General features: G+C 46.2%; 6 protein-coding genes across 12 annotated transcripts; all 6 read left to right on the top strand.

The window, feature by feature from the left end:
• Nucleotides 1-10,582: 10,582 nt before the first annotated feature.
• vrk3 (VRK serine/threonine kinase 3) lies at nucleotides 10,583-23,153 on the top strand. Its single transcript, XM_045207694.1, is given in 15 exon segments — nucleotides 10,583-10,764; nucleotides 18,988-19,256; nucleotides 19,396-19,539; nucleotides 19,693-19,827; nucleotides 19,956-20,096; nucleotides 20,375-20,430; nucleotides 20,537-20,603; nucleotides 21,020-21,104; nucleotides 21,214-21,316; nucleotides 21,414-21,506; nucleotides 21,598-21,730; nucleotides 21,840-21,960; nucleotides 22,080-22,138; nucleotides 22,239-22,375; nucleotides 22,697-23,153. Coding segments are annotated over 14 exon segments (1,566 nt in total). The 5' UTR covers nucleotides 10,583-10,764; nucleotide 18,988; the 3' UTR covers nucleotides 22,721-23,153.
• Nucleotides 23,154-24,455: 1,302 nt separating this feature from the next.
• On the top strand, nucleotides 24,456-34,770 carry LOC121540902 (rho family-interacting cell polarization regulator 1). 6 transcript variants are annotated; one of them, XM_041850041.2, is made up of 18 exons: nucleotides 24,456-24,825; nucleotides 27,666-27,750; nucleotides 28,100-28,221; nucleotides 28,354-28,432; nucleotides 28,616-28,639; nucleotides 28,763-28,816; nucleotides 29,064-29,213; nucleotides 29,476-29,539; nucleotides 29,711-29,754; nucleotides 29,858-29,983; nucleotides 30,757-30,905; nucleotides 31,199-31,307; nucleotides 31,817-31,930; nucleotides 32,340-33,032; nucleotides 33,107-33,306; nucleotides 33,642-33,741; nucleotides 33,838-33,976; nucleotides 34,116-34,770. In XM_041850041.2, exons 3-18 carry the CDS (start codon nucleotides 28,130-28,132, stop codon nucleotides 34,184-34,186), a joined length of 2,208 nt encoding a protein of 735 aa, XP_041705975.2. In that variant the 5' UTR covers nucleotides 24,456-24,825; nucleotides 27,666-27,750; nucleotides 28,100-28,129; the 3' UTR covers nucleotides 34,187-34,770. The 6 variants fall into 6 exon arrangements, with proteins under 6 accessions (XP_041705975.2, XP_041705972.2, XP_041705973.2 ...); XM_041850038.2 differs by having other exon boundaries at nucleotides 24,457-24,825; nucleotides 33,639-33,741; XM_041850039.2 differs by having other exon boundaries at nucleotides 24,457-24,805; nucleotides 33,639-33,741.
• A 2,765-nt stretch (nucleotides 34,771-37,535) lies between these two features.
• On the top strand, nucleotides 37,536-49,587 carry LOC121540901 (transcriptional repressor CTCF). Its single transcript, XM_045207654.1, is given in 14 exon segments — nucleotides 37,536-37,840; nucleotides 37,959-38,150; nucleotides 38,309-38,657; nucleotides 39,026-39,196; nucleotides 39,316-39,449; nucleotides 39,570-39,690; nucleotides 39,743-39,762; nucleotides 40,865-41,015; nucleotides 41,132-41,292; nucleotides 41,503-41,685; nucleotides 47,871-47,936; nucleotides 47,938-48,007; nucleotides 48,127-48,294; nucleotides 48,501-49,587. Coding segments are annotated over 14 exon segments (2,340 nt in total). The 5' UTR covers nucleotides 37,536-37,567; the 3' UTR covers nucleotides 48,782-49,587.
• Nucleotides 49,588-50,225: 638 nt separating this feature from the next.
• LOC121548280 (mucin-2) lies at nucleotides 50,226-55,916 on the top strand. The gene is made up of 8 exons (XM_041859702.2): nucleotides 50,226-50,445; nucleotides 51,270-51,373; nucleotides 51,674-52,139; nucleotides 52,327-52,422; nucleotides 52,522-52,558; nucleotides 52,658-52,729; nucleotides 52,829-55,168; nucleotides 55,276-55,916. The coding sequence occupies exons 1-8, from the start codon at nucleotides 50,347-50,349 to the stop codon at nucleotides 55,746-55,748; spliced, it is 3,687 nt and encodes a 1,228-aa protein (XP_041715636.2). The 5' UTR covers nucleotides 50,226-50,346; the 3' UTR covers nucleotides 55,749-55,916.
• A 514-nt stretch (nucleotides 55,917-56,430) lies between these two features.
• Nucleotides 56,431-62,611, top strand: acd (ACD shelterin complex subunit and telomerase recruitment factor). Of its 2 annotated transcripts, none has more exons than XM_041859704.2 (14): nucleotides 56,431-56,559; nucleotides 57,238-57,373; nucleotides 57,514-57,638; nucleotides 57,851-57,941; nucleotides 58,061-58,140; nucleotides 58,653-58,697; nucleotides 58,813-58,859; nucleotides 58,953-59,128; nucleotides 59,217-59,295; nucleotides 59,392-59,550; nucleotides 59,696-59,809; nucleotides 59,934-60,479; nucleotides 60,598-60,674; nucleotides 62,366-62,611. In XM_041859704.2, the coding sequence occupies exons 2-12, from the start codon at nucleotides 57,257-57,259 to the stop codon at nucleotides 60,329-60,331; spliced, it is 1,431 nt and encodes a 476-aa protein (XP_041715638.2). In that variant the 5' UTR covers nucleotides 56,431-56,559; nucleotides 57,238-57,256; the 3' UTR covers nucleotides 60,332-60,479; nucleotides 60,598-60,674; nucleotides 62,366-62,611. The 2 variants fall into 2 exon arrangements, with proteins under 2 accessions (XP_041715638.2, XP_041715637.2); XM_041859703.2 differs by having other exon boundaries at nucleotides 56,433-56,559; nucleotides 59,389-59,550.
• Nucleotides 62,612-64,399: 1,788 nt separating this feature from the next.
• Nucleotides 64,400-69,282, top strand: LOC121540026 (cleavage and polyadenylation specificity factor subunit 5). Its single transcript, XM_041848673.2, has 7 exons — nucleotides 64,400-64,647; nucleotides 67,166-67,366; nucleotides 67,490-67,553; nucleotides 68,268-68,357; nucleotides 68,471-68,546; nucleotides 68,630-68,744; nucleotides 68,880-69,282. Exons 1-7 carry the CDS (start codon nucleotides 64,523-64,525, stop codon nucleotides 68,899-68,901), a joined length of 693 nt encoding a protein of 230 aa, XP_041704607.1. The 5' UTR covers nucleotides 64,400-64,522; the 3' UTR covers nucleotides 68,902-69,282.
• Nucleotides 69,283-69,560: the final 278 nt, after the last annotated feature.

Consider the following 69,560-nt stretch of genomic DNA (forward strand, 5'->3'; position numbering starts at 1 on the left):
GGCATTGTCATGCTGAAACAGGAAAGGGCCTTCCCCAAACTGTTGCCACAAAGTTGGAAGCACAAATCGTCTAGAATGTCTATCTGCTGTAGCGTTAAGATTTCCCTTCACTGGAACTAAGGTGCTTAGCCTGAACCATGAAAAACAGCCCCAGACCATTATTCCTCCTCCACCAAACTGTACAAGTTGGGACTATGCATTCGGGCAGGTAACGTTCTCCTGGAATCCGCCAAACCCAGATTCGTCCATCAGACTGCCAGATGGAGAAGCGTGATTTTTCACTCCAGAGAATGCGTTTCCACTGCTCCAGAGTCCAATGGCGGCGAGCTTTACACCACTCCAGCCGACGCTTGGCGTTGCGCATGGTGTTCTTAGGCTTGTGTGTGGCAGCTTGGCCATGGAAACTCATTTCATGAAGCTCCTGATGAACAGTTATTGTGCTGACGTTGCTTCCAGAGGCAGTTTGGAACTCGGTAGTGAGTGTTGCAACTGAGGACAGATTATTTTTACATGCTACGCGCTTCAGCACTTGGCGGTCCAGTTCTGTGAGCTTGTGTGGCCGAGCCTTTGCTGCTCCTAGACGTTTCCACTTCACAATAACAGCACTTACAGTTGACCGGGGCAGCTCTAGCAGGGCAGAAATCTGACGAACTGACTTGTTGGAATGGTGGCATCCTATGACGGTGCCACATTGAAAGTCACTGAGCTCTTCAGTACAGGCCGTTCTACTGCCAATGTTTGTCTATGGACATTGCATGGCTGTTTGCTCGATTTTATACACCTGTCAGCAACGGGTGAGGCTTAAATAGACTAATCCACTAATTTGAAGGTGTGTCCACCTACTTTTGGCCATGTAGTGTACCAGAGATGTGGACTTACATTTTACGTTACATTTTAGTCATTTAGCAGACGCTCTTCTCCAGAGTGACTTACAATTAGTGCATTCATCTTTAAGATGGCTAGGTGAGACAATAACACATCACAATCGCCAAGTACATTTTCCCTCAAAGTATTTATCAGCAAAGTCAGTGCTAGTAGGAAAAGACAAGTGCTCGGGTTGGGATGTAGGGTTTGAGCATAGCCTGAAGGTAGGGAGGGGCAGTTCCATTTGCTGCTCCGTAGGTAAGCACCAGGCTCTTGAAGATGCGAGCTTCGACTGGAAGCCAGTGGAGTGTGCAGGGGAGCGGGGTGACATGGGAGAACTTAGGAAGATTGAACATCAGGCTGGCTGCGGCATTCTGGATAAGTTGCAGGGGTTTGATGGCACAAGCGGGGAGCCCAGCCAACAGAGTTGCAGTAGTCTAGACCGGAGATGACAAGTGCCTGAATTAGGACCAAGCCGCTTCCTGTGTAAGGAAAGGTCATACTCTACAGATGTTGTAGAGCACAAGCAGAGAAGGACTGGGTGTTGTCCAGGGTCATGCCAAGGTTCTTTGCACTCTGGGAGGGGGACACCGTGGAGTTGTCAACTGTGATGGAGAGGTCTTGGAGAGGGCAGGCTTTCCCTAGGAGAAACAGCAGCTCCTTTTTGTTGAGCTTCAGCTTGAGGTGGTGGGCTGACATCCAAACTGAGATGTCTGCCAGGCACACAGAGATGCGTGTCTCCACCTGGGTGTCAGAAGGGGGGGAAGGAGAAGAGTAGTTGAGTCATCTGCATAGCAATGATAAGAGAGGCGTAAGGCATGCAGGAGCAGGAGGGAACATTCTAGCCAATGACATGGCAGATTCACGTGAGGACAACAGACACAACTCCGATATAAAAATAACTTTTCTCAAAGTTGGCTGGATGTCAGGACATTCATAACAACCTAACCATTCTGAAACTTCTATTCAATCAAATAATCCTCACGGAGGAAATGGCGATACATTATGTTTGCCAAACGGACTCTCTCCCATTGCCCTCCATACAACCCCCCTACACTTCCACTGCTTCACGCCTTATTTTCATGCGGATGGTTTATGGGCGGGGTCAGCTCTCTCGCGTCACCTCGTCCTCTCTGCCTGCTCAGTTGATGATGCACACCAGATGTCATTAGTGTTTCCGGATAATGTCATCAGAAACACTTCCTTTTTTACTACAAAACATTAAACACACAATTTTCACATGTGGATGTTGGAGTGGCGCTCTAGATGAATATGAGGTTGAAAAGTGGGGAAATTTCCCTTTAAGAAAAACAAGGTAGAATTGAAATTGGATACCATACCTGGTACTTCACATTTATGTGTAAAACACCTCTCAATGTACCCTAGTTTTTTACACAGATATTCTCTGCATTTATTGATATCCTCTTCGCAGTGATTACACTGTCCCCCTGGAGACAAAACAAGCAAAACATAATGAGATGGAGAACCTGAAGAGTTGTGCATTTGATATCCAATCAAAAATATACTACAAACATAGGTAAATGTAGAGCAGTTATTAGTCTTAAATGGTTTATTCCTCTTTTCCCACACTTACATTTTTGTCACAATTGTCCCCTACAGGTAACAGAAGGGGGAGGGGCTCAGCACAGGTGAAACTGTGAATAGTCTTGGAGTGGCACAGATGTGATGCACTCACTGTACAAGTGTAGGTTAAGCGAAAGCAAAACATAACATAGCACACCCTAAAACCAATCTGGAACACAAAGGTCCTGTCTCAATCTTCAACATGTCAACGGGTGCTGAAGGTGGGTGTGGTGTATGAATCAGGCGCAGGACGCAGAGGCTCAGTCCAAAGGCTTTAGTGCAAAATTCACAAAAGACATAAGCACAATAAGCCCGAAGGCGAATACACGGCGCACACAGGCGACAAAACAAACGTCGCACTAACATGTGCAAAAGAACCTCTCCAAAACACTGGAGGGAAAATAGTAGCTCCAACACGAAACAGAATAGCAATCACACACAAACACAGACACACACAACGAGAACTAAATAGAACACTAACGAGGACTAACTAGACACAGGTGTACAACATCAAGACCAAACCAAACGAACATGAAACATAGATCGGTGGCAGCTAGTACTCCGGGGACGACGACCGCCGAAGCCTGCCCGAACCAGGAGGAGGAGCAGCCTCGGGCCGAAACCGTGACAGTACCCCCCCTTGACGCGCGGCTCCAGCCGTGCGCCGACCCCGGCCTCGGGACGACCAGGAGGACGCGGAGCAGGGTGCGCGGGATGGTCCCGGTGGAACTCCGACAGGAGAGATGGGTCTAGGATGTCCCTCCGCGGCACCCAGCACCGCTCCTCCGGGCCGTACCCCTCCCACTCCACGAGATACTGGAGACCCCCCATCCGGCGTCTGGAGTCCAAGATGGACCGAACGGTGTACGCCGGAGCCCCTCGATGTCCAATGGGGGCGGAGGAGTCTCTCCTATCTCATTGTCCTGGAGTGGACCAGCTACCACCGGCCTGAGAAGAGACACATGGAACGAGGGGTTAATATTCTTATATTCAACAGGTAGATGTAACCTATAACACACCTCGTTCAATCTTCTCAGGACTTTAAAGGGCCCCACAAACCGCCGACCCAGCTTCCGGCAGGGCAGGCGGAGAGGTAGGTTTCTGGTAGAGAGCCAGACTCGATCTCCGGGTGCGTACACCGGCCCCTCACTGCGGTGGAGATCGGCGCTCGCCTTGTGACGACGGACGGCCCGCTGCAGGTGGACGTGGGCAGCGTTCCACGTCTCTTCCGAGCGCCTCATCCAATCATCCACCGCAGGGGCCTCGATCTGGCTCTGCTGCCACGGTGCCAGAACCGGCTGGTAACCTAATACACATTGGAAAGGGGTTAGGTTGGTAGAGGAGTGGCGGAGAGAGTTCTGGGCCATCTCGGCCCAGGGAATGTAACGCGCCCACTCCTCAGGCCGGTCCTGGCAATACGACCTCAGAAACCTACCCACATCCTGGTTGACACGTTCTACCTGCCCGTTACTCTCCGGGTGGTACCCCGAGGTAAGGCTAACCGAGACCCCCAAACGCTCCATAAACGCTCTCCACACCCGGGAGGTAAACTGGGGGCCTCGATCAGACACTATATCCTCGGGGACCCCGTAATGCCGGAAGACGTGGGTAAATAGGGCCTCAGCGGTCTGTAGGGCAGTAGGAAGACCCGACATAGGGAGAAGACGACAGGCCTTAGAGAACCGGTCCACAACGACCAGGATGGTGGTATTCCCCTGAGAGAGGGGAAGGTCTGTTACAAAATCCACCGAGAGGTGGGACCATGGTCGTTGTGGAACGGGTAGGGGCTGTAACTTACCCCTGGGCAGATGTCGGGGCGCCTTACACTGGGCGCACACCGAGCAGGAGGAGACGTAAACCCTCACATCCCTAGCCAAAGTAGGCCACCAGTATTTAGTGCTAAGGCAATGCACTGTCCGGCCAATACCCGGATGTCCAGAGGAGGGTGACGTGTGAGCCCAGTAGATGAGTCGATCCCGAATCTCGAGCGGAACGTACCTCCGACCCTCAGGACATTGTGGAGGGCTGGGGTCGGTACGCAACGCTCGCTCGATCTCGGCATCGACCTCCCACACCACCGGTGCCACAAGGCAAGACTCCGGTAGTATGGGAGTAGGCTCAACGGACCTCTCCTCCGTGTCGTACCGCCGGGACAGTGCATCTGCCTTACCATTCTGGGACCCAGGGATGTACGTGATTTTAAATACGAACCTGGTGAGAAACATACTCCATCGAGCCTGGCGAGGGTTCAGTCTCCTCGCTGCCCGGATGTACTCCAGGTTCCGATGGTCAGTCAAAATGAGGAAAGGGTGTTGAGCACCCTCAAGCCAATGCCTCCACACCTTAAGGGCTTGAACTACAGCTAACAGCTCCCTGTCCCCAACGTCATAGTTACGCTCCGCCGGGCTGAGCTTTTTGGAGTAAAAAGCACAGGGGCGGAGTTTAGGTGGCGAGCCGGACCGTTGAGAGAGAACGGCCCCTATACCAGCCTCAGACGCGTCCACCTCAACCTGAAAGGGAATTTTGGGATCCGGATGCGCCAGCACCGGAGCCGACGTAAACAGGTCCTTCAGTCTCCCAAAGGCCCTGTCCGCATCAGCTGACCACTGCAGGCGCACCGGACCCCCTTTCAGAAGGGACGTGATGGGAGCTGCCACCTGTCCAAAACCCCGGATAAACCTCCGGTAGTAATTTGCAAAGCCCAAGAACTGCTGCACCTCTTTTACAGTGGTTGGAGTTTGCCAATTACGCACAGCGGACACACGATCCACCTCCATTCTCACCCCTGACGCGGACAACCGATAACCCAAAAAGGAGACCGACTCCTGGAAAAACAGACATTTCTCTGCCTTGACATATAGGTCGTGCTCCAACAGCCTCCTCAATACACGTCGCACCAGGGTTACATGCTCGGCTCGGGTAGACGAATACACCAGAATATCATCAATGTACACGACCACCCCTTGTCCCTGCATATCCCGGAAAATGTCATCTACGAAGGATTGGAAGACTGATGGAGCATTCATCAACCCATATGGCATGACAAGATACTCGAAATGACCTGACGTGGTACTAAACGCTGTTTTCCATTCATCGCCCTCCCTAATGCGCACCAAGTTATACGCGCTCCTGAGATCCAATTTTGTGAAAAACCGCGCCCCATGCAATGACTCCATCATGGTCGCAATCAGAGGGAGTGGATAACTGTATTTCACAGTAATCTGATTTGAGACCACGGTAATCAATGCACGGGCGCAACCCTCCATCTTTCTTTTTCACAAAAAAGAAACTCGAAGAGGCGGGGGAAGTGGAAGGCCGAATGTATCCCTGTCTCAAAGATTCGGCTATGTAAGTATCCATAGCTTTTCTCTCCTCTTGAGACAAAGGATACACATGGCTCCGTGGGAGCGCTGCTCCTGCCTGGAGATCAATCGCACAATCCCCCTGTCTATGGGGAGGCAACTGCGTCGCCCTAGTTTTGCTAAACACGAGCTAAATCCCCATATTCAGGCGGAATGTGCAGTGCGGGCACTTGGTTTGGACTTTCCACCGAAGTCGCCCCCACGGAAACACCCAGACATCGCCCCTCACACTGAGCAGACCACCCATCGAGAGCCCTCTGTTGCCACGAAATAGCAGGGTTATGGGTGCTTAACCAGGGAATTCCCAGCACCACTGGGTACGCAGGAGAGTCGATCAGATACAGCTGTATAGTCTCTTCATGACCCCCCTGCGCACACATCCTAAGTGGCGCTGTGACTTCCCCCTGATCAACCCCGATCCCAACGGGCGGCTATCTAAGGCATGAACGGGAAAAGGTTTGTCAACAGGTAGGAGAGGGATCCCTAACTCTAAACAAAACTTTCGATCAACAAAATTCCCAGCTGCGCCTGAATCTACTAGCGCCTTATGCTGGGAATGAGGTGCAACCTGTGGAAAACCAACAGGTATACAAAAGTGCGCAACAGAAAGCTCTGGGTAAGTGGGGCGTCTACTCACCTGGGAGGCCCCCCCAGTGCGTGGCCTGTTGTCTTCTCCCCGGAGAACCCTCCCCAGCACCTGGCCGCAGTGTGCCCTCCACGACCGCACTTGGTGCAGGAGACAGGCCCCCTCGGGCTCTTCCTCCTCCGTTCTCTAGCGCCGGCACCCCCGAGCTCCATAGGGCTCGGCTCGGAGGTGCCGGAGGGCGGAATGGACGGACCCCCCTCGGGGACGTCCCACGGGTGGCCAGCAGGGTGTCTAAACGGATGGACATATCGACCAACTGGTCGAAAGTCAGATGGGTATCCCTGCAGGCCAACTCCCGTTGAACGTCCTCCCGGAGGCTACACCGAAAATGGTCGATGAGAGCCCGTTCATTCCACCCTGCATCCGCCGCTAGAGTCCGGTACTCTAAAGCAAACGCCTGTGCGCTCCTCCTCCCCTGTCTCAAGTGGACTAGCCGCTCCCCGCCGCTTTGCCCTCAGGTGGATGGTCAAACACGGCCTTGAAGCGGCGGGAGAACTCGGCGTAGGAGATGGTGTTGGCGTCCATCTTCCTCCACTCAGCGTTAGCCCACTCCAACGCCTTTCCCGAGAGACAGGAGATGAGGACGGAAACGCTCTCGTGTCCCGAGGGCACCGGGTGTACAGTGGCCAGGTAGAGCTCCACCTGCAGGAGGAACCCCTGACACCCGGCAGCTGTTCCGTCATACGCCCTCGGGAGCGAGAGCCGAATCCTCCTGGGTTCCGGACCTGGGACTGGTGGACCGGCCGATGGGGTGGGTAGGGTAGGTGGAGGTGTGGGTACCCTGCTGGCTTCCCATCGGTGCAAGGTGTTGATCACGTCCTGTAGAGCGAACTCCAGTTGTCTTATCTGGCCATCTTGCCCACGGATATGCTCCTCGAGCGACACAGGCGTCACTGCCGATCCTGCTGATTCCATGGTGGTGTGTGATTCTGTCAACGGGTGCTGAAGGTGGGTGTGGTGTATGAATCAGGCGCAGGACGCAGAGGCTCAGTCCAAAGGCTTTAGTGCAAAATTCACAAAAGACATAAGCACAATAAGCCCGAAGGCGAATACACGGCGCACACAGGCGACAAAACAAACGTCGCACTAACATGTGCAAAAGAACCTCTCCAAAACAATGGAGGGAAAATAGTAGCTCCAACACGAAACAGAATAGCAATCACACACAAACACAGACACACACAACGAGAACTAAATAGAACACTAACGAGGACTAACTAGACACAGGTGTACAACATCAAGACCAAACCAAACGAACATGAAACATAGATCGGTGGCAGCTAGTACTCCGGGGACGACGACCGCCGAAGCCTGCCCGAACCAGGAGGAGGAGCAGCCTCGGCCGAAACCGTGACACAACACAAATGTTAAATCTGGATGCTAACACTTTATAACTCATGAATAAGCCTTTATAAATGTTTATATATATATTTATAAATGCTTATAAATCATTTTATTAATTTTTGAAGCAAAGTTCTAAATGCTATAAGTTTTTACAAGAATGAACTATTCAATAGTTAATTTCTAATCATTTATTAGTGATTATTCATGATAGGTGCCAATCTGTTCTGATAAATGGTTCAGAAACATGTAGAGTTACCACTTTCACCCTAAATAGCATACAGAACTTTATCAACAGATGTCCCAGAAACATTATACACCATTAGATAATCAGACATAATCAGGAACCATGACCTCTGGCAGTGGCAACACACAAAAAAACAACAAAGCCAACTGGGACAGAGAAAATGTAATTGTATTGGTTGCGTACACAGATTTGCAGATATCGCAGGTGCAGCGAAATGCTTGTGTTTCTAGCTCCAACAGTGCAGTAATACCTAGCAATAAAAGCAATACACACAATCCAGAAATGTTTTTATTAAGAAACCAGCTTGTTTTGATACACACTGTAGAAACGTAAAAACACAACAGACAGGACCATGGGTGAAATCCACAGAGCAAGAGATGGGTTGACCGTTCAAGAAAAATATAGAGAAGGACCAATGAAGAGGAGATGGAGAAGGCAGGGAACACCCATTGAATTAAGTGAAGAAACCTGATCAGAATAGGCTTCACTGGAGGTCATTTGCTCTACTAGGAGCTAAAAAATAATAAATTAAGTAAAAGTGTTTTGTGTAGGTGTAATGGTGTGGGTGTAGTTCTCTTCCTACCTACCTGAGTCAGCTCTAAAGCCTCCAATTGTCAGCACAACCCAAGTGAGGGGGAAAACCAGTTTGCAATACAGCCACATTGTCCTTCACGCAACTGCCGTACTCCAGTGTTAATCCTCAGGTCTTTCTGTCGATGTTTGTCTCAGCTGCTCCCATATGTCTCTTTTCTGGATATTTCACCACCACCAGCAAGATGGTTCCAGAGAACTAAAATGCAAATTCATGGACACTGTAAATAAAAGAGGTCTGTTTTCCATTGGTGCATCATGCAAATGTATGACACTCATAGCTAGTGTGTGTGTTTACTTTAAGAGCCTTGCTCAAGGGCACAATTGGATCCGGCACCATCAGTCCCTGGCATATAGGCTATGTATTATGTTTCTCCGGGTAACCGGCAACATCTTGTGGACCATTTGCTATGTTGTGGACTGGTCATCATAAATTCCTAATGTGGGGACACATTTAAATCAGTTGTAATGTTATTGTTTACAAATTATACGGTACCACCACAGATTATACAACTTGATTTGTGATTAACATAATATGTGGATGGTGTGTCTATTTTTATTTTTTATTTTTATTAATATTACAGAGTTTGAAGTGAGGCTATGAGTAACTGGGAATTTAGTCTGAATTTTTAAACGTATTTGTCGTAGGACAAGGTTTGGCACATTTCACTCCCTATAGAAAAACGTAATCCCATTGAAGTTGAACTTTAAAATGGTTAAACAAGGTTAGGAAGAATTAGGGATCCCATCTGATTTCTTTAAGAGACGTCTGGAAACTGTGTGTCAGGATTTTGTGGCCATTTACACAGATGGTTCAAAAGATCCAAGGACGGGACGTACTGGGTCAGCATTTGTAGTGCAGGAATGTGGGGTGGAAGTCAGGAAAAGTATTACAGATCATCTGGCTGTCTATGGCGGAGCTGATGGACATACTGTTGGCCGTGCAGTGGGTGGAGGAAGTCAAACAAGACAGAGTAGTTATTTGCTCTGATTCATGTGCAGTGTTAATGAGTCTCCAGTCCTTTAGCTCACGTAGCAGACAAGACCTGCTTTATAATAATAAAATAATAATATGCCATTTAGCAGACGCTTTTATCCAAAGCGACTTACAGTCATGCGTGCATACATTTTAGTGTATGGGTGGTCCCGGGGATCGAACCCACTACCTTGGCGTTACAAGCGCCGTGCTCTACCAGTTGAGCTACAGAGGACCACAAACACATGGCAGGAGGTGCTACAAACACATGGCAGGATTAAACAGATGGGTATTCAGATAAGATTTACTTGGGTCCCAGCCCATGTGGGGGTGGAGGGGAACGAGGCAGTAGATGAACAGGCTAAACAAGCACTTAGTAGTGGGGATGTTGATCTTGAAGTTTCAATGAGCAAGGCAGAGGCAAAAAGACTGATATATACAGTGATGGTGCAGAGATGGTAGGAGCAGTGGAATAGAGATAATAAAGGAAGGCATTTATTTCAAGTACAGAGGAAAGTCGGGGAGGGGAGGGCGGCAGGAAGGGACAGAAGAGAGGAGGCTATTTTTACAAGATTAAGGGTGGGACACAGCCTGTTGAACAAGACATTAAATGTGATAGGAAAGCATCCAACAGGAAAGTGTGATTATTGTCAGGTAACAGGAGCATGTATTGCTACAGTGTGGGCAGTATCAGAGGGAAAGAGAGAGGATGAGATCTAGTATGAGGGAGAAGGGGATACAGGAAATTAGTTTAAAGAGTATATTGAGTAGAACGTCATTAGATATAGTCTCAAATATTTTGTTATCTTTTTTAAGAGCAACGGGGCTGGCAGGTAGGATTTAGTTTCTCCCGGTCTCTGGCTCACACTCCAGTACAGTAGGTGGCGGTAATGCACCATAACGTTAGATGCCAACCGCCGATTAACCCCACTGAAGAAGAAGACGAAGAAGACGATAATAATAATAATAATAATAATAATAATAATAATGATTTCGGTTAGAGTTTAGGGTAGGGACTTCCCGAGCATTCCGGCTAGCACTAACCCTTTGACATTTTCACTTATCACTCGTCTACTAGCTAACAGGAACCTGATCCAGTAACCTCGCATAAGTATTCTTTCTCACTTCACCTCCAGGTCTGCTATATTCTAACGTAAGAGCTAAGAAATTGATTTGTCTTTCTAAAATTAAAAAGTATCTTCCCGGGATAACGAATCAAGTTAGAACCAGAGCAGAACCAGCTAGCTAACTAATAATGGAGCGGGACCGCTAATTTAACTAGATAGCTAACTAGCCATAAAAAAGAGGGCAGATTAACTGCTTTTGCTAATAACACAGTTGAGAACTTGTTTTAGCTAGCTAATGTTGAGCCTTTGTGATGTAGATTTGAATGGTGGTAATATCAGACAGCTTATGTTCTTCAGCACGATCAGACCGAAGGGGAGAGAAAAGATATCAGACTTTGCAAATGAAAAGGGATTGTTCAGGATGTATATCGTTCTGTAATGTTAGTTATTAACCTTGTGATCATCTTGAAGTTGGAGTTTACCCAGAACAGTCCAATTAAAACAAAATATTGCAATTGTAATGTGAGCTTTTGAAAGTTCACCAGTCATGAACAAGTACACGTTTTGTAGATAGAGGTTCTGAGTTGTATTGTAAGTGTGACAGGTTAAAGGACATATTCATAGCCTGTTATACACTAAAAAGTATTAGTAAGTTCATGGTATGTAAGGATCTTAAAATATCTAAGGTTAAAAAGATCATGCATTCAGTACTAGTTCATAGAGATTGATAAAATTCATAAATGTGTTAAAATCCGTCAAGTGTAAAAGGGTAAATATTGTAAGAGGAATGTGTAAACGTTATATTGACTACTTTATTTTGTGGTGCCTAATTTAAGGGTAAAAGGGTTAATCTGGGATCTACTAAATGCTCTTAATCTATGAGCCTGAGATCGATTGCTCTGGTCTCCACCCAACTTTCTGGGGAAATCGCGGTCTTTTTCTCATTACACTAAAGTTTTCAGTGAGGAAACAACTGCGTCACTTTCGTGATTATTTCTCCCCTTTTTCAGGGGCGTAACATTTTGGAGGCTCCGCTGAGATTGCTGCTCAGATGTCCGGCTTCCACATCCTGGTCGCTGAATTCTGAGCCAGCTAAATCCCTACATAACAACCCAGGCAGGCTGCAGTGAGGAAAGTGTTGCTGTTCGAGGGGAGCTGGAAGTTGGTGGTTAAGTACGTGTCAACTGAGGCCGTTGAGAGACCATCAGAGACAGTAAGGACCATCTAATTCAGAGTCAACTCCTGCACAGTAAAGGTTCCTCCTGACCTGTCAACATGACAACCGCCTTGGAAGAACTACAGGAAGAGGTAGTAGGAGAATTGCAAACCCTGACTAAAGACAAGTTACTAGACGTATGTGATTTCCTTGACATATCAGGCGAACAGAGAAGAGTTATTCAAGACAAATCCCGCATATCATTGATGACTCACATTATGATGTTCCTTGAAAGAGAGGAAGTTGCAGAGTTAGAAGATGGCGGCATGTCGGAATTATTGTTACTTAAAGACAAAATGACAGAGATGATCAGTGGCATAGATAGCAAGACAGGGCAAACTGACCATGATATTGAAACAGCCAGAACACATCACATAATAGAGGGACTGAGAACTGTAACCCCACAACAAGGGGGTGGGAAATGAGCAGAGTACTGCAGACAAAGCCAGTGATTCCCCTGCCCATCTTCAGAGGAGTATGCAGCTCTCACCCAGTGCACAGCCCGGCTCATACTGGCGCAAAGAGTTAAACATTTCTGGTCAGATAGGTGAACCGGGCCAGAAAGATAAACTGACTTTTTCCAGCCTTGCCCATCAGATTGAGAATGGACTTAACAGAGGCTATCCTGAGGTAGAAATAGTAGACGCAGTAATCAGGGCTATTTCTCCAGGCTCACAGCTACGCAGCTACTTGGAAGGTAAACCCCAGCTAACTCTTCCCACACTTAGATGCATCCTGCGTTCCCACTTCCAAGAGAAGAGTGCAACAGAGCTTTACAAACAGCTAGCTTCAGAAGTACAGCATAGCAAGGAGACCCCTCAAAGCTTCCTGATGCACGTCTTAGATTTGAGGCAGAAAGTACTATTTGCTTCCCAGGAGTCAGAATCAGGGCTTAAGTATGACCCTGCCCTAGTCCAGCGCATGTGTTTACACACAGTCCTTACAGGTCTCCAGAGTGACAGTATCAGGATAGACATGCAGCCTCTCCTGCTTGATAGCGAAACATCAGATGAGGTTTTGCTAGAGAAGCTTAACATTGCTTGTGCTAATGAGTTAGAAAGACGAAACAAAAAGCGTTTTAATGCCCCACAGCCTGCTACAACTGTAAGTGTAGTCCAGTTAGAAGATACGCCATCTGCAAAGTGTCCTGTGAAGGAAGCCAAAGCTAAGATACCCGCAGAACTGTTAACAGAGTTAGCTGAACTTAAGACAGGTGTAGCTTCCCTAAAAGGTCTCAGTGCCGAGATTGCTCAGATTAAGGAGACATTACAGCAGCCTATGTTTCAGTCATCGCCTTATGCCCATGCCCCGCTTCCAGTTAGGAGGCCAGATAGGGACCCCCAGCCACCTGTTTCCCAGCAGCAGTATTACAGCAACTACAGTCAGCCCCAAGCACCTGACCCTGCGCAGTATCAATATGCACCTAACCTGTATACCAACCGCTCTGCTCAAGCTCCAAGGAGGTGTTTTGTCTGCCAGCAGGCCAGAACAGATGCACGCTGCACACACTGCTTCCGATGTGGGAGTGGAGAACATTTTCAAGCTGGATGTAAAATCCGGGGAGTCAGACCATCCAAAGAGGCCCCTTTAAACGGGGAAGGGTTACCGCTGAGGGACAAGTGTTAACCGTAGCTACCAAAAAGTCCCAGAAATGTGCAAATTGTGCCAGAGAAGAGTCATTTGAGAACCTGAAACAATGTTCATCATGTAAAGAGACACTGTACTGTTCCAAAGGATGTCAAAACCAACATTGGACTAAACATAAGGAAAAATGCACTCACCTGAAAATTGACTCTACCTGTGAAAAGCTTTCCTGTACAGAAGAAAATGCCCACTCTTTACCATCCCTAGCTCAAGGTTGCCACCCCCATAAGGTCACCTCGCTAGTCGGTAGACAGTGCCTTGTTGAGTGTCACCTGAATCGCCACCACCTCCAAGCTCTATGGGACACAGGCTCTCAGGAATCGGTCATTGACGAACGATGGAAAGCGGAATCTCTCCCAAACGCAAGGCTGAGGGATGTTTCAGAAATTCTGGACTCACCTGATGATCTAAGATTGACGGCAGCAAATGGGACTGAAATGCCGTACCTGGGATGGATCGAAACAACTTTTCGGCTAGCCTCTGAAACTGACCAAACGAAGGAACTGATCATCCCAGTGCTGGTAATGAAAGGCTGTCACCTATCTCATCCCATCATAGGTTTCAATGTTATTGAGCACATCCTGACAAGGACCGACAAGACTAAACGGTACAGTACAGTGAAAAAAGCTTTCCCAAGCCTCAAAATAAATAAGGTGAGGGCTTTTATACAGGCTGTTAGCGCAGAACAGACAGATGAATACGCAGTGAAAACCAAGAAAGAGAAGGTTGCTGTACCAAAACACAGTAGCATTCAGATTGAGTGCCGGGTAGCTTCCCAGCCTTTCAAAGATGACATGACAATGCTTTTCCAGCCAGACCTGAACCCGCAGTGGCCAGATGAACTTTAGTTCTTTGACACACTAGTCAGAGTTAAGAAAGGTGTTTTTCCAATTATCATGCTTGATGTCTCTAACCCCACTGACCACGACATTGCCCTGCTAGGACGTACCATAATCGGTACAGTACAAACCATTATGACTGTGTTACCCGCCCAAGTCTTTGAAAAAGCTGTCACCCCAGCCACAGTGAATCACACCAGTGTTCAAACCCCATGTACTGCTACTGAACAGTGGGATCAACCAGTAGGTTTAAGTCACCTAACCGAATAACAGAGAGAGGTTGTTAGGAAAATGCTTAGAGAAGAGTGTCACTCCTTCTCCAGATCAGACAATGACATTGGCTGCATTGAACGATTGAAAATGACTATTTCTCTAAAGGACTCTGAACCAGTCAAGCGCACATACATGTCAGTGCCCAGGCCACTGTATCAGGAGATGAAGGGTTACCTTCATGACCTCATAGCCCAGGGTTGGGTTAGGAAGTCAAACTCTTCATATTCTTCACCTGTCGTTTGCGTTAGGAAGAAGGACGGGACCCTCCGGTTGTGTATAGATTACAGAGACCTGAACAGAAAGACACATCCCGACCGCCAGCCCATCCCTCGGGTCCAGGACATCATGGACAGTTTAGGTGGTAATTCCTGGTTCTCCCTTTTAGATCAGGGAAAAGCATATCACCAAGGGTTCATCTCTGAAGAAAGCAGATCACTGACAGCATTTGTGACCCCATGGGGACTCTATGAGTGGATACGTATGCCATTCGGCCTCATGAACGCTCCTGCAGCTTTTCAGCGTTGTATGGAGGAATGTTTGGAAGGGCTCCGGGACAACATCTGCATTCCTTATCTGGACGACATGCTAGTTTTCAGTAAAACTTTCGACAGCCATGTGAATGATGTGCAAAAGGTTTTGCAGCGTCTCAGAGAGTATGGCATCAAACTCAAGCCAAGTAAGTGTGATCTCTTTAAACCCCAGGTCCGTTATTTGGGCAGAATAGTGTCTGCAGACGGCAGCAAAAGTTGACCCAGCCGATTTTGAAGCAGTAAGAGCATTGAAAGAGATCAGACCACAGACTGTGGGCCAGCTCAGAAAAAATGCTTGGTTTACTCACTTACTACAGACAGTACATCAAAGACTTTTCTAGGAGGGCCAGCTGTCTGTATGACCTCCTGAAAACAGATTCAGAGAAAATACCTGACCACCCACGGAAAGCAAAAACAAAGAAAGTAAGTAATGTGGTGCCCTCAAACAAGCCAATCCTGTGGACTGACCAGCATCAACAGGCACTTGAACAGCTGATTGAGTGTCTGCTTCACCCACCAGTCTTAGGTTTCCCTGACTTCACTCAGCCATTTGTTGTACACACTGATGCGTCACACCAAGGCTTGGGAGCAGTTCTTTATCAAGAGCAAGATGGGAAGCTTAGGGTCATTGCTTATGGCTCTCGAACCTTAACAGCAGCTGAGAAGAACTATCACTACCACTCTGGCAAGCTAGAATTTCTAGCTCTAAAATGGGCAATCACTGATAAGTTCCATGATTATTTGTACTATGCTCCGACCTTCACTGTATACAGTGATAACAACCCGCTCAGCTACATTCTGTCTACTGCAAAACTGAACGCAACCACTTCCAGGTGGGTTGCAGAATTGGCTGATTTCCACTTTACAATAAAGTACAGGCCAGGCAGAGAGAACGGTGATGCAGATGCTTTGTCGAGGATGCCACTGGATGTAGAGTCACTGATGAGAGAATGTTCTGTGGAGCTTCCACCAGACACCATTGCCGCCACTATACAAGCAGTAGAGGTACAGAAAGAGCCTTTTGTGCCTTGGTCAATTTCAGCTGCATCTATGTCAGTATCAGCTGAAGGTGAGACAACTACAGCAACAATCAGCTCGATCCCAAAAGAGGGGATAAGAGAGGCACAAGAGTCTGATCCGGTCATCCGTCCTGTGCTCGATTTCAAGCTGTCTGGTTCCAAACCGCCAGTTAAAGAGCTTAAGGAATTCAGTCCAAAGACAAAATGCCTATTCAGAGAATGGGACAAATTGACAATCGACAGTGATGGTATTCTTTACAGAATCACTACAGCCCGCAAGCAGTTAGTTCTACCAGAGCAGTACAAAGGTAAAGTGATGGAAGAGTTGCACAATAACATGGGACACCAAGGTACTGACCGCACTGTATCACTAGTACGTGACCGCTTCTTCTGGCCTTATATGCAATCTGACATCGAGCACTATGTGACTAAAACTTGTAGCTGTGTCAAGCAGAAAAAGCCAGGCCATGAAACAAGAGCTCCTCTGACAAACATTGTGACAACACAGCCATTTGAACTGGTATGTATAGATTTCCTCCATCTCGACAGATGCAAAGGGGGATATGAGTACATCCTCGTGATTGTTGATAATTTTACACGTTTCACTCAAGCCTACGCCACCACATCAAAGTCAGGAAAAACTGCTGCAAATCTCATCTTCAATGACTTTGCCCTGAAGTTTGGGTTCCCCTCCCGCATCCACCATGACCAAGGGGGAGAATTCGAAAATCAGTTGTTCCATCAGTTAAAGAAACTCAGTGGCATGGCGGGGTCCAGAACAACACCCTACCACCCGATGGGGAACGGTCAAGTGGAACGAATGAACAGAACATTGTTGCAAATGCTAAAGACACTAACTGAGACACAAAAGTCAAACTGGAAGGAGTCTCTAAACAAACTGGTTTATGCCTATAACTGCACCCGTTGCGAAGTGACTGGCTATTCACCATTTTATCTTCTGTTTGGGAGATCACCCAGGCTTCCAGTTGATATGTTCTTTGGATTGTGCACAGAGGCAGGTTCCAGTAACCAGCGAGACTACGTGGAGAACTGGAAACGAGGAATGGAAGAAGCATACGCCATTGCAAATGAAAATGCTCAGAAAGCTGCTGAAAGAAGTAAGAAGTACTATGACACTAAAGTTAGGAGTTCAGTGCTACAGCCTGGCGAGCGAGTTCTGATTCAAAACCTGACACCAAGAGGAGGACCAGGCAAACTCCGTAACTATTGGGAAGATCAAATTCACACAGTAGTGAGACAAATGGGTTCAGACCTGCCGATTTATGAGTTGAGACCAGAAAAGGGTAGGGGACGCTCCAGGGTCCTGCACAGAAACCTGCTCATGTCCTGTGACCACTTACCTTTTGAGAGACAACCAGAAATTACTAAAGATGACAAAAGTAAGAAAAAGAGACATCAGCCTGGATCACAGCCTCTAGATTCTGATGAAGACAGCGGGGATGAATATGACCTTCATCATGAGCCGCTACAGGTCCCCACATCTCCTACAGTACCTGAGAGGTATGCTGAACCAGCGAGAGAGTCGGAAAACAGGCCCCCACCAGTGAAACAAACAGTGGCGGTGCCAGTTCCTGATATGCTACCAGCACAGCCGCTTGTTGAAAATCAGCTGGAGGAGAAAACAACAGTTAAAGAACTGCCTGCTGAGGAGATGAACTTGCCTGCTGAAAATGTGCCTGATGATCGTCCACTAAGTGCCTTTCCTTCATTAACTGCTGCTGCTGAACCTGAGGAACCAGCTTACCAGCTGCCACAAAGAGAGAGACACCCTCCAAGACGTATCACCTATGATCAGCTTGGTATCCCTTCCTGCTACAGTATCCAGCCACAGCCACAGTTGTTCCCTGTCTACCCTGCACCAGGACTGGTTCCATGGCTGCCATCACTACAGCGATATTACCTTCAGCCACCCTACATGTATGGACTTCAGCAAACTTGAGGCCACAGACAGAGTTGACATGTTTGACCATGGACTACTGACTGATTTCACAGACTTTCACGAGACAATTAGCAGACTATGCATATAGATCATTAAAACTGATGGACTGTTGACAATAGTATGAGAAAAAGACTGCTTATGGACTGTTTATACAGCTGGTCAACAGATATGGACTGTGAATATAACTTCTTGGTTCTATTTGAACTGTGAACTTTGACCTCTGCTCAAGGACTAGCTTACAGAAGAGGATTTTCTACGTCCAGTGCTTATAGACTGTTTAAGAAGACAATGTTGGTAATGTTGGGACAACATTTATTTTGTCGGGGAGAGTGTGACAGGTTAAAGGACATATTCATAGCCTGTTATACACTAAAAAGTATTAGTAAGTTCATGGTATGTAAGGATCTTAAAATATCTAAGGTTAAAAAGATCATGCATTCAGTACTAGTTCATAGAGATTGATAAAATTCATAAATGTGTTAAAATCCGTCAAGTGTAAAAGGGTAAATATTGTAAGAGGAATGTGTAAACGTTATATTGACTACTTTATTTTGTGGTGCCTAATTTAAGGGTAAAAGTGTTAATCTGTGATCTACTAAATGCTCTTAATCTATGAGCCTGAGATCGATTGCTCTGGTCTCCACCCAACTTTCTGGGGAAATCGCGGTCTTTTTCTCATTACACTAAAGTTTTCAGTGAGGAACAACTGCGTCACTTTCGTGATTATTTCTCCCCTTTTTCAGGGGTGTAACATAAGCAGTGTAAATTCCATCTAGTCTGGACATGATCTAGGACCACCAGGCTAAATTGTGTCCTTTGTGTTTCCAGGATGCTCCTCCACTTCTGCCCCCAGTGTGGCACCAAGCTGCAGCCTGGCTTCCGGGTCTGCCCCTCTTGTGGGGACAAGCTGCCATGTGCTGTGGACACCACTGGACCCCTGGAGGCTGTGTCCTCTGGAGTCCTTCAGCTTAACGTCACTGATGGCGTAACCAACATTACAGCCAACACTAGCACTCCAGCTACTGGCACAGCTGACTAGCGGGGACGCAGGAGGTATGTGGTCAAGTTGTGGGGGGATTTTTTGCGGTTGACACAGGGTTAAGGGGTTAATCAAAGTGAGTATTGTGCATTTGTTGTTTGTTCCTCAGTGTGTAAGCATTGCCTGTGAATATTTGATTTTGGTTTGTTTTTCTGGAGATGAAGAGTCCACCTGTTTCATGTCTTGTTTTCCTGCAGGCCTCATCTGCGCCACCACCAGCCCTGTGTCGACCCGCCCCCCACTGCGTAGGACCCGTAACTCTGCCCCCACGGCCCGGAGCGAGTAAACTCCTAGTAGTATAGCCAGTCCCCCTGTCACTGCCTCCCCAAAACATGCTGCAGGTACGGGGATGGAGGGACAATATGATTATCATCAGTGGTTATGGGGGGTCAAAGGGATTATCGTAGCCATTGACTGGCATTGGAAATGTAGTTGTGGCACATTGATGCTTGGTTTTCTTTAGCAAATGGGAAACGCGTCCTCCCTATCGGCAGATCAAAGCCCCAAAACAGTGATGTCTCCACGAAGACGACGTACTGTCACCCCAAAAGTGGAACAGATTAAAGAGGAAGCGTCTGTGAAGCTGGCTTCACCTGTCTCTTCACCTCTCCCCAGGTCCCCCTCCACAGGTAAGTCTAAACTACAGCCACTTACTATTAACAAAACACATGACTCCCAACAGCCTGTCCTCATGAGTATGTCCTTTTTTCCTTCCTTGTATGTATGTGCGTATATATGTATGTTCCTGTGTGTGTAGTCAAGGGGAAAGTGAAGAAGGGCAAGCGGGCATGTGCTGTGGAGCCACTGCAGGAAGGGGAGGAGCTTTGTGACACAACAGGCAGGAAGTGGAGGCTGGTGAAACTGTTGAGTCAGAGCGAAGCTGAGCTGTTCTATGGAGGTGAGAGGTCACACTGCACTCTTCTTCAATTCTGGTCCATGGGACCCTCGGGGTGTACAGGCTCTTGTTCCAGGCTAGCACAAAGAAACCTTGATGATTAGTTGACTATTCTCTGATTCAGGTGATTTAGTACTGGGCTGGAACAAAAACCTGCAATAACCTGTGGGCCCCTGAGGGCCAGGTTTGAAGAATACTGTCACACAAGATGGAGTGTCAAATATGGACCATGGTGATTTGATCAGACACTGATTGTTTTCTTGTCTTCAATCTCTCCACAGTCCAGCAGAACGGGCCAGTTGCCAATTCCGGTGACTACAAACACATGCTCAAACTAGTGAGTGTAACTGCACATATTGTGTTCTCTCATACAGAACGATTATGTTGGCTACAGTGGTGCTTTGCGTATTATGTGGTGAATTCTGATGTGTGTTCTTCTGCAGGGAGCTAAAGATGGGAAGTTCTTTAATGAGCAGAACTTCCTACAGAGAGCTGCCAAGCCCTCATCAGGTGAGAGTCAAGCTTTGCCTTCATACACCTGGCCAGCCCTCAGCTTGACTACACCTCTAAACTGACTCTCACCTGACTGGACTACCCATCCACTTGCCTTAGCTATCTACGCATTTTAGTAGATCTGGCTGTACAATAACACATTTGACAGAACTTCTAAAGAATACAAGGCCAAGATTGTTACAAGATCCGCTTGGCAGGAACATCCTTATCTTAATGCAAAGCTGCAAACTGGCATGTGAATGGGCAACTCAGATGGGTCCCTATAGGTGGCATTGTAAGCTGAGAGGGATAGAGTAGGAGGAATTGTTTGGTTTGTGTATGACTGACTTGACTACTAGTGGTGGAGCCCATTGTAGAGGCTCTGTTAGTTACTAATTAACCTTTCTAACTGCTGTGATGCTGTCTCCTCCTAGTTGACAAGTGGATAAAGCACGCCAAGATGGACTTCCTTGGGATTCCTTCCTGTGTAGGATTTGGTCTTCATGCAGACTCCTACAGGTGTGTGTACATTGAGATGTGTGTTTGCTGTGTGCTTGTGCTTATGGGGAATGTGTGTGTTTTCCTTTTGTATGTTTTGAATGTGTACAGTGTTGCGTTTTTGTTTCAGGTTTTTGATTTTCCCCAGCATGGGCCAAACTCTTCAGTCTTTCATGGATGAGGGGGAGGGGATCCTGTCTGAGAAAGTGGTGCTTCAGCTGGCCTGCAGAGTAGTGAGTGCTCTTATAGAGGCCCTGATATGACTTCAAAATAGGATTCCCTATTGGATGTGCTTGCTGTTTAACTCTGCCTTCCTCCCTCTTCTTCCAGTTGGATGTGTTGGTGTTCATCCATGAAAATGAGTATGTTCACGCAGACATCCACGCTGAAAACATCTACATCAGCCCAGCACAACAAACACCGGTCAGAGTGTGTCTGTATAGTTGTGTGTTTGTGTACTTCTGTGTGCTGCCAGACCCCTCTACTATGCTCTTACTCCTGTATATGTGTGTAGGTATACCTTGCAGGGTACTGCCATGCTTTCCGCTACTGTCCTGGTGGCCGGCATGTGGAGTACCGCGAGGGCAGCCGAACACCACATGAAGGAGCCATAGAATTTATAAGCCTGGAGTCTCACAGGGGAGCAGGTGAGTCATCCTGCGGCCTGTCAATCATCCGCAGTTCTTCAGATACTGTGGAGGAGGGACAAGTTGCCCCTAACCAACCATAAGTACTTGTGTGTGATCGCACCTCAAGGTCCATCTCGGCGTAGTGACCTGCAGGCTTTGGGCTATTGCATGCTGCGCTGGTACACAGGGGCACTGCCCTGGACCTCCCTCACACACACACCAGCCCGCGTTGCCACGGAGAAGGAGAGGTGAGAGCCTAGGTCCTCACTATGGCAAGAAAGCCATTATGATAATGTTATTCTGTATTTATAAAATGGTAAAGCCTTGCGTGAGTGTCCAATCTTGACCCTTCACTGTAATGATTCAGGTACATGGAGGACGTTCCAGGTCTCCTAAATCACTGCTTCGGACAAAAGAAAGTCTTGAGTAAGTCCAGTTTTCTAGTGATTTGTTTTTTTATGCAGCATAATATGTTTTGTGTGTGCGTGTGATATAATGTATCTGTGTGTACTAAATGATGTATCAGGTGCGCTGCAGGTGTACCTGTCTCAGGTGATGGCTCTGCAGTACTCTGACCAGCCGGACTACAAGGCTCTGAGGGCAGGCCTTAGTGCAGCTCTGCAGAAGCTGGGAGGGTCACTGGAGCAACCCCTAGACCTGCAGGTCAGAACACCCACACACATACTGTACACACACACACACACACACACAACCTCCACTCTATCCCCAAGCTGCAGTTGAGAAAACAGTCAGATGACCACAGAAACCTGAAACCTCCCTCACCGCACAAGTGTGGTGTCCAACATCTTTTAGTTGACATTATGCTCATTACTTTCTCTTACTCCCCCTGCCCCCTTAGCAGGGTCTGGTTAGACCACTCATCCTTACACCACTACCTGTTCAGGTTATCTACTGAACTAATATACACCTCTACACCAGTCTATCTCCCGGTCTGAACGTGTGTTTATCTCTATCTCTCTTCAGATTAAAGCCATTGGAGGAAGATGATCCTTTGGGATGAAAATATACTAATGGGATTTTTAGCCAACTGTTTTTAAAATGCTGACTTCATGACTGTATGTGGCGTGAGTCCTGCTGTGTTTTTTATTCTGCTGGAAGCCACTCAAGGAGGAGCTTGTGAAGGTGTTTCATTATGTTCACTGGAGGTTCAGTGCACACCCCCTCATGGTTATTCCAGGTTAGTGAGCACTGCTGTACTGTGTTATTGTCAGCACTGGTTGGCGATGTGGCAGTGAGTGGGTAGTTAATGTTTAGCCTATACATTTTATAACAAAGACCCTTTGGTCAGGGGGGTAATGATTGTAAGTATAAACATTTGCATTGTTCCAGTTACGTTTTATAGATGTTCATGATATGCATTTTAGGTGATGATCCTGATCACAGGATAATACTTTGTTATTAAAGCGCTTTTATTAATTCACCTGTTTATCTGTATGTACCTAATTTCTTTGGAGTTTCTGGTGTTGATTATGAAACTCTGTTCTCATGTACCCCTGAGTGCACGGGGTCAGTACACTGATGAGTAGATATCATGTCCCAATTCCAAACCAGTTCCCTGCCCATATCCCTAGATCCTTGTTGACCCCCTTCTCAGATCTGGCAGGACTTGATGTTTGATGTGATCAACATGGTGGAAGACCATAGAGGTCATGTATAGAGGCTAGATGGAGCTATACAACACAGACTAGCCAACATGCTCTTGTCACCTCTAGACTTGTGCGTCACTTACGACCCTCCTCTCTGTGTAACAGAGGGTCCCTCCCTAAGGGAACAGTTTCTAGGCCAGGACACTTCCACAGTGGGGACTCCCTGTGAGGCTGCTCGCTATGAAAGAAAGTTTGGCTGCAGATTCATTATAAGGGGGAGAGAACCTTTAAGTCCCAAGAAAGGGGGGAGCAGAGAAATCCTGTTCATTTTCAAAGTTCTGTGGTTATCTTCCTCCTTTTGTAGCCCTCTGCATATATTCCACCCTCCTACCATAAGTTCTTCTGAGAAAATAAACATTTAGAGATGATGTCGGAAATGGTAGGTGTTACATAAAGATGTTAGGCTACCTCTTTAGCCTCTGTGCTGTTATAGGTTAATTGTTTACATGCCTTTTATTTACCTGCATAAGTAAACTCATGATTATACCTCTACTGCCATTCTTTCCAGTTAGACTGGTTTGGATTTCTCCTTGACCAATATGGCTGCCATGTTAACACCTTTCTGGAACTTTGAGGGTTTATGATATAGCCCTTCTAGTAATGTAATAGGATCTCTGTGTGAACCACCATATTGGTGTAAGAAAAAAATTATGTGAAACAGTTCTATATTCAGCACCACATAAGAGGCCACATACTGTGTTGTCATGGAAACAGTACAGCACAGAAACTTTGGCGTCCTAGTTTATGCTGTGGCAGGGTATATTAATCAGACCTGTTGAATAATTCAGTATAGGAAGAACTATGCCCACGCTCAGAGACTGGCAGACCTCTCACAACCCCTCCCTGCACAAAATGCTTACATAACTCAGGTGGTCGCTGCACTTGAGAAGGAAAGGAGGTAGTGCCTTAACGCGCAGACACACACATTAGGGCTATCGCCTACTCTCACACAACCTTGTAATACACGTTGTGTGTGAGGGGAAGAAAGATGTGCTAAAAGTGGTTTATATTGCCCCCTAGTGCATATGGGTATGTGCGACGCTTGATGGCTCCAGAACACTGCAAGCAAATCTTGAAACGTCATCGATGTTTATGAAAAACGTATGTTCCCCTCTCCTTCCTATTCCCGGGATATAACGGGATACTTGCAGTCAGAAACAGACGAGCTTTTTCCGTTTAACCCGACCGCCACACCCCTTACTAGGGGAGGGATTTTAGCCCCGTGTCGTCGCCAGGAGAAGAGAGAGGAGATGAGAGAGAGTGACAGTGACAAAGTGAAAAATGAGTTGGGAGTCCGAGTAAGGATAGCAGGACAGCGCCCATGCTGAAATATAATAGGCCTACCTTTTTATTCTCACATCGAAACATTGGACTCGTGTGCTCCGGTCGGAATAACGGCGAATGAAACATCGGATCATATGGACATGTACGTAACAACAGCAACTTGTAAGAATCGTTTCCCTTTTCTGTTCTATTGAGGGGGGTTGCATCCATAGTCTTAATTTACAGTTTACAGTATTATTTACGGATTTCTCAAACTCTTCCGCTATGTGGCAAAGTGACAGTGTGAGCCAGATTGCGCATAAGAAGATATTCTGGTAGGCTATTAAACGTCTTTAACTATGCTTGGTTTAGTTCAAATTGAGAGCGTCAAGTCACTTTCTTTTTTTTCATTCTACCGGACAGTGGGGGGTTGGACATTTTTGCCCGGGTTGGGAGTTACGGGGATTTGGGGTTGGGGAGAATATGTCATGCTGTGGTTATCACCCATATCGTGACCAACAATGAACCACTGGCGCTAGAGCAGGATCTCTAGTTTACCGGGTGGCAAACTTTGAGGCAATGTTCCAACTCAGTGGAGCATCCTAAACGCTGAGTAAAGGCGCTGTTTTGGCGCTGTTCGCCATGGCCTATACCGTCCATGTATGTCTGTGTCTTTGACGATAATCCCGTAATCTCTAATCCGAAGTACTTCAAATACTTTTTTTCACACCACTGGGTGTCTGTCAATCTGTCTATGGGTTTCTCTCCATCTCTCCACATGGTCCTTCCTTTAGAATCTGTGTTAAAGAGTTTATTCATGAAGGGGATCAGTCCCCATCACCCCTACCCTGAATTTAACTTTTACCACCATTGTCAAAACAGACAGCATGGCCCTGCTGGTGTAGTGGAAAATAGTTTGAATGAATTTATGACAGAGCTCCACATGCATAACAGTGCAAGGCCACTGTCTCACAATGATGACCTCATGGTATCATTGAATTAATTAATCTCTTCACTGACTACATTATTACTATAATCTGTAATCCTAACCCTTTTTAGGGAGATCGTTCACAAAAAGGCTAATAGTGTCTTGTAAATCTGTAGTAAGTCTTACAAAGTTAAAGTGGAGTAAGTCTTGCAGTAGGTTACAGCAGGATGGTCAAGAAATATTGGATGGTTTGCATAAGAACCATAGAGTATGGCTTTGTGTGTGTGTGTGTATTTGTGTGTGAGAGTGGCCTGCTGCTCATGCGCTAGCCTGCTGAGTGTGTGGGAACAGCTCTATGGAAACTCAGCCTTGTGGGGTAATTCTTACAATCTGTCCTTTGTGTGTGAGTCGCCTGTGGAGAGGATTAATAATAGCTAATGATCCCATCAGCTGCTCACGAACACTGGTGAAGAAAGGGGTACACACACAGAAAAACATAAACATCACAAATATAGATATACTGCAGTCTACACCTGGAGCAAGAGGTGGCACTGGCAGGGATTGAGTTTCGGGGTGTGTGTGTTTGGAGGTTAATGTGTCTGAGATGAGAGGTGTATGTGGGGGGCTGCTATGTTTTGTGTATGTGTGTTTGTGTATGTCTATGTTAGTGAATGTGTTGGCTGGTAAAAAATAAAATCCATAAAATGTAATAAAGACAGCCTTCATTTATCAGATTTGTTACTCAAACCACACCTCTATCCAAAACTAAACCTAACCTTGACTAACCCAAGCTAATCCTCTCAGCGTCCGGCTTGGATTAAGGATTAAACTGTACGCTTGGAGTTCATCATGGTCTAAGGATTTCACAATCTTAGACCAGAAAACACTTGGGCAGTTCCATGGTGATGGTAGAGGTTGCATGTGTACATTATATTGTTGTACATTAAATAGGCTTCAAATTAATATTATTTTAGTTTATCTGTCCGTCCTTCTCTCCCTCGCTCTCTCTGCCAGCCACTTACTCTCTCACAGAAACACCCAACCGTAAAGATGCAGGGTATAGTAAGGGTAAGTAACAATGTTTGGGATAGCAAATGGTAATAAGTGGTTTGAGTGTTCTGTGCAAAAGGTAGACTACTGCTGAGCCGTCATGTCAGTTTCATCTACAGGCGTGTGGAGTTTTAGCCTCGCCTCAGCTCATTTACTGAACCTTTGTGTTAATTTAGGTTTGGCCTTCGCTGGCCTAAGTAAGATCAGGTTTAGCCTTTAATCCTTTTGTGTTACTGTCTTATCATAGCTAAGACACCTACCCTGTGAGGTGGCTGTAATGTATATTACGCTCTGTTCTTGGAGAGGCGCTGTTTATGGTGACTGCATGTGGCTGGTGTCTTGCTTGTTTAGACTGATATTGGATCCTCTTTTCCAGAGTACTTCAACCAGAACATTTTGGAGTGTGTGTAATGCGTATGACACAGTGGACACATGCAATCTATCAAATGCCTGGAATATATGAGCAGGAGGAAGAGTGGCAGTTTTACACTCTTTTACACACACATACTCATGTGTACACTTGCACACTCAGATGGTTTTATATTCCTGGCCCAAGCTCCTCTGTAGAATTTCCTGTGTAGAGTCGGCCATCAGACTTCCTGTATTCAGGATTGGATGCAGAGGGGGAGGAGGTGGGGGGAACCGGGGTAATGGGGAACAGGGAAGGAAAGGAGAGAGAGAGGAAGCCAAAGCACAGAGTGTTTGCTGGAGTCAGTGTTGGTTGTTGTGGTTGTTGAGCTATGTACAATGCAGCCACACAGCATTGGACACGACACATGAGACAAGCTCTGAGGGAAGGAGGGGAGGTAAGTGAGTGGGAGCTAGGCAATGGTCTGTTAAATGGCTCTCCTTCCCCATACGCATTTTGCCTTCTACAATATCACTTATCTAGTCCTTTCTCATCAACGGTCATGAAGGAAAGGTGATTAGGAAAGGATGTTTTTGAAAATAGGCCATGGAGTGGGATGGAGTGTGGTAGAGAGTAAGGGGAGAGAGAGAGTGTGTGTGTGCAACCTGTAATGTCTTCCCTCCTGTTCCTTTACAGGACGTGTCCTCGGATCTGTGTAAGCCACACCGCCGTGCTAAGTCCTCCCAGCATGCAGTAGGGGCGGTCCACCTTAACTCCACAGGTAAGACACACAAACACTCAATCACACGCACACACACAGACTCTCCAGACCTGACTGCTGGAACACACTGACGGCTGGCGCGCAGACAAAAGCAAGTCCATCCTGCAGTGTCTGTGAACTGTGACCTTATCTTCCTCATTGAGCCAAATCTACTCATTGGCAGTAGTGAGTCTGTGTATGTCTGGCTGCCTGTGTGTGTATGTACTAGCCACTTATCGTCTTCACCCCGTGTGGAGTATGAAGCCACTACGTGCAAACACCATTGCATGTGTGTGTGTTATTGTCTCTCTCTTAATCTTCAGTACTCCACTATGTCTATTACAAAGTATCTTTCCCTCTCTGTGATTAGTTCACGGCATTGCCCTCTAAAGGAACCAGGATGTTTACAGGTTCTACCAAGAACCCAACCCCTAAAATACCTCAGCCTGAGCGGCTGGACGAGGTGTACTCCGCACTGAGGAGAGGCCTACAGTGAGTACACACACACACAGACACACACACACACACACGACTGGCCTGGCTGTTGTAGTAGACAGGTCAACAGCGAGACAGGAAAGGGTTCAAAGTCAAACAGGAAATGACATCACAATGCTGTGTTCTCAGGTCATACCTGCAGGTCCACCAGCTGGAGCTGGACAGCCTGGGGCAGCAGATCAGAGAGTGCAAGAGAAATGGCCGTCTGGTGAGAACACACACCACCAATCACACCAGTCTGACCAGTACTAACCCATCATCACCACACTGGCCACTGCCACTCGCACCATCCCACTTAGGGGACGATTTCATTTCTCAGGACATTCTGTTAGAGTGATACTGTGTGCATGGTGATGTTAACTGTTATATGCCTCCCTTCCTCTCTCTGCAGGGGTCTCTGTATGAGTTGGATAAGGTGGGTTTCAATCACACCAGGGGAGATGACTGTATTAATTCACGACTCTATTAATAAACGAATGAATATGTACATTTTGGGGTGATTTAATTACTGAATAACTTGTCCTTTGTGCTTTATCAGCAAGTGAAGGCCATAGAGAGATTTATGCGCCGCTTGGAGTTCCACCTCAGCAAGGTATGACTTTGTGTGTGTGTGTGTGTGTGTGTGTGTGTGCATCTGCAGTGCAGTAAGATGCCTGTTAGCCATACATTTGTCATAGTGTTGTCATAATGTTGTAACTACAGAGTAAACTCTGTTTTGTTATAGTGTAACCATCTCTAATACTGTATTTGATGGCAGATTAAGGAGCTTTACAGGTCTGCAGCACCATAGTGTTTCTGCACAGCTTTAACGTTGCTGTAACATTTGTGTAACGTTCCAGGTAGAGGAGCTGTACGATGCGTACTGTATGCAGCGGCGGCTGCGGGATGGGGCCAGTAAGATGGTGGCAGCCTTTAACTCTGCCTCGGGGAGCAAGGAGGCACGGGAGAGCCTGAATGAGGCCAACAGGGGCTACAGGGAGTACACTGAGGTAAGGGGCAGGGGCTTATGGGTACAATGCGGAGACGTGTTAGACAACAAGGCTATTCGCTCTTTCATAGAGCCTTTTAACTTTTAAAATAGCCGTTTACAGAATGGAAAATAAGGTCAAATAAGTCTTGACATAAGTAATTTATCAGAAATAAGAGTTTGACCGCAATGTCATGTTGCTCTGACCACAAACATCACAGATTATCATTGAAATGAATGACTCATTCTCTCTCTCTCGATCTCTCTCGCCTCTCTCTCTGCAGCACATGTGTTCGCTGGAGAGTGAACTGGAGAACCAGATGGGAGAGTTTCACATCAAGATGAAAGGTGAGTCATTTTCTCACCCTCCTCTTCCGCCCCTTTGTTCTGGCCCTCACTCCCATCTGTTCTTACCACCCCCCCTCTCCTCTCTCTCTCTCTCTCTTTCTCGCTCTCATTCTGGTGTTCTCCCTGTATGCATATGTTATGTACTGTAACTGTATGTGTCCTGTATTGCAGGTCTGGTTGGCTATGCGCGGTTGTGTGCAGGAGACCAATATGAGGTGAGAATGACTAATGGATACACACTCACCTACACCGACACATACACACATACAGTATGCACACACACACACACGAGGCACTGATGGTACCCTTGACCCCCAGGTCCTGATGCGTTATGGGCGTCAGCGCTGGCGGATGAAAGGTCGTGTGGAGGTCAGCAGTAAACAGGTGTGGGACAGTGACGACAACGTCTTCCTGCCTCTCATCACAGAGCTCCTGTCAATCAAGGTGAGAAAGCCCTTTGGATGGAGCATGATAGTGTTTATTATCAGTATTTACTGTAAGTAACTCTGGATAAACGTGTTTGTGTTTATAATCAATCAATCAATCAATCAATTTTATTTTATATAGCCCTTCTTACATCAGCTAATATCTCGAAGTGCTGTACAGAAACCCAGCCTAAAACCCCAAACAGCTAGTAAAGCAGGTGTAGAAGCACGGTGGCTAGGAAAAACTCCCTAGAAAGGCGAAAGCCTAGGAAGAAACCTAGAGAGGAACCAGGCTATGAGGGGTGGCCAGTCCTCTTCTGGCTGTGCCGGGTGGAGATTATAACAGAACCATGCCAAGATGTTCAAAAATGTTCATAAGTGACAAGCATGGTCAAATAATAATCAGGAATAAATCTCAGTTGGCTTTTCATAGCCGATCATTAAGAGTTGAAAACAGCAGGTCTGGGACAGGTAGGGGTTCCATAACCGCAGGCAGAACAGTTGAAACTGGAATAGCAGCAAGGCCAGGCGGACTGGGGACAGCAAGGAGTCACCACGGCCGGTAGTCCCGACGTAGGGTCCTAGGGCTCAGGTCTCTTATAACATATATAATAACATATAGTTATTATAAACATGTTTATAATAACTATGTTATTACTGTATTACCATGTTATTATCATATTATTGTACACAAACAGCAAAAATAGCCAGAACTTAACAATAGTCCTAAAAAACATCACTTACCACCACCATTCACCTGACTGTGGTTGTTTGTCCGGTGTGGTTGCCAAGGTGACTGAGCTGAAGAGCCTGGCCAATCACGTGGTGGTTGGCAGCGTGTCCTGTGAGACACTCGACCTGTTCTGTCCGCTGCCTCAGACAGTTGCCGTGGATATCAACAACTTGGGGACAGTCAAACTGAACCTAGAGGTCACCTGGAGGTCAGTCTCACCTCAATCATACCTCTTTACCAGTTCATCCCCGTCTCAGCTCCTTCCCCCTCAACCCCTGTTCTACCTTCATCTACCTCCCCATTCTATTGGTGATAGCCAAACCAGGCCATTTGTGAAGAGAAAGAGTATTGTTTGTGTCAAGACTGACTCATACGTTTGTCAGTAGTAATAACACACGATACGGCTGTTTCTATAATGTAGATCTCTAATGTAAATATCTTGCCCACTCTCACTTTCTCTCTCGCTCGCTCTCTCACTCACTATCCTTCTCTCTCTCTCAGTCCATTTGATAAAGATGACCAGACCTCGTCCTCCAGTACGGTTTCCAAGCGTTTTCTGTCCAATCAGAGCCCTCCAGACACACCTTCCATGCGCGAGCAGGTGTTTTATGTGAGTCACACCTTGTCCTTCCTGCCTCTCTCCCCAGCTTTAACCTACGCTTAAGTCAGCTGTTCATAATTGGCTGGAAAACCTAAATATTGTTTTATTGTTGTTATTATAACCATTGATTACTACTCGCTATTATTAGTTTAATTTTGTTCTGTTTCAGCTGCTCCCTGGCTGCTGTGTTTGTAGAGGTAGCAGTGGTGTGTGTGATTGTAGTAGAGGAGTGTGTGAGTGTATCAGTGAGCTGTGTAGGGGTAGGAGAGGAGTGTGTGAGGGTACACGAGCAGGTTGTGGAGTGTGTGAGTGTATTGGTGAGCTATGTAAATGTAGGAGAGGAGTTTGTGAGGATAGGAGTGAGTTGTGTGAGGAGTGGAGATCTGGTTGTGGAGCGAATGAGGGTACCAGTGATATGTGTGAGACCAGAAGTGAGTACGAATGTAGCTGTGGTCCTCTTAGCTGTTTAATAGTGGTTGAGTAGCAGTCCAATTTCTCCCTCCTCTTCCTCGCCGAAGAGCGTTTCTCCTCGGAGCAGGGCCAGACTGGGCCAACGCTGGTCAACGTTGGAAGTGTTCCGTGACACCTTGGCGGACAGGCTCTCTCCACCCAGCCGCGTCCACTCACAGTTGGTGTGTGGCTGCATACAGTTGAAGAAGTGTGGTTGTCTGTAGTTGAAATATGGTGGTTTGGTTAGTGTGTGGTGGTTTGTAGTCATGTTGTGATTTTCAGTGTTCTGTACTTGGTAAATGTGAACTAGCTAGTGAGTGAGTCTTGGTCCATGTAGTTTGATCATTGCAATTTTTGTGTAATGCAGTGCCATATAGGGAATTTGATTATTTTGTCCTGACATTCAGATATATTGAAAATCATGTTTGTATTTAAAGCTTATATTCAGTGCGCAGTTCTGGTGTAATGTTCTGTCATTAATGGTATTTTTGTTTTCCATGTTTTGTCAGATGGACTTGCCTATTATTGATGACATCTTTCTCTCTTCCTCTGCCCCCACCCCTTCCCTCTCTCATTTCTTGCTCTCTGTAGTCTCTATTGAGGAGACCAGGGGAGCTGGAGAATGGTACAGTCTGGTCAAACTCCTCTGAATCATCAGACGACTCTTCCAGCCCTGCCATGGGACACACACACAGGATGATGGCCACTCACAGCCTGCAGACCACACCCACTATCCAGATCTCCTTCAACCCCCGCCAATCAAGCGTCTCTACCCCATCCCTCTCGTCCAATCAGGAGGAAGGGGAGCCAGACGCCACCAAGGAATTTGGCGGAACAGACTCTGTGAAGTGTGCACTGCCAAATGGCCATTTGAAGTGTTCTCGATCTCTCAGCCATATCAGCGAGAGAGCCATAGACTGTGCTTCGACTAACAGGTTGTCTGCTCAATCAGTTGAGTCCTCTGAAACGCCAGAACCCCTTCCCCACTTAGACCTTGAAGTCTCCTGTGTGGCTTCTCAATGCTCTAACCAGGACATGCCTGAAGCCTTGGACTTGCCTGAATCTGGGGGCCAAGAGTCATGTGTTTCAACCCCAGTGGATCAGGGTGATGCTCCTCCAGCCTCAACACTGCAGGCCGAGAAGCCTAGGGCTGGGGTAGAGCCTCTTCCCACAGACCGTGTACTGGGAGAGGGACTGAGGGAGGAAAAGTCCTCCACGGAACACAATCACAGACTCCAATCTACCCAGCCACAAGAGCTAACACTACCAGAAGAGACAGTGACTGTGAGTGTATGTGACAGGTGTGTGGGTAGACATGTAATTGTGTGATGTGTGTACTAAGTCTCTTTCCTCCATAGGGTCGATCTCACTATCGGTCCTCCAGCTTCACTCAGGAAGTTGAGACTGCCCTGGAGAGCTTTGATTTTCTCAACTTCTCTGACCTTGACGATGAAGAAGAGGAGGAGAAAGAACAAGAAGTGGAAGAAGATGAACAGAAGAGGGATGAGGAGGAGAAGGATCAAGAGAAGGAAGATGAGACAAGGGACTCTGCTGAGAGGTCAGCATTCCCTTCTCTTATGTATCAGGCTCTAACTGAACTCATCCTGCCAACTAGTGTTTGGAAAGCTGAATGGCACGTGAATTTAGTTGAGTCTGGATGGTGGATTTAGTTTGTATAATACTGGGTGAAGTTGCATAGTGTTATTTTTGAATGCTCTACTCTCACACTTCTTTGAATGTGCCCAAATCCTTCATATTCATTTCATAAGACAGAACTGTTTGCTCAATATTTTGTATTACACAGTGAGTCAGAGTCTGTGTGTGAGTGTGTATGTCAGATTAAGTTTGTCAGACTGTGGTCTGTAATATTCTCCTTTTTGCTTTCCTCAGCAGTGAAGAGTGTGAGGACGATGTTATAGAAATCATTGTCGAGGCCCCTGAAGGCTTCCGGAATGAGGACTGTCCTCCTCTAGATGCAGACTGCAGCTCTGAGGTAATGATAATGATCATGGGTTTATGCATGTATAAATAGTGCCTTAGGTTTGAGTGTTCTAAACTGTAGGCAACTTTGCATGTAACATTTACATAGGAGGAGGAGAGTAGCGAGCAGCTGCAGGCCTCCAGTGAGACAAAGGACGAGCAGAAGGAAGAACAGGAGAAGGAGGAAGTGGAAGAGGAGGAGGAGGAGCAGGTTACAGAGACGGATAACCCTGCCACACAGGAGCATGGTGAGAGGGGAGGGTCAACTGCTGACTTGAGAGTGATTTGAAGTGTGAGTGGTGTTGATCGAGATGTGTGTGTGATTTGTATATATTGATTGTGGAGGTGTCATTGGTGGAGAGTAAGTTGTATTTATGCTTCATGCAGGTGATGAGGCATCCTGTGATGATGAACCCAGCTCCTCCACCCCCAGCAGAATGGCCACCACTCTCCTTTAACATAATTGAGATGCCACTTCCCCAGACCATTATCAGATCCCATCCTAATCCACCAGTCTCCTAAGAGATCCATTCCATTTCACGACTAACAGATCAAAGAGCTCCGCTCCTCTTCTAGATCAGACAAGTGATTTCTGCCATGGAGGTGGAGATTGCGCAAATGAACATACATATATTTGCCTCCCTCTCTCCACTCTTGATTGACAACATTAATGACTATTGTTGTCTTGAAAATCCACTCATCCAAAGGCCACACGTACGCACACAGCCACCTTACAGTGAAGATAGGCATCTTTAGTCTAATGGAGCCTCTTCATTCAGAAAGTGCCTCAAGTTACAGAAAGGGGGATGGTCAATTAACGAATACATGAAGAAAATGAACTTTTATTACGAACCAGAGAAGAAAATGAATGGGTATAAAGAAGAGTTTTGATACATTGTTTATTTTCAGGATGACTTACAGATTGTGCACTATAAAAGATACAATTATTTACTGCTTCATATAAATAAATAATGTTGAGCAAATGTGTTGCCTGCTTTCAAATGTTTAAACTTTATTATTAAAAAATATGTTGGTAAATCTACTGCATTGGATAGTATTTTTATGAGAGTACTTTCAGTGTGCTTCAAAATCAATATTTGAGAATAACAACAATGAAACAAAACCCCTCAAGTGTTCTGGGCTGGCATCCACTACCCAAAAAGCAGCACTTTTACATCCATGACTTACAGACTTCAACATCTTTCTAAATTGTACTGCCCTCTCCTGGGTCATGATGGAGAGGAGGCCATACAATTTTCCACAATATTATTTTCACCATTAATTAACTTATTGATCATTGGAAGGCGGCATATGGGATATACACAGTGCTTGACTTGGACTAAAATAACTGTCAGCACATTGTTGGTGCTGGTACTGTATATTTTAGGTGCAGGAGCTCCACAATACTTTTGAGCTAATATATTATAAGAGGAATAGGAGCTCAAAGCAGTAGAATGCTTAAGGTGCCGGTACTCGGCTCCAGTGAGCTCCTGCCCAAGTCAAGCACTGGATATACACTCTCATAGCCAGCTTCAATCCTTCCCAGCCCCACAATAACATCTGTTATATAATGAAAGTTACAACATCTTGCACAAACTATTATTACAAGCTTGCATTTGTGCTGTGGTTGCATGGTAGTCTTTAGTCTTTAAATATTTTGATTTTCATAGTGAAATAGCCCTATTAACGCAACACAGACTAAGTATAGAAAAAATACAACTTCTTTGTCATGTGGAAACAACTGTTCACTCAGACACCACGCCCACGAACGCTGGTATTTCGAAACTGGCGCCCAGACGTCACTGCCACACAACTGCTGCGGTACCCCCCTCCCACTTCTCCCGTCGGGCCTCTGCCTGCGCATGCACACTCGCCCGCTCCAGGCCACCATTTTGTGAAGAAACAACTCTGCCAAAGCGTGAGAGGATTAATAGCGCTGGGACGTAAGGGCACGCTTCCCTACCGTCGCCAGAGTAAGACCAAACAAGCACTGAGCGCTCAAGCAAATCTACCGGGAAAAGGAAGACGGAGGAGCAGGTAAAACGTTACTTTCTCCGATGAAGGGGGGCATTTTTGTAGGAGCTGTCGTCGGCCTCTAGGTGTCACGATGGGGCTCGCGGTCCAGGCGACTGGCGGGGGGTGTTTGTCTCCCTCTATCGTTATCGAAAATTTACTAAAAACATTTATAACCCAGAAGTTAGAGCTTCTGTTAAACTTATTCGTGTATTTGGACTGCTATTAGTTCGTATTAAGGCACGGGATGGCTTTATAAATGCCTTAATGTTTAGGGGATTGTATAGGCCAGGCGTCCATCTTCTCGTGCCCTTTGTTTCCTCTTTTGAGAAGAGAACCCGCGTCTCCGGGTTCTAGGACGAAAGCGCAACATTTCGAGTTTAAACTTTGTATCAATGTCAATGTATACGTATCAATGTAAACTAAATGTTTCCAATCACTCATGGTGCTACACTTTGAAAAAATTATAATGAATCATTAAATCTCTCCTGTAGTCTTTCAGATTTACTACCTAGTCCCTGATCTGGGTAGTTATTTTAGTCGATGTTCTAGAACAATCCGTTGGTTCTAATATATCAACACTAATTGTGTAATACTTTGGATTCAAGCTATTTTACGGCTTCTCAAAATGGGGCTCTAGTTAAGTAGGTCGGTAACAAGGTAACGTTTCCACAAAGGTTCCCGAGAGTAAACACGGAAGGAGGGAATGTAGAGTAATCTCTTAAATGTAGGCCAAATAAGTGTGCGAGCACGGAGAGTAGATTTCTTCCTAATCAGAAGCTTGATAAGAGTTGGTTTTCTATCATCGGCACCACGTCCCGTCGCGCCAGCCTGGTCCGCCTACAGCCGCCTTTCGATTTAAAACTTGTCATGAGAGAGAGAGCTCCCTCTATAACCTGCACGGTAATGTTACAAAAACATCCGCTATACCGGGGCAAGACACATGAGGGTGAATAGGGTAGGTTCCTTTTACAAGTGAGTTTTTTTATATATAAAAATGATCTGCTTATTTTGTGAGTGTTCTTTTTTTATTGGGACATTGTCAAATGGTCGGTAGATCAGAGAAGTAGGATTAAAGATCAAATAATAATCTTATTGCAATTGTCTTGCATACATTAAAGTCAGCAGAAACTCTACACCTTTGTTTTCTGAACTGGACTCATTTCATGTAACATGACACCACTCAAGCAGCAATAAACAGAGAGAAGTTAGTAATAACAAAGTTGCCAGTCCCACACCAGTCAATGGCTATGGTTCCCAGGAAAATACACTACATGACCAAAAGTATGTGGACACCCGCTCGATGAACATCTCATTCCAAAATCATGGACATTAATATGGAGTTGGTCCCCCCTTTTGCTGCTTTAACAGCCTCCACTCTTCAGGGAAGGCTTTCCACTAGATGTTGGAATATTGCTGCGGGGACTTAGTGAGGTCGGACACAGATGTTGGGCGATTAGGCCTGGCTCGCAGTTGGTGTTCCAATTCATCCCAAAGGTGTTCGATGGGGTTGAGGTCAGGACTCTGTGCAGGCCAGTCAAGTTCTTCCACACCGATCTCGACAAACCATTTCTGTATCGCTGAAACAGGAAAGGGCCTTCCCCAAACTGTTGCCACAAAGTTGGAAGCACAGAATCGTCTGCTGCCAGTGTTTGTCTATGGAGATTGCATGGCTGTATGTCTCGAATTTATATACTTGTCAGGAACGGGTGTGGCTGAAATAGCCGAATCCACTAATTTGAAGGGGTGTCCACATACCTTTGTGTATATATAGTGTATCAAGTTATTTATTTTTTAATTATTCTGGTCTTATCAGGTAACTTTTTATGGAGGATGAAGTCGTTTCCATTGAGACCGCTCAGGTCGAGGGTCTCCAGGACAGTGGAGAAGGAGCAGAGCTGCTCCAGACTGCAGAGGCTGCCCTGATGGAGGGGGGTGTGGCACCCGAAGAGGTGACAGGGAATGTTGAAATGATGGTGATGGACACCCTGGACTCGACCCTTGACCCTGCCCTGCTACAGATGAAGACTGAGGTCCTCGAAGGGGGCGGTGCGGTGACAGTCACCGGGGGAGACGAGGGACAGATCATCACCCTGCAGGTTAGTGTGATTTGTGAGTTTACATTGAGAAAGGTTGGGAAAATATCCCTTGTAAGCCAAACTTGTAGGCATAAATTATTCAGAGAACTGACTGACCCTGACTGTGTCTTGAATTTAGGTAGTGAACATGGAGGGGAACATGGAACAGACGAGTGCAGCGCTGGGGCTTGGACAGCTGCAGCTGGTGCAGGTCCCTGTCACTACAGCCACCGTGGAAGAGCTCCAGGCCAGCTTCGTTGACGCCTCGGCAGGCAATACTGAGGCAGAGCCAGTGATCTGCCACACCCTCCCTCTGCCCGAGGGCTTCCAGGTCAGACGCTACTCATCTACAAACACACACTTTAAACAAGCACTTTAATATCCTGATTAATGTTTCTATACACACTTTGGCCTGAAGGCTCAGGTGAGATGCACTGACTATAATACAACTCTAACCCCTTCCTGGCAAATTGTTTTTGTCTGGTGAAGGTGGTGAAGGTGGGGGCGAATGGAGAGGTGGAGACAGTTGAACAGGAAGAACTGCAGGCAGCCCAGGATGAGCTCCAGATGACCCATGGGGAGGAGGAGGAGGAAGTTGAGCCCCAGGTAGAGGACCAGACCTGGTCCAAAGACCCAGATTACCAGCCAACTGCTGGCATCCGCAAGGGGAAGAAGGGCAAGAAGAGCCGCCTGCGTTACGGGGAGGGGGAGCGGGACATGGACGTGTCTGTGTATGACTTTGAGGAGGAGCAGCAGGAGGGGATGCTCTCTGAGGTCAACGCCGAGAAAGTTGTGGGCAACATGAAACCGCCCAAACCAACCAAGATAAAAAAGAAAGGTCAGAGTTGTGTGAAAGGTTATGTTTTGTGTGTATGTGGGGGTATGGCAACCTCTCTCTTTTGGGGGTGTTAATGGTAGACTCTGCGATGACGGATGCAGAAAGTAGAACGCATAGTGGGTCAATTTCTGCAACAACTACGAGCGTTGAAGCGCAAGGCTCAACTTCTCTGCTGTTTTGGTCCCGTGGCTACCACACTCTTACCAGCGTGAAGCGACCCTGTGCACATGTGCAGATACTGTGTGTGACAGTGAGCGCGACGTCTTGCATTTCGCTCATCTCAATATCTGCGGTGCTGCCCGTGGCAACGTCATTTCGCTGAGTCTACCTTTAATGTGTTTAATAACCCCTTGTGTCTCTCTCCTTAGGTGTGAAGAAGACGTTCCAGTGTGAGCTGTGTAGCTACACCTGCCCCCGGCGCTCTAACCTGGACCGCCACATGAAGAGCCACACAGATGAGAGGCCGCACAAATGCCACCTGTGTGGGAGGGCCTTCAGAACGGTCACACTGCTGAGGAACCACCTCAACACACACACAGGTATCTACAGACTCACATGCTCAGTCACAGGCTGTAAAAAAAAGAAGGATTAATCCTTATTGAATGGATAGGGTGAGGGTTACTTATGTTTACTATTGCCCCTTCCCGCTCTCTCTTAGGCACTCGTCCTCATAAATGCCAAGATTGTGACATGGCATTTGTGACTAGTGGAGAGCTGGTGCGTCATCGTCGCTACAAACACACATTCGAGAAACCCTTCAAGTGCTCCATGTGTGACTACGCTAGTGTGGAGGTAAGTACACACGTCTGATCTATGTTTACATGTTATCTAGTAAGAACTCATTTGCAATGTATAACTGAAATGTTTCTGGAATGTCGTTTAACTGTTTGTCTCTCTCTCTCTTTGCCCCAGGTGAGTAAACTGAAGAGACACATCCGCTCCCATACAGGCGAGAGGCCCTTCCAGTGCAGTCTGTGCAGCTATGCCAGTCGAGACACCTACAAACTGAAGAGACACATGAGGACACACTCAGGTAACACATACCCCAATCTCTCAGCCTTACACCTAAATATTCCTGATTTTAGTTTTGTTGATCGATGCTAAAGTATTGACCAAAAGTATATGGACACCTGCTCGTCGTACATCTCACTCCATTAATATGGAGTTGGTCCCCCCTTTGTTACTATTACAGCCTCCACTCTTCTGGGAAGGCTTTCCACAAGAGCATTAGTGAGGTCGGGCACTGATGTTGGGCGATTGGGCTTGGCTCGCAGTCGGCGTTACAATTAATCCCAAAGGTGTTCAATGGGGTTGAGGTCAAGGCTCTGTGCTGGCCAGTCAAGTTCTTAACATTTAAGTAATTTAGCAGACGCTCTTATCCAGAGCGACTTACAAATTGGTGCATTCAACTTATGATAGCCAGTGGGACAACCACCCTATATTTCTTTTTCTTCTTCTTTTTTTTTATTGGGGGAGGGGTGGGGTAGAAGGATTTGCGTTCTCCTGGAATCCGCCAAACCTATATTCGTTCTTCGGACTGCCAGATGGTGAAGCGTGATTTTTCACTCCAGAGAACGCGTTTCCACTGCTCCAGAGTCCAATGGCGGCGAGCTTTACACCACTCCAGCCGACGCTTGGCATTGCGCATGGTGATCTTAGGCTTGTGTGTGGCTGCTTGGCCATGGAAACTCATTTCATGAAGCTCCCGATGAACAGTTCTTGTGCTGACGTTGCTTCCAGAGGCAGTTTGGAACTCGGTAGTGAGTGTTGCAACTGAGGACAGATTATTTTTACACGCTATGCGCTTCAGCACTTGGCGGTCCAGTTCTGTGAGCTTGTGTGGCCTACCACTTGGCGGCTGAGCCGATGCTGCTCCTAGACATTTCCACTTCACAATAACAGCACTTACAGTTGACCAGGGCAGCTCTAGCAGGGCAGAAATTTGACGAACTGACTTGTTGGAATGGTGGCGTCCTATGACGGTGCCACGTTGAAAGTCACTGAGCTCTTCAGTAAGGCCATTCTACTGCCAATGTTTGTCTATGGAGATTGCATGGCTGTGTGGTCACTTTTATACACCTGTCAGCAACAGGTGTGGCTTAAATTGCTGAATCCACTAATTTGAAGGGGTGTCCACATACTTTTGTGTGTATATATAGTGTATCTGCCTCACATACAACCTAATAACCCGTCCCTCTCTCTGGCAGGTGAGAAAGCCGTATGAGTGCTACATCTGCCATGCTCGTTTCACACAGAGCGGCACCATGAAGATGCACATCCTGCAGAAGCACACAGAGAATGTGGCCAAATTCCACTGCCCCCACTGTGACACTGTCATCGCCCGCAAGAGCGACCTGGGTAAGCGACTCGCTTGTGCACAGTCATATCTTCTCTGCTGAAATACGGTCTTGTAACTTGAGTGGATCCGTCTGTGTTCCTTAAATTTGGATTGGCCCTTCCTTTCTCACTCTCAGGTGTGCACTTGCGGAAGCAGCATTCGTTCATGGAGATGGGCAGGAAGTGTCGTTACTGTGATGCTGTGTTCCACGAGCGTTACGCACTCATCCAGCACCAGAAGTCCCACAAGAATGAGAAGCGCTTCAAGTGCGACCAGTGTGACTATTGCTGCAGACAGGTAAGTGAACGAGACATTCTCTCCTTGTTTCCTGTCTTCACTCATTTGAAACGTTGGATGTCCATCATATATTTGCCATCATCAATCTCAGAGATGAGGAGAAGAGGCCACTAAACTATTGAGATGGATCTGTTTGGAATTCAGCCGGAGACTGTTCTAGACCTCCGGGTGTGTTCACTGACTGTCCTATGTTTAACCTCTCACCCCTAGGAGCGTCACATGATCATGCACAGACGCACACACACGGGGGAGAAGCCGTACGCCTGCAGCCAATGTGAGAAAACTTTCCGGCAGAAGCAGCTGCTGGACATGCACTTCAAACGCTACCATGACCCCAACTTCATCCCCACTGCCTTCGTCTGCAGCAAGTGTGCCAAGACCTTCACTCGCAGGGTAAGGGGACAACACACATCCACAGTGCAGGCTAAAGGACTCATTCGCATCCAAACACATATCCTCCCGGGCAGGATACGGGACACTCAAAAACACACACCCTCTCACCAGGTTGGGGAGGATTGAAGCCTAGTTTGCTCCACAGTATGAGTATGTTGTGGTCTTACAGTGCCTTCAGAAAGTATTCATACCCCTTGACTTATTCCACATTTTGTTTTACAGCCTGAATTCAAAATATATATATTTTTCTCACCCATCCACACACAATACCCCATAATGACAGTGAAAACATGTTTTCAGAAATCTTTCCAAATGTATTGAAAATGAAATACTGATATCTAATTTACGTAAGTATTTACACCCCTGAGTCAATACTTTGTAGAATCAAACAAATGTTATTTCTCACATGCGCCGAATACAACCGGTGTAGACCTTACAGTGAAATGCTTACTTACAGGCCCTTAACCAACAATGCAGTTTTAAGAAAAATAAGTGAGTAAAAAATATATAGATACGTTTTTTTTTTTTACTATATAACAAACAAATTAAAGAGCAGCAGTAAAATAACAGTAGTGAGGCTATATACAGGGGGTACCGGTACAGTCAATGTGCGGGGGCACAGGTTAGTCGAGGTAATTGAGGTAAAATGTATACTACCGGTCAAAAGGTTTAGAACACCTACTAATTCAAGGGTTTTTCTTTATTTTTACTGTTTTCTACATTGTAGAATAATAGTGAAGACATCAAAACTATGAAATAACACATATGGAATCATGTAGTAACCAAAAAAGTGTTAAACAAATCAAAATATATTTTATATTTGAGATTCTTCAAATAGCCACCCTTTGCCTTGATGACAGCTTAGCACACTCTTGGCATTCTCTCAACCAGCTTCACCTGGAATGCTTTTCCAACAGTCTTGAAGGAGTTCCCACATAAGCTGAGCACTTGTTGGCTGCTTTTCCTTCACTCTGTGGTCCGACTCATCCCAAACCATCTGAATTTGGTTGAGGTCGGGGGATTGTGGAGCCAGGTCATCTGATGCAGCACTCCATCACTCTCCTTCTTGGTAAAATAGCCGTTACACAGCCTGGAGGTGTGTTGGGTCATTGTCCTGTTGAAAAACAAATGATAGTCCAACTAAGCCCAAACCAGATGGGATGGTAGCTGCCGAATGCTGTGGTAGCCATGCTGGTTAAGTGTGCCTTGAATTCTAAATAAATCACAGACAATGTCACCAGCAAACGCACCTCCACACCATAACACCTCCTCCATGCATTACGTTGGGAAATACACATGCGGAGATCACCCATTCACCCACACAGCGTCTCACAAAGACACAGCGGTTGGAACCAAAAATGTCCACTTTGGACTCTAGACCAAAGGACAAATTTCCACCGGTCTAATGTCTATTGCTCGTGTTTCTTGGCCAAAGCAAGTCTCCTCTTCTTATTGGTGTCCATTAGTAGTGGTTTCTTTGCAGCAATTCGACCATGAAGGCCTGATTCACGCAGTCTCCTCTGAACAGTTGTAGTTGAGATGTGTCTGTTACTTGAACTCAGAAGCGTTTATTTGGGCTGCAATTTCTGGGGCTGGTAACTGCAGCAGAGGTACCTTCTGTGGCGGTCCTCATGAGAGCCAGTTTCATCATAGCGCTTGATGGTTTTGGCGACTGCACTTGAAGAAACTTTCAAAGCTCTCGATGGTGCAGCTGTAGAACCTTTTTGAGGATCTGAGGACCCATGCCAAATCTTTTCAGTCTCCTGAGGGTAAATAAGCTTTGTCGTGCCCTCTTCACGACTGTCTTGGTGTGTTTGGACCATGATAGGTTTTTGGTGATGTGGACGCCAAGGAACTTGAAGCTCTCAACCTGCCGTACTACAGCCCCGTCGATGAGAATGGGGGCGTGCTTCGGTTCTCCTTTTCCTGTAGTCCACAATCATCTCCTTTGTCTTGGTCACGTTGAGGGAGAGGTTGTTATCCTGGCACCACACGGCCAGGTCTCTGACCTCCTCCCTACAGGCTGTCTTGTCGGTGATCAGGCCTACCACTGTTGTGTCGTTGGCAAACTTAATGATGGTGTTGGAGTCGTGCTTTGCCATGCAGTCGTGGGTGAACAGGGAGTACAGGTGGGGACTGAGCACGCACCCCTGAGGGGCCCCCGTGTTGAGGATTAGCGTGGCAGATGTGTTACCTACCCTTACCACCTGGGGGCGGCCTGTCAGGAAGTCCAGGATCCAGTTGCAGAGGGATGTGTTTAGTCCCAGGGTCCTTAGCTTAGTCATGAGCTTTGAGGGCACTATGGTGTTGAACGCTGAGCTGTAGTCAATGAATAGCATTCTCCCGTAGGTGTTCCTTTTGTCCAGGTGGGAAAGGGCAGTGTGGAGTGCAATAGAGATTGCATCATCTGTTGGGGCGGTATGCATATTGGAGTGGGTCTAGGGTTTCTGGGATAATGGTGTTGATGTGAGCCATGACCAGCCTTTCAAAGCCCTTCATGGCTACAGACGTGAGTGCTACGGGTCGGTAGTCATTTAGGCAGGTTACCTTAGTGTTCTTGTGCGCAGGGACTATGGTGGTCTGCCTGAAACATGTTGGTATTACACACTCAGTCAGGGACAGGTTGAAAAAGTCAGTGAAGACACTTGCCAGTTGGTCAGCGCATGCTCGGAGTACACGTCCTGGTAATCTGTCTGGCCCTGCGGCCTTGTGAATGCTGACCTGTTTAAAGGTCTTACTCACATCGGCTACGGAGAGCGTGATCACAGTTGTCCGGAACAGCTGATGCTCTCATGCATGCTTCAGTGTTGCTTGCCTCGAAGCGAGCATAGAAGTAATTTAGCTCGTCTGGTAGGCTCGTGTCACTGGGTAGCTCGCGGCTGGGCTTCCCTTTGTAGTCCGTAATAGTTTGCAAGCCCTGCCACATCCGACGAGCGTCGGAGCCGGTGTAGTACGATTCAATCTTAGTCCTGTATTGACGCTTTGCCTGTTTGATGGTTCGTCGGAGGGCACAGCGGGATTTCTTATAAGCGTCCGGGTTAGAGTCCCGCTCCTTGAAAGCGGCAGGTCTACCCTTTAGCTCAGTGCGATGTTGCCTGTAATCCATGACTTCTGGTTTGGGTATGTACGTACAGTCACTGTGGGGACGACGTCATCAATGCACTTATTGATGAAGCCAGTGACTGATGTGGTGTACTCCTCAATGCCATCGGAAGAATCCTGGAACATATTCCAGTCTGTGCTAGCAAAACAGTCCTGTAGCTTAGCATCTGCGTCATCTGACCACTTCTGTATTGAGCGAGTCACTGGTACTTCCTGCTTTAGTTTTTGCGGATATAATTATGGTCAGATTTGCCAAATGGAGGGCGAGGGAGAGCTTTGTACGCTTCTCTGTGTGTGGAGTAAAGGTGGTCTAGAGATTTAAAAAAAAAACAAAAATAGTTTGTTTCTATCTTTTATCTGGTTGCACATTTAACATGCTGGTAGCAATTAGGTAAAACGGATGTAAATTTCCCTGCATTAAAGTCCCCAGCCTCTGGATGAGCATTTTCTTGTGTGCTTATGGCCTTATACAGCTTGTTGAGTGCAGTCTTAGTGCCAGCATGGGTTTGTGGTGGTAAATAGACAGCTACGAAAAATATAGACTCTCTTGGTAAATAATGTGGTCTACAGCTTATCATGAGATACTCTACCTCAGGTGAGCAAAACCTCGCGATTTCGTGCACCAGCTGTTATTTACAAATATACACAGACTGCCACCCTTTGTCTTACCGGAGGCAGCTGTTCTATCTTGCCGATGCACCGAAAACCCCGCCAGCTGTATTTTATCCATGTCGTCGTTCAGCCACGACTCTGTGAAACATAAGATATTACAGTTTTTAATGCCCGCTGGTAGGATGTTCTTGATTGGAGCTCATCCATTTTATTATCCAATGATTGTACGTTCGCTAATAGGACTGATGGTAGAGGCAGATTACCCACTCGCCGTCGGATCCTTACAAGGCACCCCGACCTATGTCCCCGATATCCCCGTCTCTTCTTCATGCGAATGACGGGGATTTGGGCGTTGTTGGTTGTTTGAAGTAAATCCTTCGCGTCCGACTCGTTAAAGAAAAAATCTTCGTCCAGTACGAGTTGAGTAATCGCTGTCCTGATATCCAGAAGCTCTTTCCGGTCATAAGAGACGGTGGCAGAAACATTATGCGGCGACTACAGCTTCATGAGTCGTCTTGGGTATGTCTGTATCAGCTTCTGGATTTTGGGGATTTTCTCCCATTTCTTTAACCTCTGTTAAAGAGCCACTGAACACGCCGATTGGCATGTGCGTCTTTCTGTTGCTCATTAAAAATGAGATTTCAGTCTTGGAGATGTTTCCTGACCGATTCCGCATTTGGTATGATGTTTGTCCCCCACGAGTCACTGAATGAATCTAAGAACTCAATAAATCTGTAAAAAAATGTGTTACGTTTTTGCCGAGGATGTTTTAGTTGCACAATTTTGGTGCAGTATTTCTCAAGTTAAAAAAAAATGTGCGACGTGTTGTCTTATGTGAACAGTCGGAGCTGCTGAGCAGGCCTGTCGCACTGTCTATGCTATTGGATAGAGAGCAATCACCGCAGCTGTTCATCCCATGTTAGTGGGCAAATGGACATTGTCAAATCAAACCCCAATTTTAATTTATCTGTGTGGTGCATGGATGTTTCAAACTCTGTTTTAGACTGACTTTATGTCCCAAATTGTTATATTTACACTTAGTTGATAATTTTGACACTAGTTTCTGACTCATCGATGCCACATAGGTCGTTTTCAAAGGGATTAGTTGATTTTTAAAGGCAGTCGCTCTACAAGTTAGATGGGGAGCGGCGGTGAACAGCAATCTTCAAGTCTTTCCACCGATCTTCAATGTGATTCAAGTCTAGGTTTTCGCTGGGCCACTCAAGGACTCTCACATTCTTGTTCTGAAGCCATTCCAGGGTTCCTTTGGCTGTATGCTTGGGGTCATTTTTCGGTTGGAGCGTAAATCTTCACCCCAGTCTAAGGTCATTTTCACTCTGAAGCAGGTTCTCATCAAGAATTTGCCTGTATTTGCCTCCATTCATTGTTCCCTCTTATCCTTACCAGTCTTACAGGCCCTGCCACTGAAAAACATCCCCATAGCATGATGCTGCCACCACCATGCTTCACGGTAAGGATGGTGTTGGACGGGTGATGAGCTGTGCCTGGTTTTCTTCAAACATAGCGCTTTGCATTCAGGCCAAATAGTTCAATTTTTCTCATCAGACCACATCATCTTTTGCCTTATCTGTCTTTCACATGCCTTTTTGCAAACTCCAAGCGTGCTGGCTTCTGTCTGCCCACTCTCCCAAAAAAAAACCCAGATTGGTGAAGTGCTGTACATACTGTTGTCAATCTGGCAGGTTCTCCCATCTCAGCCAAGGAACTCTGTAGTTCTGTCAGAGTGGTCATTGGGTTCTTGGTCATCCCCCCCTGACCAAGGTCCTTCTTGCATGGTTGCTCAGTTTGGTCGGACGGCCAGCTCTAGGCGGAGTCTGGGTAGTTCCATATTTTTTCCATTTCACAATGATGGAGACCACTGTGCTCTTTTGAAACTTTGAACACTCTAGAAATTGTTTTATACCCTTCCCCAGATGTCTCATCACAATTCTATCTCGGAGAGCTACGGACAGTTCCTTGGACTGTTTCTTTCTAAATCATGTCCAAACAATTTAATTTGTCACAGGTGGGCTCCAAGTTGTTGTGACATCTCAAGTGTGATCAAAAGAAAATTGGATGCACCTGAGCTCAATTTGGAATGTTATAGCAAAGGGGTGTGAATACTTATGTAAATGAGTTTTCTGTATTTTATCTTCAGTAAATGTGCAAACATTTCTAAACATGTTTTCACATTGTCATTATGGGGTATTGTGTGTTTCATTATTATTTTGAAACCAGTTAAACATACACATACGAACAACAACTTAGACGCACACAAAATACTACATCTCATCTGCCCCACATGCTCACACCCCCATCCCTAGTACCTGCATTGTTTTCCGTTATGTTAATGACTGATTTCTATGTTTTTAGTATACATTTTCTAAAGATGAGTGATGAAGAGAATCGTCCAGCCCATTGGGTATCTCACTATTTTCTGAAGGCACTGTATATGACCGTTTGCTCCTCAGAACACCATGCTGCGTCACGCGGAGAACTGTAACGGAGAGAACACCGGCGACGAGAACGGAACCCCGCCCAAAGAAAGGCCGCCGCGGCAGGAAGAGGAAGATGCGCTCCAGACGGGATGACGATGACGACGACACCGGTACGACCAAGTCACATTTTACTTTCTTGTTCTTATACAATGCAATAATAATATTGTGTACTGTGTATCTTAAGGGTACAGCGCTAAAATCAGGACTTTCTTCTTCTTCTCTTCCACAGAGCCTGAGCTGGATGACATTGAGGAGGAGGAGGAGGATGAGGAGGAGGAGGAGCTGCTAGCTGAGATTGAGGTGGAGCAGGCACCACCTGTTGACCCTGTCCCTGCCCCTGTGGGCCCGCCAGCCAAGAGGAAACGTGGAAGACCTCCCAAGCCCAAACCTGCCCCAAGTGAGTCACACTCACTGGTACCCTGTTGGAATACTTAAAAAATACCACCCTTCCTACTTAATTTCTTGAAGGAATCACTTTTCATGCAGACATGCAATAGAGTGAATACTTTGGCATATTTAATCAGGTACAGATCACTGATCAGTACCCCAAAGGACTCAAAAGTCCCAAAACAGCTGAACAGATGTGTTTTCTTCTTCCCTCAGCGGCGGCAATCATCCGTGTGGAGGATGAGACCACAGGCGAGGTGGATGACATCATTGTGAAGAAAGAGATGAAAGCTGAGCAGGCGAGCCAGGAGGAAGAAGCTGTCGTGGATGAGGAGCCGGCAGTAGAGGTGGAGCATGCTGAAGGAGAGCCTTCCAATCAGGTAGAAGAGTCATTCCAGGGGGAGGAGGTGGTGCAGGAAGTGGCACTGTCGGTCACAGAGGCTCCGCCCAACGGTGACCTCACTCCTGAGATGATTCTCAGCATGATGGACCGGTGATGAAGACGGAGCCTCTGTCTGCATCCAGCAATACAAATTGTCCCGTTTGTACACTCACATACACCATGTACCCACTCTCAAACACAACACACGTACCTTCCCTCGCATACACCATACACGTATACCACACATATACACCCCAGTTACGTAACCTTAGATCTTTCTCTCTCTGATGTTGATGATAATGCCTGGGACATGTCTAAAGATACCTTTAGCCCATTCTATTTTTTTAAGAGCTTATTTTCCTCTCTCGTGATCTCTATCTACATCCCACTGCGAAACACCTTACACCCTCATGTTGAATTATGTGTGTATACAAATCTAGATAACATTATGCAGACTGTTGTCACTGGAAAATATGTAAGGAGAGGGGGTGTGGTTTAGATCATGATAATGTATTATGTCATAAATCATGTGCTCATTCTGCTGTCAATGATGTTCTATAGGCCCTCAGAGAATGCTTTCTCTGTAGCATATTTTGGCCCACATTTGATCTCATGTTGGCCCTCTCCTCGTGCTCTGTTGTCTGTCTAAAAACAATGATGTGCTTTCACCCTGTTAGGGGATCAAAGTTTAGGGATGACCTGAAATATTCTGCTTTTACAAAATGTTATGCTGTTTTCAAATGAAACACAATACCTTGCTCATGTTAAAGCTTTTAGAATTGATTTGTTTTTTGGTTTGATGCTTTTTTCTTTTGTACCATGGAAATGAAATGCTAGGGGGCTTGAATGGCAATGATATGATTGGAGGGGTGAGAGAATGTTTGACTGTACAGCCAATTAAAAATAAAAAGATCAACCTACTGGGGTGTCTTGAGTCAAATTGCTTCAGTTTCAGCCTTGATTAGGCTTATTTAGCATGGCATGTAGTACTGATATATATAGACACTTTAGGATGTTTCATCATGTTTAGACTAGAGTATTATCTGCTACATTCTTCTGACACCTGAAAGGCTTATGCCCACAAGTCTCTTTTTAGAAACCTGTTCAGAGTAGTAGAGGAACTAGACTATAATGGTTGTTCCTTGAAGTTTCCTCTGATATTGAGTGCTTCATTAAAACACAATTTTAGTCCCCTCCCTGGTTTTCCCTTGCTTGATATTGTAATCACTTCATGGAGAGACACACACCAGAAACCAATTGCCTAGATCACCAGTCATCCCCTGCATTTTCTAACCCATCCATGTAAAATCAATTATTTATTTGTAATTTTAGCACATTTTGTTCCCTTCCTGCATTCTGGTCAGTTCCATGATGAACCTTAATTTATATTATAAATGAATATATACTAGACTGCATTGTGCACCTGCACTGCTCTCCCTCTAACACAAGCTCTATATTCTCCATTCTCTCTGTCTTTCTCACGCTCGCTTTCTCTTAGAGGGAGGGGGGAGAGGAGAAAGGCGAGGCCCCTTGTTGTCAGATCTGTCAGTCTAGCCAGCTTGGCCCCTCCTACCTTGTTGGAGGCAGTGGATACTGCTGCTGGTGCTCTTAGCAACGGTGCCTCAGCAACAGAGCCACGGCAACGGAGCACCACGGCAACAGAGTGCCGTGTCTCCCCTTATGGAGCTTCCATTGGGCGGGCCGGCGCTGAGGCACTACACCCGCAGCAGACCTAGACCACACCGACAAAACCAACACCTCCGCCCCAGCAGACCACAGGTACAGAGAGATGGAGAAAAAGGGGTGCTGTGTAGAGGCATAATGGAAAGGAGGGGGAGATAGGGTACAGTGGGGAGAGGCAGGGGGAATGGAGGGAGGGAAGATGCCTGGTGCCTGTTTGATTCAAGGTACTTGGATCGCAACAGCAACCAGCTGCTTGCGTATTCAAAACCAATAGTGTGTTTGGGGGGATTGCATTTGTGTATAGGATTGTGACTGTATGTGGCTAATTTCTAGGGCTATATAATGCTTCCTCTGAAAGCTGGCGGGCTTTTTCTTGGTAGGTGTGTGTGAATTTTCTCTACCTTAGCCATCATCACCTTATCTATTGTATGCCTCCTGCCATTGGCGCTGTATCAGTCACGATCAGAGTTAGAACATGTGATGCTGGTTTTATTGGATGAACCAAACCTAATCAATCACATGGGCAGCCTTAGTGCCACAGGACATGACATCATAAGGTCTTACTTGTTTTCTGAGTCAGTCATTGGTAATTGTACATACCAATGGTAGTGTGATAATGTAGATCTAGGGGATACATGTCTGAGGTGTTGTTGATGTGTCTGTGTATATTCTGTGTGTCAGGGAAGTCTGAGCCCATGAAGTAACAATGTTATGTAATAATTACTATGTGCTATATGAAAGAAACTGCTCTCAGTAACCTCCTGATATCCAACATAGCACTCTTTCCACCAATTGGAAACTCTTTCGCTTTCTATTTCTCTGGTAGTCTAACTGCACTCACACACATACACCTAATAATCACAGATACCGTAACACTTATCATCTCTTTCTCTGTGCGTGTGTGCATGGGTTTGACACAGGAATCGGTGGTTGACAATGAAAATGAAGTCCCTGATCACATGGGGCGAGTTGATGAGGGAGTTGAGGAGTTCTTTACTAAGCGAGTCCTTCCTGTCGACGCTCTGTGAGTATCTGACCAAACTCATCCTAGACAATCTCACTCTTCACTATCTCATCCCCAACACATCTTAACCAGCTCCCAGTAAACCTCTTTAAATTTGAGTCATTTATGAGATGCTCATATTCATAAAAACCTACAATAAGTACATTCAAGAAATATAATACGCAACATTTTCCTGACTACGTTACCTGCGTGCAGGCCCTAGCTTGTCCAGGTCAGGCCACATGGCCAGGAAAGACTCAGGGCCCTATGATTGACAAACACACACATGCTGGTCCTGTGCTACTCTGACTCTTCCTCCAGGAAAACACAGAATGAGGCTGAGGAACCTCCCATTACTGAACAGGAAGTGGAAGTAGCACCTGCTAGCGCCGCCCCTTGCCCCGCCCCTTCCAGGACCCTAAGGAGGAAGCTGGGCGAGTTCTTCACCCTTAAAAAGCGGAGAGCTGTGAAGTCAGAGGGAAGCCAAGAGGGGAAGGCCAAGAAGACCTCCATCGCCGACCTGATCCGGCCTCTCAGGGAGGCCGCCAGAGCTGAAAAAGATAAAGTGAAGGAGAATGAAAAAGAGAAGGAGAAAGAGAGTGTGGATGACAGCGTTGTGACAGGAGATTCAGTGGAAGCAGAAACCCCTCCTTCTGATGGTCCCACTCCACTGAGGGGTGAGGCTCCACCCCGTCGTGCGCTAAGAGAGGGGAAGTCACAGTCTCTCATTCTGCTCTCTGGATCCGCAACCCACGCTGGGAACACCAAGAACACTGCACAAGGGAAGGTACGTATTCTAATGTATTCAAAACCGACCCTTGAAAAAATTTGATGAGTTAAAGCAATTTGGTAAAAAAATCCTCATAGCCTATGAGAGGATCGCTCTTATTTTTTTGTTTTATTTTGATTATTCTTTAGTTCGGATTGGTTCTTATCGGCACTGACTGCTTCTCCTTGGTCCTGGTTGGTTTCAGAAACACTCATCTGACGGCCATCATGGCTTTGAGCAGCGCCTCCAACTCGTGCTACAACGTATTGGTGTGTCCAAAGCTCAGCCAGGAGAGACACAGGTGTGTATGTGCATTTATCTGAGTGTGTATGTGCGAGTCTATATGTATGTGGTTGTGTGTCTATAAGGAAAACATAAACATTCTTATTCCATTCTACAGAGTCAGGAGGGAGAGATGAAAAAAGCTGAATCAGAGGGTAAGTCCCTTTACTCATATAACACTTGCTACAGTATATGTGCGAGTCTGTGTGTGGTGTTGGATGTGTGTGTTCGTTCATTTTCTGTCTTGGTTTCAGGTACTATCATCGATAATAAACCTGAGCCCCCACCCACATTTATGAAGCCCCGGACCATGTCCACCTCATCAGGTAACACACACACACACACAAACACACACACACAGACAAACACACACACACTATTGCATACAATTTTGTGTATGTTATACTCATCTTCTTTGTCTTTAGATACGAGACGTCCGGTCCGACAGAGTGTGTCCGCACATGAGTCAGCTGGGAAACCTGCTCTGCCTCCTAAGCCAATAATTAAGCGAGGCCCAACCCCACCTCCCACTATCTCCGGTCATCTCACCCCTGAGAATGACCTAGCCAAAATACAGGAAGGAGAAGCATGTTCCCCCACAGACCCCACCCCTAGTATCACTGATACCCCTACCAGTTCTAAACCTATCCCCACTGAAGCCACTATTCCCATCACTGTCCCAGATCCCACTAACTCTTCTATTCCCACTGACACCATCATTCCCTCCCCTGTGCCAGATCCCACTAACTCTTCTATTCCGACTGACACCATCATTCCCTCCCCTGTGCCAGATCCCACTAACTCTTCTATTCCGACTGACACCATCATTCCCTCCCCTGTGCCAGATCCCACTAACTATTCTATTCCCACTGACACCATCATTCCCTCCCCTGTCCCAGATCCCACTAACTCTTCTATTATCACTGACACCATCATTCCCTCCCCTGTCCCAGACCCCACTAACTCTTCTATTTCCACTGACACCATCATTCCCTCCCCTGTCCCAGATCACATTAACTCTTCTGTTCCTACTGACACCATCATCCCCTCCACCTCCCCTGTCCCTGAACCTACTAACTCTTCCATCCCAGTTTCTATTACCGCTACTTCCTCTAATACAACCCCCAATGACATTATCACCTCTACGACGTCTGCACCTACCCCTATCAATACTACAGCCCCCACCCCCAACACCACCACCTTTATCCCCAGTACTAACCCTACCACAACCACTACCACTACCTCCATCACAACTACATCGGCCCCTATGAATATTACAACTTCCACCCCCCCTACTGACATTAACACTGTTTTTATCCCCACTATTAACCACACCCCAACTTCCCCTACCTCCACTGACTCCACCACCCCAACCACCTCTACGTCTGCCATCCCTAATCTAGCCACCATCACCATTACAAGCATTACTGCCCCAACACCTGTTAACACTAATACTGATACCCCTACATCAACAACCCCCACCACTAATGCTTCTACCCCTACCCTTACTGATACTGCTGCCTCAACTTCTACTGACTCGACAACTCCAACACTAAATACTTCTAACTCCATAATTGCTTCTGCTGCCAACAACACTTCTACTCCCACCTCCACTAACTCTCTGTGTCCCACCCCAACTACCCTAACTACTAACTCAGTTACCCCACCTCTATCTCCTGCTACTACTATAACAACCTCTACCCTTAATTCTATGAATGGTGCTTCCACCCCTACCCATATCCCCATAAACTCTACTGACTCCAACGCTACCCAAACCGCAACTAACAATACCAGCGCAACTAACTCTGTCAACTTCACTTCTACCTCAAGCCCCACTAACTCTACTAGTCCTATCCCTACTTGCTCTACCAGCTCAACTTCCACTAACTGTGCTACTCACACTGCTACTATCCCTACCAGTCCGATCCCCATTCTCTCTACTACTCACTCCCCCACTGCCACTTCTATCCCCACTGCCACTCACTCAACTAAATCCACCAATATTTCCTCCCCCACATTCTCTTCTACTCACACCTCTACTAACACTACTAGTCCCATCCCAACTAATTCTACTAGCCTGGCCACTACCCCCACCCCCATTAAGTCTATCCCCGTCACCACTATCTCTACAAGCCCTTCTAATATCACCACTGCCACTAACTCTTCTGTCCCCATCAGTACCCTCAACCCCACTACCTCTACTACCAGCACCCCCACTAACTCTTATGTCCCCATCAGTACCCTCAACCCCACTACCTCTACTACCAGCACCCCCACTAACTCTTATGTCCCCATCAGTACCCTCAACCCCACTAACTCTACTACCAGCACCCCCACTAACTCTTATGTCCCCATCAGTACCCTCAACCCCACTAACTCTACTACCAGCACCCCCACTAACTATTATGTCCCCATCAGTACCCTCAACCCCACTAACTCTACTACCAGCACCTCCACTAACTCTTATGTCCCCATCAGTACCCTCAACCCCACTAACTCTACTACCAGCACCCCCACTAACTCTTCAAATCCCACCAACACCAATAAACCTACTAAGTCTACTACACACACCACTATCCCAATCCCCACTAATTCTGCTACTCATTGTCCCACTAACTCTTCTACTCATAGCCCCACTAACTCTTCCAGTCCAACCCCCACTAACTCTACTAGCCCCACACCAACTAATACTATTCAACCATCACCTGAGGAGAGAATTAGCTCTAATCCTGCAATGGGACTGCTGTCCATGACTAAGGGTACAAGTAAGTGTGTGTGTTCAATAATAATAATAATAATAATATTGCTTGAAATGTGGAAGTAACCTGTTGAAAATAACATAATTTTTCCCTATCCCTTTCCTCTCCTACAGACGACCTGAATGCTGAGAGGGTAGAGCGGAACAAGGAGAAAGAGAAGGAGCCAAGTAGCAAGGAAGAAGATGACAGGAGGGCCATAGAGAAAGAAAAAGAACAGAAATCATTGGCGCACTACATAGGAGAAACCATAAAAGAGGAGAGGGAAGAGGGTCTGCAGAAGGTGGATGAGATCATGAGGCAGGGAGTAGAAGGGACCAAATCAAATGAGGGAAGAGAGCTGTGTAAAAAGGATGGGGATAAAAAGAGGGAAGGAGGGACCAATGTGTCAGATGAAAAAGAGTTCAAAACTAAGGAGGCGGTAGAGAGCAAGACAAACAAGGGACCAACTACTGTGATAGAGGCAGGGGAGACCACAGTAAAAGAAACGGGGGGAGAGTCCATGGGACTGAGTACAGGGACCACATCACAGCAGCAAACCGCAGAGGGTGGAACATCGGACCAAAGAACTGAGACCCCCTCTGTGTGACACAAATGGACTGACCCAGCACAGTGTCCTTTTTTTCGACCATGTTTACATTTGCATTGCATGTATTGTATAATTGTGTAATACAACAACTGTGGTGAAATATGTTTACAATAGATGGATATGAGACGTATACTTACTTATGATTATTAAAAGGAATATTCAATATGTCATGATGTCTTTATCATGCTTCAGTCCATCTGTTAGTTCCTGGCTCCCAATCTCTTTGGAATGTCTATAACTAAGCCTAAACCAGAAATGTATGACAAAAGGTGGTGGAAGGAGAGAAGGTCTGAGATAGAAGAGTTTCTTCATAGTAGTACCAGAGTGAATCCTTGCCCTATTCCCATATGACCTTGACGACGCACCTTGAGGGCCAGAAATTATTGGATTGATGAAGGCAATATGTGGTAGAAGAACCATATCTGGCCATCACTTGTCTCCAAGGACAAATTGTCCAGGGCAGAGGGAGGGGAGCAATTACACTAGGGGATGTTGCTCCCAATACTCCTATAGGCATAATTCCCTCATCTCCTTTCCTTATTTGTTAAGGGACTGGACAGGTGTTCTCCACAAGTGCTTTAATACAGACATTTTAGATAAGGGGTGGACAAGGAAAGGAATATAACGTGTGTGACGGGACGGGACTTGGGTATCGAAGTGGCGTGAACAGTGTTTCCCATGATAGGGGACTGCAGTGGGAACCGATTGCTGTGGAAATGTTCATCAACGGAACGTAAATAAAGTAACATCACTCAGTGGAACCGCTACATTCAACCAGGCTCAAAAGTGGTTGTCGTTGTTTTACTATCAGGTGAGTTGCAATATCTAATAGCCTCTGTAACTAAATGTAATAGTGTAAATCTGAGCGACATGACGACCTAGGGCAGTGGTTCCCAACCAGGGGGGGGTACTTGAGAAGACTCATGAGACCATAGGCCTACTGGTCAAATGCACATAAGGGGGTACTTCAGGGGTACTCCGGGCAAAGCAACATTTAGTTGGTGGTACAGTAACGGAAAAAGGTTATAAACCGCTGACCTAGGGGATCTACAGTAGCTAGCTAAGGTTAGGTGTAGGCAGCTAAATTTGCACGAGTAGGAGGAAGACTTCGCCGTACAGTTCACACGAGTAGGAGGAAGACTTTGCCGTACAGTTCACAACAAAGCTAGCTAGCTAAGTAACGTTATAGCTAATATTGATGTTTTCTTGATCTGATCTATTCTATGAGCTAGGCCTAGTTGTAATTTGTCTTAGTTTAGTTTGTAAACTAGTTATGTGTGGAAAAGTTAGTACCATGAGAGCCTTTTTTCACTGCAATGTTTAGCTAGCTAATAAATCCACAATTGTGTATGGATATTATAGTCACCACACCAGTTAATGTAATAACAGATAACTAGTAACTAGCTAGTATACTGAAAATAGTATAATATAAGGGACTAGTGCCATCAACTCTCAACTGTCACATTATTCTGTACATGCCTGTCTCCAGTGTTTTAGGGTGTGTGGCCATGCCTCGGTGTAGGAGGACTAAGTTGGAGCCCTGGATAGAGCAGATCATCCTGAGTTACGGCACAGAGCCAAAGGAGGAGAAGAAGAACACACTGATGAAAGCGCATGTTGTGGGGGTAATGAGGCATCTATTACATACACTTCATGCTAGGCCTGTGTTCCAAGTTTAGAAGCTATCTGACTGTACAGTTGTGTGTGTGTGTGCGCACACAAGAGAGAGCTTATTTTGCTCACACCTTTCTGTCTCTCTCTATAGGTCGGGCGGATGTCAGAGTCCCAGGCCCGGCAGACTGAGGGTTTGACAACGTTACTGTACCTCTCTGATGGAGTGGTGCACATCCCCGCCATACTGACCCAGGACGCCTGGGAGACTCTTCAGGAGTGAGTAAACATTTAGGACAAGCCAAGAGGCCTATGAGATCATATTAAATGACATGTATATCTAAAACCCATCTATAAACCATATCTTGTTAAGCCCAGTACAAATCTAACAGCCAACAAAGGAGAAACAAGACGAGACAAAACCTATTAAGAAAATGAAAAGCCATACAGTAAATGGTGATGCATTTCAATCTATCTGTATCCTCTGGCAGGCAGGAGGACCGTGAGTGCTTCTCCAGTCTCATCAATTGCACAATGTGTGTGTATTCATACACCCTACAGTTCAACATGGCCCCTGAACAGGTGTGTGTGAATGATCCTATGATACTGGTACTAGTAGTCCTTTGGTCTTGGAGAGACAGCTCCTGTTCTTTATTCTTTACCATTCATATTTTACTATAAATGTGGCCTCATCTCCTCAGACAAAGAGCCAGTTTTACTTATCGGTTGGTGAGCTGACCACCACATCAGCTGGGGCTGCTAAAGACAGCACCCCTTGCTGGTGAGAGACGCACCTCCTGGCCTCTAGATCCAGACACCAACACATACACACCACAGGAGGTTGGTTGCACCTTAATTGGGGAGAACAGGCTCGTTCTAATGACTGGAGCGGATTGAGTGAAATGGAACTGCAAGGCACGCACGAGTGCAGCTGTGCCACTAGAGATCTGGTTCAATCAGCTGAGCGCCGCCCGGAGACCATGGGCCGGTGGAGGGTAGGGAGGGAATGGCCGGCAGGGGATGTAGCTAGTTGAGAGCAGGTGCAACGCAGTTTGGGAAAAATAATGTATGCACTAACTGTAAGTCGCTCTGGATAAGAGCGTCTGCTAAATGACTAAAATGTAATGTAAATGTAACAAATATGTAACAAATACATCAAACACATGGTTTCCAGGTGTTTGATGCCATTCCATTTGCTCCGTTCCGGCCATTATTATGAGCCGTTCTCCCCTCAGCAGCCTCCTGTGATACACACATTAAAACTAGTGACTCTCCAACTGGCTTTTGTTTCAGCACATCGCTCAACTCAGTCAGACAACATATCTGTACAACATGGAGGTGAGCATGGGGTGTGTGTAAGTGTCTGTGTTTGCAAAAAAATGGTGCATATAATGCATGCGTACATTACTTTATAAATTGTATTTGTTGATCATGTGTTTTCTTTTATCCCCAGATCCCTGCTTGCACAGGATTCTGTCCATACTCAGAACACACAGTCTGGTACAGCACTCTTTACACTCTGCACACCATTGCTGATTTGTATCCTTATTGTTTGCCACACCTGTGTATATGACTGTGTTTCCTGTCTCCTAGAGTTCAGTCTGTCAGAGCTGCTGGGGGAGTGGCAGCATGACTGGCGCCAGTCTCTGTTGGAGGATGTGATGGAACTCCTGAGGACGCCCACAAATCCCCCCTCCCCACAGCCCTCCACCTCCAATGGCCTCACACACACTGGCACCAGATGGGCTATTGAAAGGGTCAGATATAAGGTGTGTGTGTGTGTGTGACCAACCTATTAAATGTAAGAAAACAGTAGGAAATCTGCAACTTTATAAGAATGTTGTTGTTTTTTCCTAGAGGGAGGATACTTTCAATGTCCCTGTGTCTCACCTACACATCCCAGACAATCTGAGTCAGAAACTACACACACCCTCAGGTAACACTTGAGGGTGTCTCACCCTCTCTCTCACACCTGAAAATCACCTACACCTGTTCTGTCTTTCTGAGCTGACCGTTGTGTTTTATTTAGAAGACAACAGTGAAACACAGAGTGGACTGGTCCCTCCATCTGAAGACAGACCGACAGACCCACCAGAGACAGATCAACCAATTGTTGCTGCTGACAGCAGTCAGACCGACAGGCCAGTGCCTCTGGAGAGAAGACATCCTGCCCATGAGCCCACACATTCTCGTGAGTTATGTTTGTTAACTGGTCCATGCTGTAAATTAAGTATTTGCTATCAGTTACTGCTACCTGAAGTATGCTGCTAGCATAATAGAGCCCAAGTGTGACAGTGTGTGTACAAATATCTATATTTTTCTCTCCCTCTCTCTAGAGGAGAGTATGGATGGAGAGGTGGTGTCAGGGGTGACTGGAGGAGCAGTGGCGAGCCCATGGGACATGTTTGCTCCAGCAGCTGAGCTGCTCAGGACCTCCTCTGCATCTGACGGTGTGCTCCTTTCATTTTAACTTTTCAATCTATCAACCTCTACGCACACACCACACCATGCACATTTGTCTTTGCGCCGTAGTACAGATATTCTGACTTCTGTCTCTCATTGGTTCCCTGACAGAATCCATCACCTCGGAGCCCCTCCCACTCCAGAAGAGCCAGTCTCTGCTCGACCTCACTCCACAACCAGTCACCCCTGCACCGTTTCCCCTGGCAACCAGCACCCAGGTGCCATCCTTGACCCCTGGGGCCACCCAAAGGTCAGGTGAACGCTCCCTTCCTCCTTATCAAAAACCAGGCCCCTCCCACAGCCTGCTCCCCTCCAGTGGCTCCTCCTCCACTGTGAGTCTATCTACAAAGCACCAACACTCTGGCATGAAACTCCACCACAGTGGCTCAACCACAACACATCAACTTCCAATCATGGAGCAGCAGGATCAGGTGGAGGAAGAGGAGGATGTTGTGAAGAGTTGTAGGAAGGCTAAAAGGAAGAGTTCTGTGCGGACCCCCCGAGGATAATGATATCACCTGGGAGGAAGAAGATATGCAGAAGAACCGCAGCCCGCCCTCCTGGATGTTTGAAACTCAGGAGATTCCCAGGATTGGGGAGGGAAGCAGCTGCAAACAGAAGGCAGTTGCTGCAATAGCCCCCCAGAGGCCCTCCAATGTAAGGGCGACCAATTTTCAACCAAGAAATAGGATATATATTGACCATTTAGTGGAATTTGGAACCTGTCCATTTTGTTAGATTGGTGTGAAGTAAATTATCTGTCTTGCTCTTTCAGGTTCACAGTGATGGCACTTCGTTCTCATATTCTTATCAGCTGTGTGGCCGCATTTCGAAGGATCTAAGCTATTTAAAGTGAGTAAGCCGTGTGTGTGTGTGTGTGTGTGTGTGTGTGTGTGTGTGTGTGTGTGCGTGCGTATGTACAGTGGGGGAAAAAAGTATTTAGTCAGCCCCCAATTGTGCAAGTTCTCCCACTTAAAAAGATGAGAGAGGCCTGTAATTTTGATCATAGGTACACGTCAACTATGACAGACAAAATGAGAAAAAAAATCCAGAAAATCACATTATTGGATTTTTTATGAATTTATTTGCAACTTATGGTGGAAAATAAGTATTTGGTCAATAACAAAAGTTTCTCAATACTTTGTTATATACCCTTAGTTGGCAATGACACAGGTCAAACGTTTTCTGTAAGTCTTCACAAGGTTTTCACACACTGTTGCTGGTATTTTGGCCCATTCCTCCATGCAGATCTCCTCTAGAGCAGTGATGTTTTGGGGCTGTCGCTGGGCAACACGGACTTTTAACTCCCTCCAAAGATTTTCTATGGGGTTGAGATCTGGAGACTGGCTAGGCCACTCCAGGACCTTGAAATGCTTCTTACGAAGCCACTCCTTCGTTGCCTGGGCGGTGTGTTTGGGATCATTGTCATGCAGAAAGACCCAGCCACGTTTGATCTTCAATGCCCTTGCTGATGGAAGGAGGTTTTCACTCAAAATCTCACGATACATGGCCCCATTCATTCTTTCCTTTACACGGATCAGTCGTCCTGGTCCCTTTGCAGAAAAACAGCCCCAAAGCATGATGTTTCCACCCCCATGCTTCACAGTAGGTATGGTGTTCTTTGGATGCAACTCAGCATTCTTTGTCCTCCAAACACGACGAGTTGAGTTTTTACCAAAAAGTTCTATTTTGGTTTCATCTGACCATATGACATTCTCCCAATCCTCTTCTGGATCATCCAAATGCACTCTAGCAAACTTCAGACGGGCCTGGACATGTACTGTCTTAAGCAGGGGGACACGTCTGGCACTGCAGGATTTGAGTAGTGTGTTACTGATGGTAGGCTTTGTTACTTTGGTCCCAGCTCTCTGCAGGTCATTCACTAGTTCCCCCCGTGTGGTTCTGGGATTTTTGCTCACCGTTCTTGTGATCATTTTGACCCCACGGGGTGAGATCTTGCGTGGAGCCCCAGATCGAGGGAGATTATCAGTGGTCTTCCATTTCCTAATAATTGCTCCCACAGTTGATTTCTTCAAACCAAGCTGCTTACCTATTGCAGATTCAGTCTTCCCAGCCTGGTGCAGGTCTACAATTTTGTTTCTGGTGTCCTTTGACAGCTCTTTGGTCTTGGCCATAGTGGAGTTTGGAGTGTGACTGTTTGAGGTTGTGGACAGGTGTCTTTTATACTGATAACAAGTTCAAACAGGTGCCATTAATACAGGTAACGAGTGGAGGACAGAGGAGCCTCTTAAAGAAGAAGTTACAGGTCTGTGAGAGCCAGAGATCTTGCTTGTTTGTAGGTGACCAAATACTTATTTTCCACCATAATTTGCAAATAAATTCATAAAAAATCCTACAATGTGATTTTCTGGAAAAACGAATCTCAATTTGTCTGTCATAGTTGACGTGTACCTATGATGAAAATTACAGGCCTCTCTCATCTTTTTAAGTGGGAGAACTTGCACAATTGGTGGCTGACTAAATACTTTTTTTCCCCCACTGTATGTGTGTACAATGCTTAACTGTGTGTGTGTATCCTGCAGGATTCCTGATGGCATGTTGCACTGGGCTGTACGGTACCTGGTCCCTTCCATGCAGACGGATGTTGTCAAGGATACACAGCTGCGACCCCAGGCTCACCCCAGCTGACAACCTGAGGTCATCGTCCCCATCTTCCCATTGTGTTGAATTCATAGTGTACAGAGTGTACGTTGTTTTTAATGAATCTCTATTGTTATGTTTATATAACATTCTGAATATTGATAAATAAATATCAATTAGTAATTGAATTGTGTCAACTACTGAGAAGCAGGCAAATGTGAACTTATCAACTTTTCATTTGTCAACAACAAGATCATTTTATTCTGTCAGTTACTCACAGATGTTCTTTCCTTAATTTGACTTTTGAATAACACACATGCACTTATTTCCTTATGCAAACATTCACTGGCTGCTATAATAAAATACAAATCATATCAGATGTCCTCTAGAATAATTTTTACTAAATATAAGCACAACAAAAATAGTCACAGGTACATAATGCTTGTACATTGTGCTTTAAACAATTAATGATATTTACTCAATGGAAGCCAGTGTCATGTGCTGGTGGTGTGGGGGCTTGCCCTGGGGAAACCTGAAGAGGCAAAGGCATAGAGGAAAGGGTTGAGGCAGCTGTTGATGATGGTGAAACTCATGAGGACATTCCAAGCTGAGTCACACACATACTCCACATCCTCGTTCTGCACGGCCAAGTTCACCAGGGCCAGCAGGTTGAACAGGTGCAGCGGAGTCCAGAAGCAGAAGAAGGACACCACTATGCAGGTGACCAGCTTGGTCAGCCTCCGCTGCCTGAACTTGGCTGGTCACCCTCTTGTGGAGGTAGAAGTAGGACGTCACCAGGATGCAGCAGGGAGCTACAAACCCCAGCAGTGTTTGGACAAGTAGGATGGCAATTTCTTGTCCGGGGCTCTGGTAGTGCGTTCTGCAGGATTGGCGGCTGTTGTATGTCTTGACGTCACAGACAGAGAAGGTGGGAGAGGCAATTAACCCTGCCAGCCCCCACAGGGACAGGAGGAGTGCCTCTTCCCCCATACGCCCCAGCCGCGCCCAGCTGTGGGGGTACAGCACCTGGACGTAGCGCTGCACACTCAGCAGGGTGATGGTCAGCACACTACCGTTCAGGCTGCAATAGATCAGGAAGAAGAGCAGCTTGCAGGTGGCGGGTCCCAGATCCCAGGCCCTCAGTAGGTTATTGATAGCTAGAGGCAGGCACAGCAAGACCATCAGGTCACACAGTGCCAGGTTCAGCATCAGACGCATGTTGAAGTTCCTACTCTCAAATTTACGTCCCACGACAATCAGAACCACCACATTTCCAGGGATTCCCACCATGCAACAGAAGCCCATGATCACGCTGGGCATCACGCGGGTCATGTGCCAGTAAGGAAAGGACTCTGGGTGCTGCATGGGGCCGAACTGTCCAGACTGTTAAAATCCACAGGGAATGCTGGTTAGAAACTCAACAGGGATGTCTCATTACCTCCGTCTGGCTGGGCTGACTGAGACACACTAAGCTCTGAGTCGTTCCCCAGGTTGTCTTAACTACTGGTGGTAGTGATGATATGCTGTGAACAAAGAGTACCTGTGTGTGACTCTGGGCGTGACTCTGGGCCGGGCCTGTTTTGAATATACAACCTGTGTACAGCTCTGTGTTATTTGCAGGTAACACTCTACCAACCCCTACCAACATGACACACTCTCTTGTATAGCCTCCTGACCCCTGAGAGTTACAGGAAAACCTCAACAGAGGTTAATGGAGGAAAGTGCTTTTATTGATGAACAATCATGACCTTATCCATGCAGGATTAGAGTTTTTACATTTAACAGAACCTTTGGGGTGTGTTGCAATTGGAGAGTTTAACCACTTCAAAATTCAGTCTCTTAAGTAAGATTTTAATCTACAGGAGCTACTTTAGTATTTACTGGTTATTACACCCAGCACGATAGGTGGCTGTAATGCCCCAATGGTCGAAGTATACCTACTGCATCAAACACGGAACAGGAAAAGGAGAACGAGAAGAAGACGGTTTGCGCATGGTTACGTCCTTCCATTTTTCTTTGTTATTGTTCTGATATATGTTTTGCATTGCATTTCTACCTGAGGATTTTGGAGCTAGATTTTGTATAGTGGTATTGGAGCAATGTCGAGTGTGCCTGCTCCCAATCGCTCATCCGCCGGCTGGCCGCGCGGGGTCAGTCAGTTCGGCGGGAACAAATACATGAGCGCGCCTGCAAAGCCGCTCAGCCTGGAGAGAACCATCAATTTGTGAGTAACAGTATGAATAGGGGGGGGGGAGACTACGTGGTTTTGCAAAGACTACTAAAATACCCGTCTTTCATTCAATTGTATGGAAAAGTTCCTGGCCTGCAAGCTTCGCAGTAGCCAGAATCCGACTTTATTTACATTAGTCGGAACGCTGCAATGACACGATCAGGACAGCGCAGAGTCGGCGAGAACTATGGCTCGGAAAATGTACCTCAATCCATTATTCCAACTGACAAATCGAGAAGATTGAAATACTGCTAGTTTTTAATGACTACTAGTTTTTTCGTCAGCATGCTAGGCTAATGCTATAGTAGCCCGGTGGATAAATAACATCGTTTACTCAGGCCGTTTACCATTGAAAATGGTTAAGGTTCCTGTCTGTGTAAATGGGCGTTTCATCTCTCGCGTGAGCATGCTTTCCCCGCGTGAACTCATGGTTCCTCCATAATATATATATATTTTTACCTTTATGTAACTAGGCAAGTCAGTTAAGAACAAATTGTTATTTACAATGACGGCCAAACCCGGACGACGCTTGGCCAATTGTGCGCCGCCCTACGGGACTCCCAATCACGGTCGGTTGTGATACAGCCTGGAATCAAACCAGGGGGTCTATAGTGACGCCTCAAGCTCTGAGACTATATTTATAACTAACCCATGATAGTTAATCTGTGTCGTTTACAGTGGGAGCTAATTAAGCATAGTGGGCAGAAGAAACAAGGAGGTGGGATTTTAGTTCTAGTTTTTAACAAATCAAAACGGAATTAAAAAGAAGAAAGCTGGACTCCAAAAAACAAGTTGACCTACAAAAACCTCCATTGACACTATTACATATGTAAATTATGTTAAGTAGCCTCATAATAAACCCATGCATTAATGTGAAAACAGATTTGTATTTATATAAATTAATCTATTGTGTTTGTAAAATGTGAAGGAAAAAAAGATTATTTTAAACAAAAAAAGCACAAGAATGAGCTAGAGAGATCTTTCTTCTTCTTTAGGATTTGGTTTGTCAGATCGCATCCAACTTTTAGGTGCATACCCCCACCACCTACTGCACTCTTGTGAGACCATTCATGGCCTACCTTCATTAAATTATTGATACGGTAGTACAAAATTGGGGAAAAGGAAAATTGCCCCTCCAACTATTAGCCCTCTCAACAACAACAAAAACACCACCCCATTCCACTATTTAACCCTATCTAATCCTACTCCAGACCACCGGTCTGAGAGGACAGAACACTACCACTCAACACCCCCTAGTGAGAACCTATTGGCGCGTTGTAGCATGTATTTGCATATTTCCGTTAGGGAACGCCTACTCTGAAGTGTGCGTGTGCAATAACTCAATTCGCCCTTGCACTCCTAAACAACAGCATTTTTTGAAACTTTGGTAAAGGCTAAAGTCTACAAAACGCAGTCCACTCTGTTACAGATTATAGTTTTGGAAACAGAAAACTGTATGGTGATCAAATCATTTAATCGATGAGAAAATTAGCAGAATGTCTGCCAAAATCCATCTCGCTCCATCTTCTCCCACTGCCAGCCACTGGGCTTCCTCTCATCACCATATTTGGTAGTGAGTGGAAACGCCAACTGGATGTTTCACATTTATACATCAGGTGAAATATCTGGCTCATTCTTCTGGCACATTCTTCTATCTTTGAGCTGGCTCTGGTCTACTTATTGTCTCCTTCCTTTTGCCCCACCCATCCCGCCCATAAAACATTTGCCAGTGAGATGTCTCACCCTGAGGCACCCTTGGGGCGGGGGCAATAAGTAGGCCAGAGTGGCCCCGCCCAATCAGAAACAATTAGGGAGTGGGGTGTCTTGCTTTCTCTACTGTCTCTGGCTTAGCGTTGGGGTGAGTAGCTACCGGAAGTGTTGTCGAATCTAGTGAGCTGCTATAGCGTTAGCTAGCCTAGCATGCTAACGAAAAACTAGCAGTCATTAAAGATTAGCAGTATTTCAATCTTCTCGATTTGTCATTTGGGATGATGAGATAATTAGTAGTACACTGCCATCTCCCATCCCTGGATTGAGGTACGTTTTCCAAGCAATATCTCGAGCCAGCTCCGCGCTCTCCTGATCGTTGCATAGCCACGTTCCGACTAGAGAGAGAACGATGTCTAATTTGATTCTGGCTAGCTTTGCAGCTGGCTCTATGTCCAATTTGACAGCCCAGTTTGTGACAAAAAATGTCCTGTAGATGCATCCTCATTCAAAAGCTATACAGTGTGTGTGTTTGTGGGTGGGTGACTGGGTAGCAGTGGAGTCTGCTGAGGGGAGGACGGCTCATAATAATGGCTGGAACAGAGCGATTGGTATGGCATTGAACACATGGAAACCATGTGTTTTGATGTATTTGATACCATTCCGCTCCAGCCATTACCACGAGATCTTCCTCCCCAATTAAGGAGCCACCAACCGCCTGTGCTGGGTAGTGTGTGCATGTTAGTAGAGGCATGCTATGGGATGTGCACATTTAAAAAATGGTATTCATGACATTGTGTTACAGATACCCTCTCACCAACTACACATTCGGGACCAAGGAGCCTCTGTATGAGAAGGACAGTTCAGTGGCAGCGCGGTTCCAGAGGATGCGGGAGGAGTTTGACAAGCTGGGCATGCGGAGGGCGGTGGAGGGAGTGCTTATTGTCCATGAGCACAGGTTGCCCCATGTACTGCTGTTGCAGCTGGGAACCACCTTCTTCAAACTGTAAGCACTACCACCAGCCAAGCACAGCCTGCAGGAGTTACACCAACAGTCTGTTTGTTTTTAATGTATGTGCATGCGTGTTTGTATGGTTCTCTTATAGGGTTGTCTATTTCTCTCTTGCAGGCCAGGTGGAGAGCTGAGCCCGGGGGAGGATGAGGTGGATGGGCTGAAACGCCTGATGACAGAGGTACGATACACATGCACTCACATCACACACACAGTCAAAGGAGGCCGGCCAAACAGAGTTGGAATCATAACTTGAGATTACATCCATCCTAGCATTCTCTTAGCTCTCGAAAACCCTTCTCCGTATGTAGGGTTTTCAGCCATTACATTTGCCTACATTTGGCTCTGTGTAAACTACAATTTGGATGCTGTGTTTTAACGTTTAGAAATGTCAATCATCGCTTTCGAGAGAATCTTTCAAATAAAAAAAAACGTACTGGAGCAGTTTTGCACAGATCCATACACTGTGTGCCTCCAGTTGATGAACTACACTTCCTCCCCAGTTAGCTTACACAGAGGTGTTCGGAGCACGCTAGATAGCTAATTAGCACAGGTGGCGGCCTATGTCTTCCGTCTGTCTTCAGTAAACAAGCGCTGTAACATGGAGATATGGCCGCGTGGGAACACAAACCTAACCCTATAATGGTGTGTAGTAATTTACCTTTTTTTATATATATGAAAGATCCATTCCTTATGTTTCCAAAACAGTACCGCAAGCGATGCGTGTTAATGTTTAGAGCAAGCGTCAGGGGCTCTTAACAAAACTCCCCCGATCAAAAGATACTATCGTCAATAGGCGCTAAAGTAGTTAATGTCTATGAATGGGGTAGCATTCTCTAAGATCTTGCAGGATGCGGTGATGCCATAGTGATTGTCTTTACTGTGTCTTTGTCAGATCCTGGGCCGGCAGGACGGGGTGAAGCAGGATTGGGTGATCGATGACTCCATCGGAAACTGGTGGCGCCCCAACTTTGAACCCCCACAGGTGAGCACAAACCAACACACAGCACACCTTACACTGACATTTATCAAGGAGGAGATATTGAGCCTGCAGTAAAAACGTGTGTTAGATATGTGTTTGTGTCTGTTCTGCTGCAGTATCCCTACATTCCAGCCCACATCACTAAACCCAAGGAGCATAAAAAGCTCTTCCTGGTTCAACTGCAGGAAAAAGGTAAGTGCCCCTTAGCTAGTCAAAATCTTCTCTACATACTCTACACACAAATATATTGTGTGATATTTGCTTCTGTGTCTCAGCTCTGTTTGCAGTCCCAAAGAACTACAAACTGGTGGCAGCCCCTCTGTTTGAGCTTTATGACAACGCCCCTGGCTATGGGCCAATTATATCCAGCCTACCGCAGCTACTAAGCAGGTAGTGTGTGTGTTTTATATTGTGTCTAAAGCATGTTTGTGTTAGAATGAGTTGTATAAAGGGGGTGTGTGCGTGTGTGAGAGCTCAGGTATGCTGTAAATTCATACAGTGCTGAAAAATATTTATTTCCTGTAGGTTCAACTTTATCTACAACTAAATGGTGTGAGAATGGGCACAGTGGCTGGCTGTCTCTGTGAGTGCAGCCATATATGGGTGAAATGAAGACATGGAGGGGAGTAAAACAATGGGGCAATCCAAATAAAGCGACACAAAGCTACTCACCTCTGGCTTCCCGGGAAGGCTGAACAAAAAACCCACCACCTCAGGAGAAGGGACTGTAAATGTGCTGTTTACAATGATGGAAGAAAAAAATACTGTCTGACTTTTTGTTTGGATCTGGAAAATGTGAGTCATTTGGTACATGATTAAACTGCAACCCAGTGTCTCAAGAATCAGATTGTATGCTCTTGCAGCCGAATACATTTGTTTTGATTAAAGAAACAACAGCATTGCGTTTCCTGTTGTGTTTTAACCTGTATTACGTCATGATTTATTTTATTTTTTCAAAAATAAATTAGGCTTTTCATGAAGACTGTCTTTTATAACAAGTGTGTTGATGACATCTTGGTTTTGGTGTATTGTTTTCACTATATATACTACCTGTTGGTGATGTCATTCAGAAACACAATGTCAACTTTCATTGCTATGCAGACGACACACAGCTGTACATTTCGATGAAACATGGTGAAGCCCCAAAATGGCCTAACCTGGAAGCCTCTGTTTTATACATAAGTGGATGGTGGCAAAAATCCGACG

The sequence above is a fragment of the Coregonus clupeaformis genome, chromosome 26 (genome assembly GCF_020615455.1).
Source record: "Coregonus clupeaformis isolate EN_2021a chromosome 26, ASM2061545v1, whole genome shotgun sequence".
Lineage (NCBI taxonomy): Eukaryota > Metazoa > Chordata > Actinopteri > Salmoniformes > Salmonidae > Coregonus > Coregonus clupeaformis.

Bases quoted from the DNA above. Each gene is read 5' to 3' on its own strand.
- LOC121540902 (XM_041850038.2), top strand. From the start codon at position 28,130: ATGTTTACAGGTTCTACCAAGAACCCAACCCCTAAAATACCTCAGCCT. The intron at 28,222-28,353 runs GTGAGTACACAC...CTGTGTTCTCAG, and splicing joins GCACTGAGGAGAGGCCTACA to GTCATACCTGCAGGTCCACC. The intron at 28,433-28,615 runs GTGAGAACACAC...CTCTCTCTGCAG, and splicing joins GCAAGAGAAATGGCCGTCTG to GGGTCTCTGTATGAGTTGGA.
- acd (XM_041859703.2), top strand. From the start codon at position 57,257: ATGCCTCGGTGTAGGAGGACTAAGTTGGAGCCCTGGATAGAGCAGATC. The intron at 57,639-57,850 runs GTGAGTAAACAT...ATCCTCTGGCAG, and splicing joins GCCTGGGAGACTCTTCAGGA to GCAGGAGGACCGTGAGTGCT. The intron at 59,296-59,388 runs GTAACACTTGAG...TGTTTTATTTAG, and splicing joins GAAACTACACACACCCTCAG to AAGACAACAGTGAAACACAG.
- LOC121548280 (XM_041859702.2), top strand. From the start codon at position 50,347: ATGGAGCTTCCATTGGGCGGGCCGGCGCTGAGGCACTACACCCGCAGC. The intron at 52,140-52,326 runs GTACGTATTCTA...GGTTGGTTTCAG, and splicing joins AGAACACTGCACAAGGGAAG to AAACACTCATCTGACGGCCA. The intron at 55,169-55,275 runs GTAAGTGTGTGT...CCTCTCCTACAG, and splicing joins GTCCATGACTAAGGGTACAA to ACGACCTGAATGCTGAGAGG.
- LOC121540026 (XM_041848673.2), top strand. From the start codon at position 64,523: ATGTCGAGTGTGCCTGCTCCCAATCGCTCATCCGCCGGCTGGCCGCGC. The intron at 68,358-68,470 runs GTGAGCACAAAC...GTTCTGCTGCAG, and splicing joins CCAACTTTGAACCCCCACAG to TATCCCTACATTCCAGCCCA. The intron at 68,745-68,879 runs GTAGTGTGTGTG...TATTTCCTGTAG, and splicing joins CTACCGCAGCTACTAAGCAG to GTTCAACTTTATCTACAACT.